This window comes from Amphibalanus amphitrite, unplaced genomic scaffold (assembly GCF_019059575.1).
Source record: "Amphibalanus amphitrite isolate SeventyFive unplaced genomic scaffold, NRLGWU_Aamphi_draft 001050F_arrow, whole genome shotgun sequence".
Classification (NCBI taxonomy): domain Eukaryota; kingdom Metazoa; phylum Arthropoda; class Thecostraca; order Balanomorpha; family Balanidae; genus Amphibalanus; species Amphibalanus amphitrite.
Window position 1 is genome coordinate 165,299 of NW_024882544.1, and position 70,235 is coordinate 235,533.

General features: G+C 54.3%; 4 protein-coding genes across 8 annotated transcripts; 1 reads left to right on the top strand and 3 right to left on the bottom strand.

The window, feature by feature from the left end:
• Window positions 1-3,343: 3,343 nt before the first annotated feature.
• Window positions 3,344-12,932, bottom strand: LOC122369573 (protein ELYS-like; the record flags this gene model as incomplete). The annotated part of the gene is made up of 2 exons (XM_043344413.1): window positions 3,344-11,721; window positions 12,219-12,932. Coding segments are annotated over 2 exons (8,442 nt in total), but the record flags the coding sequence as incomplete, so codon positions are not given.
• A 2,013-nt stretch (window positions 12,933-14,945) lies between these two features.
• LOC122369577 (nucleoporin SEH1-like) lies at window positions 14,946-18,367 on the top strand. 2 transcript variants are annotated; one of them, XM_043344422.1, is made up of 2 exons: window positions 14,946-14,998; window positions 16,620-18,367. In XM_043344422.1, exon 2 carries the CDS (start codon window positions 16,681-16,683, stop codon window positions 17,770-17,772), a length of 1,092 nt encoding a protein of 363 aa, XP_043200357.1. In that variant the 5' UTR covers window positions 14,946-14,998; window positions 16,620-16,680; the 3' UTR covers window positions 17,773-18,367. The 2 variants fall into 2 exon arrangements, with proteins under 2 accessions (XP_043200357.1, XP_043200356.1); XM_043344421.1 differs by having other exon boundaries at window positions 14,982-15,039.
• Window positions 18,368-18,470: 103 nt separating this feature from the next.
• Window positions 18,471-33,352, bottom strand: LOC122369576 (mitochondrial proton/calcium exchanger protein-like). Of its 4 annotated transcripts, none has more exons than XM_043344418.1 (12): window positions 33,337-33,352; window positions 28,611-28,771; window positions 26,735-27,244; window positions 26,314-26,457; window positions 25,325-25,462; window positions 24,684-24,887; window positions 24,072-24,218; window positions 23,581-23,685; window positions 22,776-23,204; window positions 21,635-21,831; window positions 21,044-21,194; window positions 18,471-19,722 (listed from the first exon to the last, which is right to left on the bottom strand). In XM_043344418.1, exons 3-12 carry the CDS (start codon window positions 27,236-27,238, stop codon window positions 19,513-19,515), a joined length of 2,229 nt encoding a protein of 742 aa, XP_043200353.1. In that variant the 5' UTR covers window positions 27,239-27,244; window positions 28,611-28,771; window positions 33,337-33,352; the 3' UTR covers window positions 18,471-19,512. The 4 variants fall into 4 exon arrangements, with proteins under 4 accessions (XP_043200353.1, XP_043200355.1, XP_043200351.1 ...); XM_043344420.1 differs by having other exon boundaries at window positions 28,611-28,662; window positions 33,337-33,345; XM_043344416.1 differs by lacking the exons at window positions 28,611-28,771; window positions 33,337-33,352 and adding an exon at window positions 28,878-28,967.
• A 27,456-nt stretch (window positions 33,353-60,808) lies between these two features.
• Window positions 60,809-62,884, bottom strand: LOC122369574. Its single transcript, XM_043344414.1, has one exon. It carries the CDS (start codon window positions 62,882-62,884, stop codon window positions 60,809-60,811), a length of 2,076 nt encoding a protein of 691 aa, XP_043200349.1.
• Between the last annotated feature and the right edge of the window lie 7,351 nt (window positions 62,885-70,235).

A 70,235-nucleotide genomic window follows, 5' to 3' on the forward strand; every position in this document is an offset into this window, starting at 1 on the left:
CCTATGACGGACCTGACATTAGTGATAAAAAATTGGCAGGCTGCATAACGTTACAGTTCGAATCGACGGTGGGCCCCTAGGATTAGAGACGGGGGTGAGATCTCACCCTTTCACCCCCCCTGGCTGCGCCACTGCCGTGAGGTCATGCATTTTTGTCCAAATTGTCTGACACTCAAGGCGGTGTGCGCTGGCACTCTGCCGCGATGAAATCACCACTCCCCGCTTCGCCACCTGTCGGGAGTTTTCGTCTCACCGTGTTTCACACACGCCGCAGAACGTCCTAGTAAAACGCCTGATTGACAGTTTGACCAGGGAGGAACAATTTCCTTTTGCACACTTCCCTTTGCATCGAAAAAACAAATCAGCATTGTCTTGACATTTGACTTCACTTGGCAAGCTTTTTGGGGCGCTTTTGGGATAACATTTGACCACTTTCGAGGTGGGAAAATCATTCATAAACCCGTGTCATGCTCACGGCAGCATATTTGTATGCTACTTGAAGCATTGGAACCGTTTCAGTCGCGGACTTCCCCAGCAGGAAACAAAATTTCACAGATGCGCGTTGTTGCTCAGTTCCGCTATGCATAAAAAAACGACGGATCGGGCGGGAGTGCTTCAATAAATACGTGCGCCACGCGGCCGCGCCTCTTTATTTCGTCACCTCACGGTGCAAACTAAGTCCCAGGGGCCAGACTGGTTTGCCCCTAGAAGGGCAATGCCGAGCTACAACTGGCTTGGCCTACAGAGAACGATTCCCGTTACTTTTGGGTACCCCCTCGTACATACAGTCAGACCATTATTCGCCTTGGTCAGTGCTTCTTGAAATTCGTCTTCGCCTTGAACGAAGTTTGCTGTACTATCGAGCGACACGTATCAAAACGGACAGAGTGACACTAATCACAGAACTTGGACCACATAAGGCGAAAATGAGCAAATACCTACTGTTATTCCATTTTTGGAGAACACCGGTCCTGCCGACCGGCCAAATAACAACACCAGCCTTCCTACCCTGCCCGTGGTGGACCGGCCTCAGATAGAGAGATAGCCACTAATGAGCTCCAATAAGGCGTGATTAAGCACTGCCCGACCGGTGCCAGGGAGGCGACTTGTTAGCGCGCGCCGAGCGGCCGTGTGTCGATTTATGGAGCCGGCGCCCGTTCACCCGCCCGGGACGGAGATGGCCGGCGGTGGTCGGCGGGAAACCAGCCGCCTCGGGTGGGACTCGGGGTGGCAAACGACTGGTGAATAAGAACAATACGTGACCGGTGGTGCTGTGCACTATCCCGCGATAGGTCTTCAGCGCAAGCGGAGCTCGACCGTCGCCGACAGCGCCATGCATTTACATATATGTAGAAACCAGGGTGCGTTTAGTGGTGACCTACATAGTTAGTCAAAGGTCAGTCGTAGTCGTATGGGGCAAAAATGACAGCCCGACGGTTCAGCCAGAGACGTGAGACGGCACTGCAGCCCGGTTAGCTAGACCGGCGCGACCCGGTCTAGCCGACATGACCCGGGCCAGTTCGTCCATTAATGCCGCTCATTCCAAACAGCAGTGGTCGCGCCGTTTTTTGGCGCGAGCTAGGCATGCGTGCAAGGGCGGCACGTCTGCTCCCATTGGAGCACCGGAGGAACGGCGTTTATGGAGAGAGAGAGGGGAGGGAGAGAGGGAGAGGGAAGAGAGGGAGAGAGAGAGGAGAGGGAGAGAGATAGAGAGAAAGGAAGAGAAGAGAAGAGGGAGGGACGGAGGGGAGAGGAGAGGACGAGGAGAGAGCGGGAGAGAGAGGAGGATAGGGGGGAGGGAGAGGAAACGGAGAGGGAGAGGAGGGAGAGAAAGAGCGAGAGGAGAGGAGCGAGGGAGAGAGAGAGAGAGAGAGGAGAGAGAGAGAGAAGAGAGAAGAGGGAGAGGAGAGGAGAGAGAGAGGAGAGAGAGAGAGAGAGAGGGAGGAGAGAGAGAGAGAGAGAGAGAGAGGAGAGAGAGAAGAGGAGGAGCGAGAGAGGGGAGAGAGAGAGAGAGAGAGAGAGAGGAGAGAGAGAGAGGGAGGAGAGGGAGAGGGGGGGGGAGAGGGGGGAGGAGAGAGGAGAGAGAGAGAGGAGGGAGAGGGAGAGGAGAGAGAGAGAGGGAGAGAGGGAGAGAGAAGAGAGAGGAGAGGAGGAGAGGAGGAGAGAGGGAGAGAGGAGAGAGGAGAGGAGAGAGGGAGAGAGAGGAGGAGAGAGGGAGAGAGAGGAGAGGAGGAGAGAGAGAGAGGAGAGAGGGAGAGAGGGAGAGAGAGAGAGAGAGAGAGGAGAGAGAGAGAGAGAGAGAGAGAGAGAGGAGAGAGAGAGAGAGAGAGAGAGGAAACGAGGTAATGAAAGGGTGGAAGTGAAGATGCTAATGTGTATGAAAATGCAGGAGAGGCATGCACGTTACTCGGTGCCCCGTTAGGTAGAATGCAAGACAGGCTGGTACACATCTTTCGGAAAGGGAGAGGCTATCAGGCCCTGCTATCCGAACTGATGCCCACCCGGGTCAACTGGAGGCTGGAGCTCCTGGCTCCTGCCCTCCTCGGGGGGAGGAGGGGGGGGGGGCTCAGGGCGGGGAGAGGAGTGCGCCGTGCCCAGCCGCTCGGAACAGCGCTCTAATAAAGCCATTCGGCGACGATTTACGGGCGTCCGAGCGGCGTTTAGCGCTGCGAATTAGGTCCGTGGCGGCGGATCGCTCACGGACGGCCAGTCTGACGGCCGCCGACAGACGGGGCAGCCCGGCGCGGTTCGTGTCCAACAGCGATTTGGCGGCGCGCGAACACCTCCCAGAGGCGCGGCCCGCCCCCGGCCGCTCAGAGGTCAAGCTGCTGACAGCTCCGAACTGGGTTAGCGCCGGTATAATGCCGTGACCTCTGGCCGACCGCAGTGTGGTCAGAAAGGTTCGTGACGGAGTCATGTGGCGAACGGCGGCCGCTCATCAGCCGAGCGATGGTGAGCGGGCGATGGACCTCCGGCAGACCCACTGAACTATCAGCTGACGGCGCCAGCTGTGGATCGTTCCTCCGCGGTTACCAAGCGGAGACAGACAGCCAGTAGCGCCCGGTCAGCTCCCGTGCCAGATCTGTGCGAACCTCTGTCACCTGTCAAATCCGTGTGAACCTGTCACCCGGGTGGAGATATCCGCCGACACTGCACGCACTGCGTCCTAGCCCGGGGGTGCTACGAGCTGGCATTCATTATCCCGGCGCGCTACACGCCCAACAGGCTCCCAGTCGCCACCGACCCTCCGGCGCTCGAATTTGCACACGCCCATTTATACAGACGTATCTGCAGACAGCAGCTCTCTGCGAGCACGGCTCACGGCCATTCGCACACTACAACAGGCGCTCCTCACGTTTATTGTAGTAACTCAACTTAAACACATTCACTGACAAGTTTTGGCGTCGGTGACAAATCGTTTAACAGAGACGGACAGCACTGCGAGCCACTGAACATTTCGCTATTCATGATACGGTTCAAACGTCGTCGGACGACGCGGATGCAGCCGGTGACAGCGCTGAGAACGACAGCCTCGCGCGGCTCCCCTACCGGCACTGACCGCCCAACGCCCCTGAATCTATCCCCAAATCACACCGTACATCATTGTATCTGAGCTCGGATCGCGTACAAAGCCGACGCAAAACGACCGCAAAACCGAGCACACACCGCTGTCAACTGAAACGTTCGTTCCCTGCGCTGAGAAAGCCAAGCGCGACGGGCCGGGCACGGGACAGGCGAGACGTTCGGAACGACTGCCCAGCGACGATGGCATGGACAGCGAGACGGTCGTTATCCAAAATACGTTTGACACATACAAGCGTGACCCGTGGTGGCCACTGAACAATTGACAGTCCCCCCACCCCCTCCCCCCACGTTCCGAGTACCCCACACATTCATACATGAACACGCTGAGCAGCTGACCGACCACAGCCGGTCACAGTCGAACATCACTGACGGTACGCCGCAGATTGCGCCCCAGTCGCTCCCAGGTGACTACCAGAGCCGCACCGAGCGGCGGGGGCCAGTGCGCTGGCGGGTGCGCGCGATGGAGGCCCGGCGGTCGCGCGGCAGCGGCTCCTGCTCCGGCGAGTCCTCCGAGCGGCGCTGGATCTCCTCCAGCTGCTCCTCCGTGACCAGTACCAGCGGACTGCCGGCCTCCTGCGGCTCCGAGGGCAGGCGCGTCGTGCGGCGCCGCCGCCGACGGCCGGCAGCCGCGCCCGCCGGCGGCGGCATCGCCTCGGCCGCCGCCTCAGCGATAGCCGGCAGCGCCGAGCGGCGCGCGGTGGCACCCGCCTGACTGCGGCGGCCGACCGCGCGGCGCACAGGCGGCGACTGCTCTCCGTCCGACGGCGGGTCCTCGTCCTCGTCAGCCGCCGCCGCCGCCCTGCTCTTCTTCGTTCCGCGGCCTGTTTTCGCCGCGGTGGGTGGTGTGGCGGGTTCCGAGCCCTTGGCCGGCCGCCGTTTGCGCCCAGAGGCGGTGACGCGCGTCTCGGGCGGCTGCTCCGAGACCGCCCGTGTCGGCAGCCGAGCCGGCGAGGACGGCTGGACGGACAGACTGCGCGCGCGGGTGCTGCGCGCCGGGGAGGCCGGCGGCGCCATGCCGTCGTCCTCATCATCCTCCACGTCCTCTGAGGAACCCCGCAGTCGGCGCGCCTTGGACGCCCGCTCGGGGCTACCGCCAGCCTCCGACGATTCACTCGCCTGAGACTGTTTTCTGGTGCGTTTGCTCGCAGAGGGAGGAACAGGCACATCGGCTTCAGAGGATTCAGACATCTTCCTGGTCCGTGTGGCTCTCGCCGGAGTGGGCTCCTCAGCGGCCGTGCTCTCAGAAACCTTCCTCGTTCGCCTTCCGCTCTGTGTGGTGTCTGCGGCCGTCTGCTCTCCCTGGCTCTCGGAGGTCTTCCTACTGCGTCTGGTCTTCTTAGCTGTATCCAACACTGATGGTTCCTCTGGTTCCTCAGAAGCTTTTCTAGTACGTCTGGTCTTCTTTGCTGTGTCCAGAACTGATGGTTCTTCTGGCCCCTCAGAAGCTTTTCTGGTACGTCTGGTCTTCTTTGCTGTATCCAGAACTGATGTTTCTTCTGGCTCCTCAGAAGCTTTTCTGGTGCGTCTAGTCTTCTTTGCTGTGTCAAGAACCGATGCTTCTTCTGGCTCCTCAGAAGCTTTTCTAGTGCGTCTGGTCTTCTTTGCTGTGTCCAGAACTGATGCTTCTTCTGGCTCCTCAGAAGTTTTTCTGGTACGTCTGGTCTTCTTTGCTGTATCCAACACTGATTGTTCTTCCGGCTCTTCAGAGGCTTTTCTTGTACGTCTTGTTTTCTGAGCTGTGCTCTGGGCAGTCGGCTCTTCTGGTTCCTCAGAAACTTTTCTGGCACGCCTCGTTTTGACGGTGGTATCGGGGCCCGCCTTATCTTTGGGCTCTTCGGAGCCATCTCTGGTTGCCGCTCCCTTCTTAGTGGTATCTTCAAACACCGAGTCATCGCCATGTTCCGACTGAGAAGCCTTTCTCGTTCTCCTGCCTCTCGAGGTCGCGGGAGCGGTGGCCTGCTCGGGCTCCTCTGACACCTGTCGGGTCCTCAGCCGTCTGGATGGTGTGGAGACCGGTGACCCAGGCTCGACCGAGCCTCCCCGCAGCGAGTCCGTCTCTGCGCCCGCCTCCTCGGGCTCCTGCGAGACGCTGCGGGTCCGCGCGCTGCGTCGGAGAGGCGTGGCCGGACCCACCGAGCCCGCCCGCGACCGAGAGCTCTTCCTTGCGGATGTCGGCGCTTGCTCCGGCTCTGCCGAGGCGCTGCGGCGGGAGCTCTTTCGCATGGAGGTTGGTGCCTGCTCTGGCTCCGCAGAGGCGCTCCGGCGAGCGCTCTTACGCGTGGAGGTCGGCTCCGGCAGAGGCTCCTCAGTTTCGCCTTCCTGCTCCTCTGTGGCAGCGGCAGTGTCCGGCTCAGCGGGCTCGCCGCTCGCAGCTCCGACACTGCGCCCTTCAGGTACAGGTGAGAGAGGATCCACGGCCGCCAGAAGACTGAGCCGGGAGCGGGGAGTCACACCGCCAACGCTGCGGCGAACGCTGCGCCGCGCTCTGGACGGGGTGGTCAGAGCAGCGGCCGAGTCTGTCGGCGGCGATGGAGGAGCCTCCGAGGGGTGCTCCTCAGCCACTGGAGAGAGCGACGACACTTCGGCGCGCGCAGCCGCCGCCGCCGCCTGCCTCGTTGGTGGAGATGAGGTTGGCGTGGTGATCTTGACAACGGGCGACGTGGACTGTCCTGCCTTCTCCGGAGATCTTGTGACGGCTTTCTCTTTCTTCGGCGACGGTATCGCTCGCCGAGTTTTTGGTGAGGGCGTCGTGTCCTCCTCCGCTGAACCGACCTCCTGAGAGGACGGCGTCCCCGCAGCGGCGGCAGGCACCACCGGCTCCGACCCAGCTCCGTCCACTTCTGCTGCAGGCTCAACGGCTGCCTCTGTGGACTCTGTCTCCTTGGATTTGACGGCTGCCTCTGTGGTTTCGATGGCCGCCTCCTTGGTCTCAACGGCTGTTGTTGTGGACTCAATAGCCGTCTCCATGGCTTCAACGACTGTCTCTACAGTTTCCACAACTGTCTCTGTTGTTTCAACTGTCGTGGCCACCACCGCGGTTGTCTCGACGGCTGCCTCTGTGGACTCGACGGCTTCCTCTGTGGACTCAGCAGCAGTCTCCGTGGCGTCGTCGGCCGTCTCCACAGTTTCAACAGTAGTCTCCATTGTTTCAACTGTCTCCGCTGTCTCAACTGTTTTCGTGGTCACCATCGCGGTTGTCTCTGCAATTTCAACGGCTGCCTCTGTGGGCTCGGTGACTGTCTCCGTGGTTTCAACTGTCTCCGAGGTCACCACCCTTGTCTTTGCAGTCTCAACGGCTGTGTTAGTTGAGTCGACAGCTGATTCGGTGGTTTCGACGGTTATCTTCTCCGTGGTTTCAACAGTCCTCTCCTCCGTGGCTTCAACAGCCATCTCCGTGGTTTTGACGATAGTCTCCGTGGACTCTACGACTGCCTTCGTGGTCTCTACAGCCGCCTGGGTCTCCACGTCTGTCTCGGTTGTCTTCTCGGTGATCTGTTCGGCGGCCCCGGAGCCGGCCCGCCGTCGGAGACTGCGCCGTGGGGTCAGCAGAGGCGACCCGGCCGCCGGACTGGGCCGACGCAGCAGAGACGAGCGAGTCAGACGGTCGGCAGGTGGCGAGCGCGGCGGACTGGGCGCCGCCGGCTCGGCCGGCCCCTGCTGCAGCGAGGTGAAGCCGGCGAACTGCGGCGGCTCCTGCTCGTCCTCACTGTCCGACTCGAGTCGAAGAGTCATACTGGACACCGCCTCCGAGCTGTTTGAAAGCACACCAGAGGTGATGGCCGTTGGCCCGATCGTCGTAGACAGATCAGGCAGTTGGAGAGCCTGGTCGATCCTCTGCAGAGCTTCCTGCAAGCCAGCCGGCGGTGCCAAGTAACTTTCCGACATCGGTGATGTCTCCTCGTCGTCGTCCGGGACGCCGGTCACCCAGGCCGTCCGTCGCTCGACTGCAGACTGTTCGTCCGGTATGGAGCGGCGGTGGGACTCGGTGCTTCCAGTGTTGACCTGATCACCACCCGATACCACCTGAGCCTCCAGCTCAGCCAGCCTGCGGTCCAACAAGTCACTCTCTGGAGTACCGGTCACCCAGGCGGCCTCCCTCACAGCTAACGGCTCTGCTCCTGACGTCACCTCCGGCGCTGGCGACTCCCGCCCTGCAGTCTCCTTCCCAGCAGAGACCGCGCCGGGTCCCGTCAGAATCTGCGCCTCGAGCGAGCTCAGGGTGCGATCCTGCGTCTCACTCTCCTCTCCAGTGACCCAGGCAGTCCTCTTCACAACCAGAGGCTCTTCACCGGCCGCGCCGGCGGAGATCTTCTCCGGCGACTTCTCAGGGGACGGCTTCGCCCGCTGAGGGCTGTTGTCAGCTCCCGTCAAAATCTGGGCTTCCAGCGCTTCCAGACCACCCTCCGCCGGCTCGGCATCAGCCAGCGCCGCCAGACTGGTGAACTTGTTACCGATCAGTGGGCTAAACTCTCCAGACGAGTTGGACTCACGCCGCTCGCTCTTCTGTGATGACGCAGCGGGTGTCTTATTGTCCTCGGACGGAGTGACGGGCTCACCCTCATCCTTTTCTGACATGGCTGGTTCTTCTTCAGGCGCAGCAGCCTCCGATTCATTCTCTGAAGCCACTGATTTCTGATCTTCCTCGGACACGATTTGATTCTGTTCGCTTTTCTCCAACAGTGCGGTCGGCTCGGTCGCTCGTGCGCTCACGGGAGACACCTCAGTACGAATCACAGCACTGACCTCGCTACGCTCTTCGCGCACGCCCGACCTGTCACCAAGCTCTTCAGTATCACAGACGGCTGCCCGGGCTGACCGGTGCAGCTCTCGGCGCGGACTAGGGGTCACCAGATGAAGCTCTGCCCGCGGATCGACGGCTTCTTCGTGCTCCTGGTCGCCGACGGTACGCCGCTGCAGCTCCTGCTGTGGAGTCGAGTGCCGCTGTCCAACTTCATCCTCATGCGCCGGAGAGCCCTCGCTCATCGTTTCGTCGTCGTCACCAGTATGTGATCTGCGCGACACGTCGCCACCCATCGTCACCACGTCACTCTCGTCATGCCAGGAGCGCTCTACCAGCTGCAGCTGGCGCTCGCGGCCAAAGAACTCGAGCGTCTGCTCAGCTACCGTCGGGCTCGCCTCGAAACTGTAGAACTCACTGTCGTCTAGCTCACTAGCCAGCGACTGACGTTTGCTCGGCGGTGAGGCTGGCTCGGGTGTCGGCGGTTTTCGCTCGGCGGCAGTCAATACTTCAGCCATAGCGATCCGCGGCTCGGGCAGACGGCTGATGCGCGGCGCTAGCGGTGCCGGCGTCTTCCCAGGTGTGAACAGAGACGCCAGTCGGACCGGCGCGGGAGTCGACGGAGTCTGAGAGTGCTCGGGAGCCACCGGGGACGCGGACGAGAGGACCGGAGCACGCAGAGGAGCCGGCGTCTTCCCAGGGGTGAAAAGAGTGGCCAGCGGCGGGGGAGTATGATCAGCACGGCTCTCCTCCAGCGAGCGGCGGCCGCGCAGCATGCCAAACCGCAGCTGCTTGGATGGCGTGTCCTCAGTGCGCGAGGCGCCGCTCGATTCCAAGTAGCGGCGCACCTTGAGAATTGACTGCGGCGTCCTGGTGGCGGCTGGAGTGGTCATCTGGGGCGTGCCGGGCTCAATATCGGAGCGGCGCGGCGCCCGGCGCACAGGCGGTGTCTGCAGCAGACGCCGCACGTCGGGCCGCAGCGGACGTCGCTGGCCGGCTGCCGGACTGTCGAATACGTCATCATCTTCCGGCAGTTTCCGCTTGTGGCGAGGACGGAATGGCGTGGCGGCGACCGCCGGAGTCGCTGGTTTCTTGCCGTTCTGTTCGAGTACCTCCTGGATGAGGATGGCGCGCGAGCGGACGTCGGCCGGCACCTGGTGTAGCTGTGCCGAGAGCGGGCGGCGGCGACTGGCGACGGTGCCGTGACGGGGAACTCCAGCCGACGGAGAGCCGTCGCGGCGGTGGATCAGCGTCGGCAGCAGCTGATGGAGCGACTGCCGAAACTCGGCCCGCGCCGGGGCAGGGGGCGCAGCGGCGGCCGCCAGTCTCCGCTGCAGGTCGCCCGCCTCCCGGTACCGGCCCCGCTGTAGATAGAACACGTGCAGCAGCTCGGCACACTCACGGTCCGCGTTCTTCTCCAGAAACTGGATGAATTGCCGTTCGAGCGCGGCGTCCAGCGGCTGACGCATCAGCTGTGTGAGCAGGCGGCGCTGCTTGCAGCCCTCCAGGAGCCATCCAGTGAGCTCGTCGCCTCCCAGAGGACGGTGGCGGCGCTCATAGCGCAGCGCCTCAGTCACCAGACCGTTATCCAGCAGCACGCGCAGGTGGAGCCGCAGATCGGCGGCGTGCGGCGCCGGGAGGTGGCGCGCCCGGGCGTACTGCAGGGCAGCGCGCGGCGCCTGCTGCGCCAACAGCGACTCTACCACGCGCCGGTGCTGCCAGGCGCTGAGATCCGCCGGCCGGACCAGCGGGTCCATCAGGAACACCAGAGCAGAGTCCACATTGCCGTGATCCAGGTGCCAGAAGGCGTGCGTCAGCTTGATCAGGCTGGGCGGCATGGCGAAGCTGGAGGGGAACGACTTGAGCGTGTCGTGGTGTTCGTCGGAGACGAGTCGGCTGAGGTCGAGCAGCAGATAGTGCAGCAGGCGGTGTTTACGCACGTCCGTCACCCCGTCCAGCAGGTAGGCACGGGTCAGCGCCTGCAGCGAGCGCGGCGGGTACGCGCCGTCGCCGTCCTCCTGCCAGTAGGCGCGCAGCGGCTCACCCAGCTCCTCCACCAGGCCGTCCACCATGAGCAGGCGGCGTCCCAGCTGTCTGCGCCGCTCGGCGTACCACTGCGCTAGCGCCGCGCCCGGGTACGCGAACTCGACTGACTCGCCGGCCTCCTCGTCAGCCTGTTCTGGCAGCAGGCCGGCGTGACACAGCCACAGGATCACACCCGTGTGCAGACTACGCACACGCAGCACGTAGCTCTTGGACTCGAGCTCGGCGCGGCCGCCGTCAGTGTTTGGAGTTCTGGCGGCCATAGTGTCTAGAACTGTGACCATACCGTCCAACTGAGCGCGCAGTCCGTGTAGGATGGCCAGATCTTCGTCAGAGAGATTCCCGGCGCTCATGTCAAACAGCGGTACACACGATGCGTCGATGCGAGATACCACCTCGACGGCGTGCTGCCACAGCCAGTTGAGTAGCGCGCGCAGCGTGCAGCCGCCCGGGTCGGAGTCTCCTGATGACCAGCGTGTCGCGCACGACGCCAACAGCGAGCTGAAGCCGCGCTCTAGCGCCAGAGTAAGCAGCGCCTCGCGCTGTTCGGCCGGAGAGACGGCACCGGCGGACACCAGGCCAAGCCGGCGCGCCGCCTCGTACGCCTGCAGGGGCTGTGACAGCTGGGCGCCTCCAGTGGCCTGCAGGGCACGCAGCAGCTGCTCCTGCGGTCCGCAGAACGACATGGTCTGCACGCCCACGTCCAGCAGGAGGGTGGCCGTCAGCAGACCCGAGCGCGGCTCGGCGGCGCGCACCGACACGCCCATCACGATACCGTCACTGGCGTCCAGCGAGAAGAAGCGCAGGTACTCGCAGCGCTCGAGGCCGGCCGCGTCCACGCGGTGCGGTAGCTGCGCCTGGTACCAGCGGTTCAGGTCGAACAGCGCCAGACAGGTGCAGGCTGAGGCGCCGTCCTCAGTCCACGCCTCCCAGGCCAGCGCGCAGCAGGTGCCGTCTCGCGGCGCCAGGCTGTCGTCTCCGCCACCGCTGCTCTCCAGGCCGGCAGCCGGCAGCGCGAAGGCCGACAGCAGGCAGCTGGCCGACACACGGCCGGCGTCCGGCTGCTCGGGCGTGGTGGTCAGATCGTACACCAGCTTCCGACCTGCCTGCTGCAGGCCGCGGTAGACGGGTATGCCTTCCTCCCAGGACCGCTCTGTGTAGAGTAGCGCGTACAGCGCCGCCGAGGCCACAGAGCCGTTCATGTCGTGGTAGGCCGGCACGCTGTTGATGACCCACAGGTAGACGAAGCGGCGCGGGTCGTTCTCGGGTTCCAGGAAGACGCAGCCGACCACTGGCAGCTGGCCGGCCTCGTACCGACTGGCGAACTCCAACTGAAGTGTCTCCAGACTCCACACCTGACGGTGGCACAATAGCAGCTCACAGCGCAGTTTGGGAACCACATTTTATGGGAAATTCGTGAAAATGCAAACCAGATAAATAGTTCTAAATGCAAACATGCTAAATTGAAACGTTCTCAACCCAACTGTTGAGCACCATCGATCTATGACACATAGCAAGAAAACTGAAGAAACACTTTGCCACCACCAAACCACCAAAACTCAGTTTATTATGTCTTGCATTAACATTAAATGTTGGTGCAATAGTCGTACAGTACTTTCAAAAGTACAAATAACGGCAATCGTTAGACAGTTCATAGTAATGCGTCAGCTGCCAGCCCTGCCACAATCGCATTATATTTAGCCTACGACATTGCTGCATCACGAGAACTGGGAAAACTGAGAAGTAACGCAAAAAATATGCATTCCACCTGCAAGTTCCATTAGGAGAAGCTGCCGTAGAACAATGTCACCCCGCTTCCATCCGCCCCTCCCCCGCAGCCCCGACTCCGTACCTGGAAGCATCCGAAGCTGAGACCGACGACCAGGCTTCGCAGCTGGGGCAGCCAGTGAACGGTCGAGACCCAGGTGTCGTCGGCAGGCTGGGCGTGCTCGAGCCGGCCCGCCGCTGACCGGTGCTGGTACATACCGCCCTCCACGGCTGCGTCGTTGAGCGGTAGACACAGGTGGTTGCCGAGCGCCGCCTGCTCGTGGCGCCGCTGCGCCGCCGCCGGCTCCAGTACAGTGACGTAAGTGGGCACGCCAGGGCTGCGTTCGTCTGTGTCCACTGGCCCGTCCAGGCAGAGGTCGAGCAGCAGCACGAAGCCGGCCTGTGTGCCGACGGCGGCCAGCACGCCCATGGCCTGTAGCGGCGGACACAGGTCGACCGAGTCGGTCGGCGCGCGCAGCACGTGCAGAGCCGTCACCTGGTGGGGCAGTCGGACGGCGCGCACCACTGCCGCCGCCGACAGGTCGAACACGCACACCATACCGCCGCCGGTAGCGCCGGCCGAGTCGGAGCGGCCGCCGCAGTCGAGACCGACGGCGAGCAGGTGGGCAGCGGCCGGACCGACCGCCTCGGCCACGGAGCAGACGGCAGTCACCTGCGGCGGAGCGCCGTCCGAGCAGTGCGCACCGAACGTCCAGGCGGCGCGGCGCGCGCCCGTCCGGCAGCAGAGCACCTCGAGCGCGGCGCCGTTGGCCGCCCAGGCCAGCCGGCCGCCGGGCAGCGGCTGGCCGAACGGCGCGCCCGGCGCCTGGTCAGCGGCGCCGGCGGGGTCGGCGCCGGGCCGCGCCGCCGCCTGATGTAGCCGCTGGTGGGTGACGGCCGAGAACGGCAGCAGCCGGTGGCCGCCACTGGGCGTGACCACCACCATGGCTGCTCAGTCTGCCAACAGTGCAGTCATAGACACATTAGATACTCAGTCCGGTCACATTCAGCATGACACAGCAACACAACAGCACACACAGATAACACAGGAAACTGGGTCTGGGTTTTGTTTAGCACTGAAAGGTTGCTATTGAAAAATTGTCATTTCACCATAAAGGGGCATTACAAACACATTTAGAATACACTGTGATTGAGACATAATGCAGTTCTTGCAGTTAACTCAATGTTCATTGTTCAGATGCTTGAAATGCTTGCTACTCAAATGAACAAATAAAAAAGTTCACATAAATTAAGCAGAAATAAATATACAGCAGCCAGCATGAAATGAGATCCAAAAGACAGAACTTGCTCATACAATTCAAAAATAGACTCTTTCATTGAAATTGTAACAAGTCCTATCAGCTACTACTATTAGACATAGTAAATAGTAATGCAGTGACTCTCTGGGACATGGTCATTTTCCACAGTACCCAGAAATGCAGGCTCTGTATTCATGCATTGCAGCTCAGTAAGGGCTAAGGCAAGCACAAAACCATGGCCTATGGCATGGCTAATGCAGAGAAGGTAGGTAGGTGTGTACCACAGGAAAGCTACAGCAGCCAACTGCCAAATTGATGTAGTTGCACATGACAGACGTCAGACCTACTAATGTTGTCTACTAATTGTTACAAAATGAAATTTGTCAGAAATTGCACAGATCCCACTCCCAGGACAACCAATCACAAAAACTGAGATGGTCCAGGCCAATTGATGGTCTTCAAGCATGGAATAATGGTGGAAAGAATTGCTAATAGAAGTCTCATTGAACTAACTATTTTGCATTCATTCAGAGTTAACAGTTCTGAGAAAATCTCTCCACGCTACCTCAGATCCATGATCCATGATCCCAGATCATGGATCCAAGATGGATCTCGAGGGTTTTTCTCAGAACTGTTAACTCTGAACTCTGAAGGAATGCAAAATAGTTGATTCATTGAGAGGCTTCTATTAGTCATATTTTCCACATTAATCCAAAGCTTGACCATCAATCTAATGGCCATCTGTTTTTGTGATTCAGATTGGTTGTCCTGGAATCCGTGCCATGTCTGCTATTTGGTTTCTGTGCCATGCCTAGTGGACCAAATGCTAACTGGAACTGGCATGCTGAACCAAATGGCCAAGTAGCTGCAATATCGCATGCATTGCTTGGGAATTGAACCACCCTAGCTAGCTGGGTTACCTACTGGTGAGAAAGACGGCTCAGCAAGGAAAATAGGGAAATGTAGGCAAATACACATTTGATATAAATAACCAGATAACAATACAGGAGTAATTTTTATGTATATTGATGTTAGCACTAAACCTCGCAGATATATCAATATCATTTAAAATGTAGATCGAGATATCGAGATCCCGGCCCGGCTCCGTGGCCGGAGACGGATTTGTAAGCGATCTTATTACAATTGTGAATGGAAATTACTACCAACTTACTTTAATTACGTGCAATAGTAGTCAGCTACTACGGAAAGCAGCAAAACATCCCACTAACCCCTAAAAATCCCAAATATCGGCCCAACAAACCCCAACCCCATACAAAATTTACAAATCGTCCAGCGAGCTCCACGCGCGCTCCAACGGAAACTTAAAATCATATGTTAGCTTTTGGTGATGTCACGAAAAGCTAGTCAGCAAATCAGCATGCAGCATTTCGCCAAATAAATGGAATGTGACGTCATATTTAGCAAATAATATAGTTTGAAATAAAGCCATTGTTTTCTACAAAGCTGGCGCGTTTGTGTTAAATACCGGCGAAAGATTTGTATTGGTTGTAGGTATTGCGGGTATTGCATTGGTATTGGTATTTGATTGGTATTGCTTTGAAGCGAGCTGCTGTTTTTCGCGTGAAGAGTTTCAAGCCAAGATACGGTATATAGCTATATACTCTGGTATATAGGGCCTTGCAACTTGTAAGATACTTACTTACTTACTTACTTACGAAGTACAGAATTTGGATAGGCCAGACTAGGCCTTTAGAAACCTTTCTAGTCGAGCTCCTCGTGCGTCTGACTATTCATCTGCGTGAGGGATGTCGTGTGCATGGTGTGCCCAGTGAGCGTCAAGCCGGTTTTTGAATTGGTTCAGGGTGTCGGATGCGACGACCAGTGACGGTAGGCTGTTCCAGTCGTTGATGACCCGGATGGAGAACGCGTTGCGCCGAATCCTGGAGACCACTCGCGGCTTGGCTAGTCTCCATTGGTGTCCTCTTGTAGCAGGAGTTCTGTCGGCTGCCATCTTGAAGAAGTTGCGAGGGTCCATGTCCAGTCCACCGCGGAGCAGCTGATAAACCGCGATCATATCTCCACGCCTCCATCTGTAGTACAGCATTGGTAGCTGCAGCACTTTCAGATACGTGATCTTGCGATAGAGGGTGCCGAAAGTAGGTAACTAACGCTATCTCCGATTTTCTTGGAGCATTGAATCCCTTGACGGTTGATGTGTGAGTTGAAGCCTTATCTATCATGCATATTAAATTTTGGAGGGTTTGTTAATTTGTACTTACCCAACACTGCCGCTACTGGTTTAAGTGCCGAAAAGTCAGGAAGAAAAAGCTGATTGATAGCAGTGGTAGGTACCTACCCACCACACCAGCCTACACACTATAAGTTAAGCCCTGGGTGCTAAATGTGATGTTCATTGTCCTTAATTTGCCTTGCCTCACCACGCAGTAGACTCGAAGCCTAACATGCTCTATTTCCATTGAGTCCAACTCCAACCAATGCCCTTCTGAGTTCTGCAGCAAGTTTGTCTGAGAATGCATTGAATGTAAACTCATGGATTCCTGTTTCCATCTCCCTCAGAACACAGAATCACTGCCAGAAGCTGAGTAGCCACACTGGGCATGAATATCAGATGGCTCTAGTGTTAATGACAAGGTCCCAGCCAGCAAACTTGGTCCAGGCCATATCTGGTTTTACTCTGGCAGCTGGCTAGCTCTGGCATTTACTCTATCCAAAGCATGGGCAAGGTCTGGAGCTGTACTGGAGCTGACTGGTATGATCCCAATTCCCAGAGCTCGCCCACTTTACAGCCGGACTTATGCCATATCAGCCATGCCATACCTCAACCGTATATACTTCAGCCACAGTAAGCCAGAGCAGCTATGAGGCAACCGGACCTGGCCATAGCACGCCGTGGCAGGGAGCTCTAGGTACTTGAGCTGGACTATTTATATACACTGTGAGCTGGACGACTTGGTGGTCTCTGGTCTGAAACCATTCCTACCAACTCTGAAGCGCTATGCTCTACAGCTAAGACTGGCTAACCGGAATAGAGCCATCGACCCAAACCCCCTGTTCTGACGGCATTCCGTTTACACCATCCCAAATCTGGCATGTTGGAGCTGCTGGGGTAAAACGAACTTGAGCCAAACCAAATTGCTGGCTGGGGCGATGCTAAGGTGATATCTTATCAACAGTCAACTCTGTATTGACACACATTTTCATTGATTGACCTGAGTCACTCATTTCTCAAACCTGTCTTGTTTCAGGACCACAGCTGCTGTCCTGCTTGGTGCAGGACCTGTCTGACATCACATCTGGGGCTCAGCCATGAGTACATCCAAGCATCGCAACTTTGAGTCGGGCCACCATGACCTGATCAATGATGTGGCGTTTGACTTTTATGGCCGCCGGCTAGCCACCTGTTCCAGCGACCACACAGTCAAGGTGTGGGACCAGAACGAGCAGGACCAGTGGCAGTGCACGTGCTCGTGGCGCGCTCACTCCGGCGCCGTGTGGAAGGTGACCTGGGCACACCCAGAGTTCGGCCAGGTGCTAGCCACGTGCTCGTTCGACCGCACGGCCGCCGTCTGGGAGGAGATCGTCAGCGACGCGTCCAGCGACCACCACCAGACGACGTGGATCCGGCGCGCGCCGCTAGTCGACTCGCGTACCTCTGTGTCGGACGTGCGCTTCTCGCCGCGCTACATGGGTCTCCAGCTGGCCACCGTCTCGGCCGACGGCGTCATCCGCATCTACGAGGCCATGGACGTGATGAACCTGAGCACGTGGTCGCTGGAGCACGAGCTCAACATGCGCTGCGCCGGCTCGTGCATCAGCTGGTCGCCGGCGCCGTCGTTTTTGTCTCAGCTCCTGGCGGCCGGGTCCGAGGAGCCGCCCAACGCTACCAACCCGCACACGGGCGGTGCTAAAGTGCTCGTCTTCGAGTACAGCAAGAGCGCGCGCAAGTGGAGCAAGGTGCAGAACCTGACCGCCATCACCGACAAAGTGCACGACATCGCGTTTGCGCCCAACATGGGCCGCTCATTCCACGTGCTGGGCATCGCGTCGTCGGCGGTGCAGATTGTCGCTCTGACCCCGCCGGCTGACGGCAGCGGTCCGCTGGAGGTGCGCGAGCTGGCGCGGCTGGAGGACCACCGCTCGGTGGTGTGGCGCGTCGCCTGGAGCATCACTGGCACCATCCTGGGCTCCTCTGGAGACGACGGCTGCGTCCGACTCTGGAAGGCCAACTACCTGAACCACTGGAAGTGTGTGTGTAAGCTGCTAGCCGACAGCGGCTCGACGGCTGGTCGGGAGGGAGAGAAGAGTGCTGCAGGATCAGTGTCGGCCACTGCATTGTCCACGGCCAAGTACTACAAAATGGGGACCATCAAACACCCGAATGAGGTGGCCTGGCACTGACAGCCAGCCCACTTCGCATCTTCAAGCACACGCAACTGTGAGGCGGCGATTGATACTTTTCGAACCATACGGCAGGGGCATAGCCGACAGTGATGGGTGAACCAGAACCGTGCTATTGCCGTACATGCATCACCGCCTCTGTCATAGCATTGTGTGTCGGTTGCAGTCGCCACGCGAGTCAGTTCGTGACAGCTGAAATGCGGTGCCTACGCCGGGATTCTCATACGATTTGTGTATCTTCGCTGACCGGGCCTGGTGTGTCATGGTGTACGTAGGTCGGCGTGTGCCGCAGCCTACCTCACACGGTATCGTGTGGGTTCGAACTTGGGCTGTCTCTCAGGCTCGTTCAGTGTTCACCATTCAGTGATTATGGGGTGATGTTCATGTGCGGATGTGAGAGCAATGTGATCCTTAGGGTGAATGTTTGATGTTTGTGGAATGATGCTTGGCTGCGCACGGTTTCTGCGCGTGTGAGGGAGGGAGGGGGTGAGGAGCGCCATTCACTGTTACAATGTGGCTACGATGACTGGGATACTGAGCTGCCCGCGCGCATACCATTACTCGCAGTGAATGCCAATAAAATGCAAACGATTTAGCTTACTATTTTCAATCGAGACCCCTTCTCAATTTACAACTGCTGGCATCAGACTTGCCTTAGTGCCGTCTGTTCCATCTGAAATGCATATCAAAAGTCCATATGCTGTTTATCTCGCAGTCTTTGTATTTTCCCTGGTATCCAGTCAGTCTGCGAGACATGGGTCGACGAGTTAGCGCCGCGGACGGCGGCGGTCGGCCACCGAAGAAGGCTACCGATTCACCAGAGCCTCGGCGACATACACAGCAACAAGGAAACTCTCGGACTTTGGCGACAAACGTGAACAAGCGTACCAAAGGCGGAGGAGTTTCTAGCGGCGGGTCGGCCGCGGTTCGCAGGGCCGGGGGTGGAATCACTGCCGCGGCCGGAGCCGTGGTCTGGGAGGCCGGCATTGACGTCCCGCCGGCGGTCACGAGGTAGGTGCAATACCCTCATCTGATGCCGTGATGCGGAGCGCCGCCCGCCCGGCCACGCCCGCACGCCCTTCAACTCAAACTGGCGCACATAATCAGTACTGCGGTAGACAAGACGGTTAAATAAACATAACTTAGCGGACGCGCACGACTACAGGCCCCTACCAGCGAAGGCGACTCCAGCTTTCCTAATTCGCCGAGCTATCTATGTAGATGCCTCCGCGGCACCGCAACAAGTTCTCATCGCGCATTCATCACTTGACGTTCGGTACCAGAACCACGTAACAACCGGGCCGGCCTTCGCCGCCCACCCCCCGCCGTATGGAGTCAGTATCTCTATCGCTCCATTCCCTCTTCCCCACCGACCCCAGTACGACGGTCGGACCAGCCGCCCGCCGAGACCATTGCACGCGCGGCTGACAGGATTGTCCGCAGCCCGCAACCCCACCGGTGCCCTCACAGGCAAACAGGACGATGGCCAGACCAACACAGCCGAGACAGGCCGATTCAGGCAATACCGGGTCCAAAAAGTCGACATGTATCAACGCATTTGAACCTAAAATGGTAGCCGACCATCCACTAAACAATTCATATCTCTCCAAGTACGGATTCAACAATGTGCGCTACTCGTCAGCGACAAATGCCGCTTTTCTATCCCCGCATACAATCTCATTGACTCCTACCCTCCCTCCCGTCCCGTCCCCATTCTTCCTAGATGCTCCCAGCACAGCGCTATTGCTTCTGCTCTTCCTGTTTCTCTTTCTCGAGCGCGGCGGCAGCCTCGGCAGCAGCGGCAGCGGCAATGTCCTCCGCCTCCTTCTGCAGGGCCTTCTCGATTCGGCGCTCCAGGTCGAGCACCTTCTCTCGGTCGAGCAGTTCGATAATCTCCTCCATCTGTTTGCTGCTCAGCTTTAGGTTCTCTTGTCCCATTAGCTCGAGCACCTGTGGTAGTGGGGGAGGGAGGACGGTCAGAGACGGAGGGCAACAGTCGGTGTCGGGCGGCGCTGGCGATATCGGGGGTGGACTAGTGTGCGAGTGCGAGAGTCGGCAGATGGGAGGACCGTCGGACTCAAACGGTGGATAATTGCACCATCACAATCGTGGGGCATGTGACGGACTTCAATGCGGTATAATCGTGCACAGCGTGTCATAAACTATAACAATGAGGAGGCAACCCGTGCAAAAGCCGTGCGCAAAACGAACTAAAAAGTAAAAACACCACCGTAGTTTTAGTGTAAACTCTAGAATGAGCAGAGCGGGTTTCTGACTTGGCAGCACCTTTGAACCAGACGGACAGCGACGATTCAGCAACTATAAACGGGATAAAACGAACTGGGAGACTCAGTAAACGTAGAACGTAGATCAACCGAAATCAACCATTCAAAAGTCACATGAAATCGTTCCATCACCAGTGTCAGTAAACTTTCAAACCACCGCAGTTCACAACTACGAAGGAGGTAATCTCCGCCCGGTCCCTTCACGGAGCGGAGCGTCCCTTGGCCTGTGAACGGTCCTGTGAGCCACGTCATGGATACGAGAGAACACAGGAGTCACGGTGACCGGCCGGCCGGACGCTACCTCTCGCCAGGTATCCCGGTAGCCGAGACCGTACGAATCGAGCAGCTGTTCACGGAGACGCTGCATCGACACCGGGCAGATCTGTCGACGGTCGCGAGTGTCCGCGTCACCGTCATAGATCATCGACATCTATTACACTGACAGCGGACCTGTGTGTTACGCCGAAACTGGGCAGATCTGCCGACGGCCACGAGCGGCGGCGTCACCAGATGGCGCCACTGACCATCACCTAGCACAGTCACACTGGCATCGGCTGGCGAGTCGGATGGCCACCGACCGAGTAAAACGGCCAAAACTGCCGGCTAGTCTCGTCCTCGTCTCAGGCATCTAGCGACAATCACGGAGTAGACCGCAGTGTTCAGAGAAGGTTGAAAAGCTGATGACGTCGCCCAGCAAATATGCTTCGACAGTATATGCCTTACCAGGAGGAAACGATCACTTCGACAAGGGCATTCACAAATTCACGATGATAAGGAAAGTTTGAATTCCTAAGCAACAATGGTGATCCAGTAGTGCCTAGCAGTCAGCAGTAGCGCCAGCGCTAACCGATGCAAAGTAAGTCCGCTGTCCGTGCCCCTTGCGGGATTTCAATATCAGACCACGAAAAGATCAGAATATGTCCAAGCACCGGTCACAAGACACACATCACCCGTTCACCCCCACCCTCCCCGGACATCATACTCACATCATACACATCCTCGACGCGTATCGAGCCGTCCTGATTGTCGTCCATCTTGGAGAGCACGTGCGCCATCGTGTTCAGCTTGGTCTTGTCGGGTACTGACTGGATGTGCTGTAGAGTCTGGATCAGCTCCTGAATTCCCACCTCCTCGTCACTGCAGAACGTAGACATACGTGTTACGAATATAGCAACTACTGGTCGGACCGGAGTGAGAAGAGGCGAAAGGGACGGCTTACATAACAGACACAAAGGAAAGTAAGGTTTCCACTATGAGCAGCTAAACACTTTCAGATGGCTTCTACCATTGACACACAAAGTAAGCAGAAACGTTCCTACACTTCCTAGTTAGCTCCATCACAGACCGCATACCAAGAAACATGTTAATGTCTCCATAAGTTTGTTCCTTCTTACCTCAGCTGCCTACGGAATCTGCTTGTAAGAACTAAGTTCGCGATCACCAACCAGCCCCGGAACGTAACACAGAAGCAGCCGGACGGAGGTCAGGCAAACTCTGATAATTACACCAGCAATTGAACAGACTCCCACCACAAGGCAGAATATAAAGCCACAGACCGACCGAGCAGCGGCACCGACCTGCGCTTGGCGTCGAAGCTGTTGGCCTGCGCCACCTGCAGCTTCTTCTCTTTGGCCTGCAGCTTGTCGACCATCTTGTCCAGCGAGCGGATCATGCGATTGACGCTGTACTGGAGACCGCGCGCGGCGCGAGTCTCCTTCAGGTCGGTCATGTCCTTGCCAGCCTTGTGCATGATGTCGCGCAGATCTTGCAGATCCTGAGATGGGATGTAGGCAATATGGGTTAGAAATACAACGGAGCAGCGGTAGGAACTATCAGTAGCGGCAGACGAACGATGGGATAGCTAATTAGCTAACACACACTAGCACGAGCTGCCAAAATAGTAACCGCCGTCCACTGTGCGGAACGCGTGCGGTCCGTACGGAATTTAACACAGAGCCCTATGGGCGCATCCGGTCCGTACGGAAATCGTGTACGCTCCGTCCGGACCGCATCCGAACGGTAATCAGCTGTTGATTTTCCGTCAGCTCTCCGCATGCGTTTCGGATGCGGTTGCTACGGAGACGGAAGAGTGATGTCCGACGCGTTGAACTTTTCTGCGGAAAACGCATCCGGAACGTCCGGAACAGACGTGGTTTGGGGCCGTATCGGAGGCAAACATTGTGAATTGTACGAAGAATTGGAACTCGATCATCATGAAGTAAGTAAAAATTATTTCCTTAGAATGGCAAGAGTATTCGCTGCTGGTTACTTGCAATATTTTATTTGGTAATAAGTGATAGGAAACATTTGTTAGCTCTCCGCATCCGGACCGCATCCGGACCGCATCCGGACCGGATGCGGCCAGCGTGCGGCGACATTCCGGACGGACTCCGGACGGAATCCGTCGCAGTGGACGGCGGCCTAATCGCAATAGCAGACAGCACTAATGTTGGGACCTTACGAAACCTGAAACCAACAAGCCTCGATTCTCCCCTGATTCTATCTTCCTTTGTTTCTTCCCAACCAAAATGGAATAATCGGCTACGTGGTTTCACAAGCCAATCTCCCAGCACGATCCGTGAAACTGCCTTAGCAAGCTGCTGTAACGGCCGGAAGCCCTTCTGTTCCACCACATCCCACTGCTCCCTGCAATCCGGGGAGCATCCCATAATACCGCATCTCTTTCCAGAAAGTCCGAAGCCCGTAGAGCGCACTTACCTCCTGATAGTCTGCCATCTCCTCCTTGATGTCCTCGAGCTCCTCCTGTTCGAGCAGCGGCCGTCGCCGGGTGGCTGCCAGGGTCTCCAGCGCGCCCTCCAGCTCGGAGACGTCCTTGGAGGTGAGCTCGCTCTCCGCCGGCGCGCTGTCGACCACCGGCGCGGCGCGGTCCACCAGCGTGGTGGAGGGCGCGTCCCGCACCGGCTCTGCCGTATCCGCCGCCGCCGCCGCCGCCGCCGCCTCCGCCTGCAGACGCTCCTGCGCCGCCTGCTCAGCCTGGAGCCGCTCCTGCGCGGCCGCCTCGGCCAGCGCGCGCGCCTCGGCGCGCTCCTCCAGGATCTTGCGCTCCTCGTCCTTGACGACGTCGACGCGCGTCTTGAAGTCGACGCGACCCTCTCTGTCGCCGATGGCGGCGCGGGTCGCCGTACCCTGGGGGCGGGAGACACGATCAGTGACAGGAAACAAAGTCACCACGCAACACCTGACCAGACGAGCTCGTTATCACTAACCACCACCTGCTACTCCCATGAGAATTTATCGGCAAAAAGTGTATAACAAAAACAAATGTGAATGTAAATTCGTGGACAGAACATCATTCAGTTTGGTAAATTGATTCGGACATTTGGCAATTTTAAGACTTTTGATACGAGACCGCTAAAACAACGCCAACGATAGAAGCCTTCGTTATATTCAGTGAACAGCTACCACTGTGTCAAGATCAGCACCACACCACCAAACCCATCAGCCACACGCATCCCCTCTTTCCGTCAGTGCCAGGTCCCCGGAGGGCGGTAGCGGTACGTACCACGGCGTCGGGCAGTCTGGAGATGGTGACCTTCAGCTGGTCACTGGTAGGCAGGTTCTCCGGCAGGTACAGTGCTCGGGATAACAGCAGCAGTGACGGCGGCACCTGGGAACGATCGGACGTCGTCAGACACAGACAGATAGCTGATAGATGGCAGAGTTCCACAACAGCTGCAGGTGATGGGTGCTAAAGATGTGCCCGGCACTCACTCGACGACTGAAGGTTGTTAATGAACAATTTACGTAGATTACAGCAATATCTTGATTTTTGAGCTGAATGTCCCATTGCCAGCTGGTCACGAGTTAGTTAGAGCATCACGACCATCACTAGTTAAAACTTCCCAGCAGAAAGAAATCGAACGAACACACTGCCTGAGACGTTCACCAAAACACGACCCCAGCTAACAGTCCGTTGGCAGGTCCAGACGGAGGTCCAACATGCTACGAAGGAGCGGGGCAAAGGTTGGGGGAAGCTGGCAGAACCCACCGTACCTTCTCGTTGAGGCTGAGGTCGAGCCACTGTGAGAGCTGAGAGCGCAGCCGCTGCTCGGAGACTCCGTAGGCGCGCATACCGCGGGCGCGACAGGCCGCCTGCAGCTCCTCTACGGTCAGCGTGTCGACCGACTCCCGCTGGATTATCTGGGGAGAAGAGGGATAATCTGTGTCACGGTGTCGACCGATTCCCGCTGGATAATCTGGAAAAGAACAATGGGTGGGAATTAGGAAGTCAGTGTCGACCGCCTACCGCTGAATAAACGGGGGAAGCGGAGGGGTGTCAATGTTTATCAACTCTCGCTGGCTGATCTGGAAAGGGAATGGACATTGGCAAGTGTCTATCCGTCGAACCTAACTGGATGATATGCCGGAAAAGATCGATTAAAAACAAAAACAAAACAAAATTAGCACAGCTACATTAAAATCCACATAAAGGCGACAATCAACTTGAAAAGTCGTATTTCATTTGAGGCTGTAAGAAAACATTTACGAGGCTCCAACAACGGTTCTTCGACCATAGCAATTTCAAATCCAGATACAAATACAATATTAAGTGGCGTACCGCGCGTGGCGCGACCTCCACGCCGTAATCTCGCCCAGCCTCCATACCCGGTCGTCAGCCTTCAGTCCTCGCAGTTTCATCTGTATGAGGAAGCGGAGGAAGTTGTTGGTGCCGAACGGCGGCACCTCGAGCACCCGACAGAGAGCCGCCAGCTGCGGCCGGTCCAGCGAATCCAGGGTCACCTCGTCCTCGAACAGCTTCGAGAACTTGAGGATCTGCTCGTTGGAGGCCTGCTCGCCCGATGTCCGGATCTGACGGCAGATGAGGGGGGCATGAGGAGTTAGACGACGGGGACAGGAACGAGACAGGCATAAGAGGGAGGACGGCATCGAGCTTAACTGCGGCCAAAGTACAACGAGGGACAGTTGGTGGTTGCAACGTCTTGCAGGTACGCACTACGATGGTCACTTCCTGGCAACAAGTGTCGTGAAAAGCATTACACCTACCCACCACCACACTGACGTATCCCTGCCAAGCGACCCACTGACATCAATATCATCCATCGATGGCGAGAAACAGGACAGGCCTGCGTAATCGTATATTTTATTTCTTCACGAAAGTAAAATTAATATAATTATATCAAATATTTGCAAGAATAAACGAAAAGTTCGAGTAACTTTCCCACATATGAGATTAATATTACTCCGCAATTCACTCATGGGCATGCGTTCTATGAACTAGGTCTCACCTCTTTGAAGAAGTCTGCGAACTCTCTGGCCGAGTCGGAGTAGTGACCCTTGCCCTTCAGCGCCATCGAATCCAGCGTCTTCTGAAGGAACTTGGCCGTCTCCAGCTTCACCTTCAGCACTTGCTTCATCTTGGCGTCCTGAAAGGTATAGATTAGCCCAATCTATCATAATCTGCGTCTCTGAACTCTCCGAACTGTGCTGCAGGTATGGACGAAAGTTTTCCGTTACTGCGAATACGCAGCCTACGATATAATTATCACGTTATTTGTTTCATTACTTATTCGCTAAGTGATCTTGAGCAGTGCAACTAATGAAATCACTCCATGCATGAATGTCATCAAACTCTAAAAATAGCGCTAACGGCTTGGTAGGCAACCAGAATGGAAAACGAAATTAGGCTGCCTATAGATGAGTCCGATGTCCACCGTTTACGAGTAGGCCACTTCACGATGAACTATCACTTGTTTCGCTGTTTTATTATCATTATCGTGTTTGTGCTCTCTGCGTGCTCATCTCTCAGCTGTTGTATACGCGCGCAGATCCGAACGCTCTCCTCCCCCTCCCCACTTCCCCCTGTTCCGCGAATCGTGCCGTTAGCGCCGGGCGGCAACAGCGGCGCTCCTCTATTCCGAGATACGTGACGTCATAATAATGGTGACGCAACATGGTCCAACACGAAGGTGCAAATCAGACCGGCACACCGGACAAGACTGGCAGTCGCCAGTTCGTGCATACCCAGCGGGCGAGGGCGGGGGAGGGGTAACGGTAGTATGGTGACGTCCGCTAGAGCGGCGGGCGGTTCCTCGAAATTCGTCAGCTGGTTGGCGCCGCACTGGGCCGGCGGCCGGCACGGGACCTACACATCACGTGATCGGCGAGAGAAGGCAGGGAGAGGAGTGGTGAGGCAAGCACCCATTCACCCTATACAAAGGGCCCACCACATACCGTCTGCTCAGACCGAGCCATTGTTACCCAAGTTGCTACCCACCTCGGCGTTGGCTGTCTGGAAGGTGGACGGCAGCATGTTGGGGAACAACTTGATGAAGACTGGCAGCAGCAGCTCCATGAACGGGATGATGATGAAGACGGAAAAGGGCAGTACCCGGAAGAGATCGCCGACAGTGCGCACCAGCTGAAAAAGACGCGAAAATGCGTGATTATGTGTATTACGGAACTTACTCGGAGTGGACATTTTGGAGCTGGGGATACATTTTTGGATTACGCATTAATGAAAAGTTAGGAGTGAAAGAGGACTAAGGAAGGGAGGGGAAGTGAGAGAGTGGGAGAGGGAAGAGAAAACAATAGAAAAAGGATAAGAGAAATGACAGACAGGAGCTGAGAAGTGAGAGAAGAGGGATAATAAAAAGCAAAACAGCGAGAAAAGGCAGAATGAAAGAGAGAATGCTCACCTGTCGATTTTCTCGTCGGGACAAGCTCTCTCCGTTCAGTACCCGCCAAATGAGCCTTCTCGAGATGTTTATATTGATGAATAGCAGCTTAAAGCCGTGGTAGTAGTGCTTCACCTCATCGACGAACCGGATCCAGAGCGTCCTGCGCGGCGGCTCTTTGGGCTCCACTGCCAGCCGCTTCTCGGGGGTGGGCTCCTGTACGATCACAGACGGCACGCGCTCCTGGGACGGCGGTTCGCGAGGCGGCGGGGGCCCCGGCGGAGGCTCGGACGAGTCCTTCAGCTGGCTGCGCAGCGACTCGACCGACTCCTCCACCTTGGAGGAGGGCCGGTGCAGCTCCTTGTCGAGCCGCGGCCGGCCCAGGTGCAGCGGCCGGTAGCCGGAGCTGGTGGGCGCCAGCAGCAGCACCAGGTCGGCGGGCCGCCGCCGGCGCACGGCCGGGTACAGCAGCAGGCCGCGGCCGGCCGCCCCGGCACGGCACACCGCCACCCACCGGGCCGACATGGCCGCCTGACGAACAACGGCACTGAGCGTTAGTACAGTGACTTCAGGGCTGTACTACAGTATCAGCCACTGATAAATGAGTGCAATTAGGACAGCCACATGAAAACATCGCTCCCTTCATCCATTCCACCACAGACCACCATAGGCCAGTCACTAAGCATTATGACAGGTCATAGGTAGGCATTGCCTAAACAGTGCCTAGCACAGGTAAAACCATACAGAATAGCCACACAAACCACCTAACCTAGCTTATTCCTGGTCTTGAATGTCATTGTGGATAATACTAGCCACCAAATGTCAGCAACATGTTGCAGAATGCCAGCAGGAGCTTCAGCCTTCATCCACATACAGAATGCCAGACTTTGTATATATATTTTTTTAAGTGCAGTAACTAGAATTTTTTTTTTTCAAGAAACTCCTGATAATTCCTACCTTTGAATATTGGGCTTTGTGGTGCTAGCAGCCTAGTTACTAATGTTGATCACCCACACCAATAACTATCATTACATAATGCACATTGCAAAATATATGCAACCAGTGGTCAACCACTGCCAGATATGATTTGATATCCACTGTTATCCAATTTGATTATCCAATATCCATCTACCTTGGCAGCACACACTGTAGAATAGGTGAGCTGCACACTGTGCACAGTTGACAGTGATCATATGTATCTACTTTTTGCCATCACACAACCACTTTTTCAGCTTCATAGAATGCTCAACATTTGAAGTGTCACAAAACATAAGACATTTGGTCAGGTTAGACATCTTATAAAAAGAGCTTTATTTCCACCAAAAAAAATACCAAATCTTATGTAACACTATCACAATAAACCCTGCAACGAGCCATCAATTTTTATTTTTGACTACTCATCCCTTTGTTTGCTCATTAACTATGCTTATATTTCACCTCTGTGCAATGTCCAGCAATAATGCATTTCTATTGTCTATCTAGAACAGAACTAACAAAACAGCAGATAAGCAGGAGAATGGCAAGGAGACAGTATGGCAGCAAAGCAAACAGCAGAAACACAGTAGATTTGTCTAATCATATTATGAATCCTTACTTCTAAGGTAAAACAAATGTTTTTATTATTCAGACAGTCAACCAATATCAAGTAAAAAGCAGTAGGTACTTCCAGCACAACTGAAACCAGTTCAAGTTGTGGATTATGCCAGGTTGAGGTGGGGTAATTGTGAGCTTAAATACAAATTAATAATAAAAAAGCTTGAAAATATATAAATCTCTCTGCAAAATATCTCAACAACCAGGTACCTGGGTACCACTTACTTATCAATGAACAGAAAGCCGATAAATATTATATCAATGTCAATGTTATGATTTGTTGAAGCATGGCCAGTTAGCTTACCTTTTTAAATAGGTTGCTGCTTGTAAGGAAGAAAATGCACACTTTTATGAACCTATATCAATAGTAAGCAGTGCACTCTTTAGCCTTCAGGTACAATTTATATCGAAAAATGCTCACATAAGTAGACAAAATTGAATGCTCTTGTTTCGAGAATCCAAACCCTGAATGAATAGGTAAAAGTATACATAAGGTCCGAGTGCCTGTTAAAAGATAAAGTTTTCACATTCTTACATTATTTGACATCCTGAATCCAAAAATGATACTTACATGTACTGGAAACGTGGAAAAAACACCAAATCACCAACCCATTTCACTACAATACCACCCGGCGGCATTAACACGCGACGAATGAAAAACGTGGGCCTTGGTAACAACTGGATTTCCATTACGTCATGGGTGATGATGTCACACCACGGGTGACGTTTCACTGCTGCTGCTGCTGTCCACGGAGGGCAGCGTTTGTGAGTGGAAAACAGTAGCAACATTGTAAATGAAGGCAGTATTGGCGCTTATGCTACATATGAAATTTATAACAACATATTGATATTGGTGAATGTTTATTTTTGTTACTTTTCATAAACCCTCCATTTCAGAGGGTCTGCATGCAAAATTTCTGTTATTTTTTAGAGTCAAGCTATTGTACTAAGGGATTTATTTTGGCAATTTAGTCATTTGTTAGGTTATAAGGCTGCAGAAACTTTTAGTTGAGGTTGGTATCCATTATCCAGTTGCAGCTATAATCGTGTCATATTTTGTATCATTTTCTGAACATGTAAACACCTACCTATATGAATTCAAATTTTGTGATTGTAGAAAAGCAGTTACCCTCACATTGCAGCGGGGATTAGAACAATTAACCACACTTGTTATACAAAAAGCCTGTTTGCCATCAATTTTGGGAATCCAAATTGGGTATTGGTAAGGTAGATGTAGCACAAGCTGCCCGATGCACGAGAATGGGTCTTTCTAACCAAACCTTACCTAACCTGACCTACAACCTACAGCCTTAAACCTAAAATTTACAACCTACGACCTAGTCCTACGGTATGGCATATCACAACAGCTTGTGCTACGTCTGCTAGTGCTACCATGACCCAACTTTGTGCCAATTCATACCAACTTGGGATGACAGTCACTGCAGATGACAGATGTGTGCTGACCATGCAGGTCTTTGTTACAATTGCAATTCTATTGTGTTACAGGTTCGGCGTTCTACAGCTGCGACCCGCCATGGCTGGGCCACCGCAGCGGCATCACCTTCAGGGTGGACCTGCCCGTGGCCACCCGCCGGTCGGACCCGCCTGCAGTCCGCAGGGAAGCTGCCCTGCGAGCCATTGCAGAGCTCCCGCACCCGGACGTCACTATCTGGTCGGACGGCTCGGCTCGCGGCGGACGGAACAGGGCGGCGCAGGCGCTGATCCAGTTCCACCACCTCAACAGAGAAGAGACCGTGCGCGCTCCTGCAGGGGCGGTCTGCTCCAGCCTAAGAGCAGAACTGACCGCCATGCGCGAGGCGTTCGCGGCTGTGGCCGGCCTGGAGGACGGGGAGTTGGCATCGACCAAGTCGGTCCGCCTCCTCACCGACTCAAGGTCTGGGCTCCAACTACTTGGCCGCGGCCCAGCTAACCAGACCATGGCCCTGGCCGCCGAGGTGTGGAGGCTGCTGAGTGCTGAGCACCCTCACCGAGAACGGCACCGAGACGGTGCTCCAGTGGGTGCCAGGCCATGCCGGGCTGGACGGCAACGAAACCGCCGACCTCCTGGCTGGCGAGGCCACGGCGGGCGACCAAGACAGCGCACCGATCGACCTGTCGAGTGCGCGGGCCGCCGTCACGCGCCATGTCCGGGAGCTGTCGCGACAGAGGGCAACCGCTGCCCACCCGCACCCGGACCCCACGCCTGGCCACGACTCCCTGGCGCGCTGGGGTCGGTGACGCTGTCCCAGCTGAGGACCGGCACATCACCGCTGACCCGTGACACGCTCCACAAGATTGGCCCGGAAGCCGACGACGAATGCCCCGCGTGCGGGGAGCCCGACCGCGCGGCGCACCTACTGACCGATTGTCCGGCCTATGAGGCGGCCCGCCGCCGCCGCTGGGGTGTCGACCCTCGCCTGGTCGACGTCCTCGGCGGCCCGGCGACGAAGGTCGTCACCTTCATCGAGGATGTTGGGCGGACCGAGCCGCCGCTCGACCCGCCTGCGCCGCCGCCCCCCTGAGCGGGTTGGCAATGGGATGCAGAAGAAGAAGAAGAAGCAACTGCCAGCGCGCCACGGCGGCGAAGCCGAGTTCCGCCGCTGGACCGCCCGCGCAATGGCCAGCACAGACAAGAGACAACCGAATCACAACACCTACAATTACGTTATTATGGTATTGACATTGTTACAATTAACCCTGCTCTTTCGAGCGTGGATGCACGCTGAAATTGTCGCATAATTCCATGCAGCTTCCACCCTTCTGCAATACAAAGTTTGAATACAAAGTAGTCTTACAATAGGTTTAGAACTTATGTGCAGATTGTCGATGCTGGTTGACTTGATGATTGGAATTGTGTTTATCTGTTTATCTGTTTTGACTTAAATATATGGCCATGTACTATGGCCTACCTTGGGAAGTGTCTCTGATTTCAACAAAACATTTTTCATCAGGATACGCTGCAGGGTACATAGTACATACGTAGTGAAAATTTTGAGCATGTATGGGTGCGCATGTGGAGATGTAGACTGCGAATGAGACGGACTACGACGGTTTTTGAACCAATTAAATCTGATTGACAACATAATGTAGGATTAAAAACTGACTGTCAGAAGAATATTCACAGAATATTCACTTCACCCAGTACAACGAAAAGGGAAAGTCAGGAAACAGGCAGGGTACATCTCGAAGATCAATCAAATTGCAGGTGCCGATTGGTTATGGATCATTGTAGCTCAATGTACTGCCTTGTGCTGCTTTATTGATTGAAATTGCTTCCAGCTTGTATTGAAAGAAGTCATTATGGAAGAATTAAAAAGGTTCTTGAAAAATTTAAATACTTTGAATTGATATTTATGCAGAATTATACACCCGTATCATTCTTTACATGTCAATATTTGTATATTATCTAGCATATAAGAAAATAGTGGCCTCAAGTTTCTAGAAAATATCTGATTTTACTCTCAGAGCCACTGCAGATCCCTAAAAAGTTAGGAGCCGTCTTCATTATTGAATGTATAAACCCAAATAAATTATCACTGCTCAAAAGTGGAAGAAATGACAAATGAAATAAAGTTTTCCTACAGCGTTGCAATCCAGATTTCAAGATAGTGATGGGCGCACTAGAAAGCAAGTAAAAGTACTCCACAAGGCAAAAGTAAGGAACAAGAATATCCTTATACTGTTTCAGAATTCGGTAACAAACATTTTTTGTGTGTTTAAAATACCCGAACAAATCGATTCCAGAATCAGTCTTGATAATATTATATGGTTTTTGTATGGTGTTGGTGGTACTTGAATGACCAAAGTCAGTACATGTCCATCACCTTTCGATATTTCCGTGGTGCTCGTTCCCATTTCATAGCTGCTCACGGTGTTTTCTGCTGACGTCATATGGTGCTGCTCCACTAGCGCCACCATACGGCGTCAGCTGGCGAATTATCCAGTTAATACCAGAGCCCAAAAACGTGGGCGTTGTAGCGCTGCCATATGTGGATTGCTGCCATTTCAGGGGAAATTTTAGGAACAGGGGTTTTTGGTGGGGAAAAAGAAAACGATATGAATGGTGTGATGAAAGTGACGTCATAATTACAAAAAAAGGAATCTAACCTGACCTGACCTGACCTGACCTGACCTGACCTGACCTGACCTGACCTGACCTGACCTGACCTGACCTGACCTGACCTGACCTGACCTGACCTGACCTGACCTGACCTGACCTGACCTGACCTGACCTGACCTGACCTGACCTGACCTGACCTGACCTGACCTGACCTGACCTGACCTGACCTCACCTCACCTCACCTAACCTAACCTAACCTAACCTAACCTAACCTAACCTAACCTAACCTAACCTAACCTAACCTAACCTAACCTAACCTAACCTAACCTAACCTACTGATGTTTGCCTACCGGGGATAAGGAAAAAGTTACTTGCAGGAATAGATTGCAGGCAAGAGTAAATCAAATATTTTTAGGTTAAGTGGTCATGCATCAGGCTTCAGGCCGAAGGCCTGAAGATACATAACCACTTAACCTAAAAATATTTGATTTACTCTTGCCTGTAATCTCTCCTAAGGCATTGCCTTCGGCACTGCGCTGCTTCGCCGCGAGAAGTATTATGACGTCATTATTCACAGTTGAATAGCAACTGTTAGATATCATCCTTGATTTACTTGACCTTGGCCAGCTTTGCGCAAGTAATTGCTGCCCGGCACATTGCGCTAGTGTGGAGTTGGTGTGGAGTGCGGTAGCGATTTGCGGTAACTGTAAGTATTTCATAGGTGCTTTGATACTTGGTTCCAGAAGGAATAACTATCAGATATGAAATGAGGAGGTCAAAATACATCGTATAGTATGCTTTTCATAATCGGTTCGCCACTCGGACCTTATATATACTAATACCAATGAATATGCCTATCCTAATTGATGTAGTTGAAAGCTTTGCATGTTAATAAGGGCAGAGGAAATTTCGAAAACACCCAAAATGAAAACGAGTAGCTAGACTCCAAGCCCAGCAATCAGAATCCAACCCAGAGTCATCCTGCAACTTGCAACTGCAATAAACTCACAACTTGCTGACATCACACCACACAAGCAAAATATCGGCTTGCGTCATGTTGGCCGCAGCCGCATCGTGAAAAGTGGAAAATGTTAGTCTAAAGCGCTGCAAATTCTAAAAGAAAGTCATATTTGCAAGTTGCAAGCACTGGATGCATTTTTTAAAGTCATTTTCATAAAAGGAAGGCATTTGTCACTATTTAGAGGTTATATAAATATTTCAGTCCAGAAAACGCCTAATATTTACCTAGAAAGAGTATAACCTATCTTGAAGCAACTTTACTTTTCTGTGTTTTGATAAGTCGACTTATTACTTTCTTCATTCATGTTCTTTAGATGGCTTTGGTTCAATGATTCCAGAAAATGAGATGGTTTCATTAAAAAAAGTGAAAGATTAGTTGAGTTGTACAATTGCTGGATAATGGATGTTACCGAAGTTTATTTCACAGCATTTGATTTCAGTGAAAATAGAGACATCTGGCGGAGTGATATGAAGCTCTGCTTCGGCTTTCTGCTGCATGGTGCCGTGCTAAGTCACTTGTGAGCCGCGAATTGGCCGCGAACGCCGCGAACGGAAATGTTGTGAATTGTGATCAGCGCGGTGATTGTTGAATGATGATTGGAGTCTCGGCAATCCGTGTGGACAGTTTGAGTTGTAAGAAAGGTGGATCAACATAAATGAAGATTTCGTGGAACTTGGAAGTGGTGAGTGCCGAGTGGTGACAACCTGAATCGTGATTCTGTCTCGGTCAGTTCCTTGCTGAATGCTGCGCGCGTCTTCATCCCAGAGCCGCGCGCGCAGTTTTAAGTGTAGTAGAAAGCCGATTTGTTTTTCAAATGATGTCCATTTCGAAATAACGATCGAAGACTGACGAACATTTACTCGCGAAATGGTAAGTATAACATTATTTCAATTCGATGTTATTTGATGTGATTGATAAATGATATCTGAGTGATGATAGGCAGGCGATTTCAATTTTGTGAATTTGTTCCAACTTCCATTCCATTGGCTTCCATCTCGAGTCCTTTCTTCGTTTCAGCTTTTGATGACAATTTTCGTTTTAGGCCAACCATCCTCCTCGTGCTCTGGACCATTGACCGACCTGTATTTAGGGCCTTGGACCGACCCATCCCATAATGATAACATATTTGTACCACGCTTTCAGTTTACGTGCGTGGCGGCACGGCTACTGTATTTTCTCACTCCTCACTCCTGCCTAGACAGCCGGAGCCGGCGTGCACAGGTCAGGTCAGGTCAGGTCAGGTCAGGTCAGGTCAGGTCAGGTCAGGTCAGGTCAGGTCAGGTCAGGTCAGCGTGCACAGGTCAGGTCAGGTCAGGTCAGGTCAGGTCAGGTCAGGTCAGGTCAGGTCAGGTCAGGTCAGGTCAGGTCAGGTCAGGTCAGGTCAGGTCAGGTCAGGTCAGGTCAGGTCAGGTCAATTCCAAAGCATATGACCCTCCGAGATGACTGACGGCCGTGTCACAATTTGAGCGGATGGATGACCCGTCCCAAACTGGCGCGTTATTTTGATTTCCAGAGGACCCTCCGCCTGCTTCCAGTAATTGGCATGTTTTAGCCTGTAGGTACGCACCCAACCGCTCCCAAACGAAACCGTCCGAGGGTCAAGCATTATGACTGACGACATTTTACTTTTTTGGAAGTGGCTCAAAAAGGAGGCTTTTCTTTTAGCTGCTTTTTGTGATGTTTCAGCTTCATTTGGTTAGGTAGGCATAGGTACCTACGCTGGTATGAACAGCGTCGTCAAGAATGCAGAATTTGACCTCAGATGACCTCAGTGACCTGACTGAGCCTCGACCCGCCCTAAAATTGGCCGGATTACCTACTTAGGTTAGACAAGAAACCATTTTCAGTTTTTACAATTTTCTCACGTCCTACCAAACCTGTGGTTCTGCTATGCCTACATACCATGGGTGTAGTTTTCCAAAAATCATTGGGGGTGCTCAATAGCTTTCAGAAAGGCATGCCATAGTTTTTGTAGTTTTTTTAGCTGTTCTTTTTTACTGTAGCCATCAGGCATCATGCAAGAAATGATGTTAAATCGGTTCGAGAGCTTGTTTTAATAGCGCCACTGTAAAACAATTTTGGCTCACCCAATGCATTAGCCCGCGCAGGGCTGGGGTCTCCAGCCGAACGCGCGGGGCTGGGGGATAAATTTTACCCCCTGTTATCTCCCGAACTAATGGTCCGATTTGGAAAATTCAAACGCCAATCGAAAGATCTCATCACGAATAACTAAAAACATGTACTTAATTTAAAGTTTGAGGTCAAGGTCAAGATCAGGTCAAGGGTACAAATTGCAAGTTTCTACAGTATCGGCCTTGCACCGTAGTTGCCGAAGAATGGAGTCATGGACTGAGACTGATTGCCCAAAACGTGTTTGGGCCTGACCTTGGCCATAAGTTTGGCAGGCCAGATTTTGTACTGGACCATTTTGAGTCAACTTTGAGAAATACATAACGTACAACGGTGGTAAAATCGTTGTTATAGGTATAACACAGATTACCCGCTCCGGGTGTGAGGGAGGGGTGTGGGGCAATGAGTGCACTGACGTGGCGCCCTCGGAGGGCCGGTATGGGATTAAAGCTCAGCTACACTAAGGGCTTGTGTGGTGCCTTCAGTTATCGGTGGCACCCTCAGAATCACCGGCGTAGGGCCCTCAGAGCCGCCGGTAAGGGAGGCACCGGTGTGGGGCCGCCATGCAGGTGCCGGTGTGGGCGATCAGAGGTGCTAGTGTGATTCTCTCAGAGGCGCCGATGAGGGTCCTTACAGGCGTTGCTCCGGGCCCTCAGAGACGCTGGTGTAGAGCCGTTACAGACGGGTGTGGGGCCTTTAGAGCTGCTGACGTGAACTCTCTACAAGCCGGCAGGGGGTCTCAGTGACCGGCAAGGGGTCCTTAGGGCCTAAGGCTTAGGCCGGCAGAAGAAGTCCTGCGGGGTCCTAAGAGACCGGCATGGTACTGTCAGACGCCGGTGGGCCCTCAGGGTCACCGTTGTGGGGCCCTCAGGTCATCAGTGGGTGGCCTTTAGATGCGCAGGTGTCGGGTGGGTCCTCAGAGCCGCCGATATAGGGCTTTAATAGGCACTGGTGTAGGCACTCGGAGTTGGGGGTGTGAAACCCTCAGAGACACCGGTGTGGGCCCTCATAGGCACCGACGAGGGCCCCATAGTTGCCGTTATGGGGCCCTCAGAAAAATAAAGTGGGACCATCACAGGTGGGAAATGCCCCTAAAACTGTCCCCTCATAGGCCGGTAAGACCTCTCAGAGTCACCGTTGTGGGGCCCTCAGGTCATCAGTGGGTGGCCTTTAGAACGGGCATTTGGAGACAACCGAGGTGTCCTTAACCCTCGCCGGCACAGGCCATTTTGAGTCCTTCGACGGCACAAGGGGGTACGACCCCCCCCCTCGCGTTTGGCCCCTGATCGAGCTAGAGCTTCGCGAAAAAAACGAGCGTGTTGCCCGTCACGAGAGGAAGCCGATGATACCCAATTTTAAGGTCCTAAGTCATCGGGTGACCTTCCAGGTCAGGTCAATGACCCGAAAACCGGGAAAATCGGGACCTGTTAGAAAGTCGTAAAGTGTGGCTGCTATGTGGTTTTCCGGGATGCTGATCACGAATATCGTGTTAGTTTTGATCAGAGATGATGTCTTTAAGCATTTAGACCAGGTCGGGTCAGGTCAGGTCAGGTCAACCGGTAGGGGTTGTGACGGGTATTCGTAATACGTGTCAACCGCCTCGGACAGCTTCGTAACATGTTACGAAGGCACCAAAACTACTTCGTAAATGTTCAAATGGTTGCTAAATTCGAATTCAGCTCCAAAAACTAGCCTAGAAACATGTAAAACTCGAAGAAGTGAACCGAGGTCACCCGAGGTCACCAAAGGTCAATGACCTGACCTGACCTTCAGGTGACCTTGACACCCACCCTAATGCATGGGAGCAACATCAAATCACATGTTTGAACATTTGAAACCACGAAAAGCTTGCAAACGCGCGGCTAATGCGAGCCGACATGCGCCGAACCGCGATTTCGGCCAAACATGGTCACAGAAAAGAGGTCACAGGTCAAAGGTCATTAGGGTCAGGGTCATGAAATTTTCAGGTTAGGTGTAAAATTGATCAATGCGAGGGTACTGAAAGTTTCGTTACGATCGGCCGCTTTTTACGCGAGTTATTCGCGAAAAACCTTAGGGGGGGTTGCATCAACCCCCCCCCCTGTGCCGGCGAGGGTTAAAAGCCGCAAGAGGCCCTCAGAAGTCGGCGTGGGGCCCTTATGGGAGACCTTAGTGTGGCTATTTAGGGCCCATGAGGTGCTCTAACGAGCCCCACGGGGCCCTTCTGAGTAGAAATATGGCCATCGTTAACCCTCAGCGGTCAAATGGCGCCGCAGGGCCTCTCGGACCCGAGGGTCCCTTTGAACCCGATGGGGGGAAGGGGTACGTGTCCCCTTAGACCCCTAGCTATGCCACTGTTTCATTTGCATCATGTCAGGTATTTTAGGCTCGCCCCCCCCCCCCCCCCCAACTTAAAAATTGTTCCCGGGCCCCTGATAATATCATATGTTATGTTAACACAAATATCATGCATCTTAATTTGTGGTGATTTATTCAATGTATATTCTCTTAGTCACTGAATTGAGTAAGTATAGTATTTGCATGATTCACTGGGCTCATTACAGTACTAGGAGATGGACATTCTGATTATTGAGGGCCTTGAGTCAGCTGGGAATGTTTTGAGGAGGCTGGGGGTGCTTTAAGAAGGCAGGGGGTGCTGAGCTCAGGATTGGGGGTGCTTGAGCACCCACAAAGAGATATAAAGTTACGCTTATGCTACATACTCACATTGAGCGCACTCGCCACGCACCGACAAGCCTGGCGACAGCACGGCTACATTATTACGAGCGAGCGAGCGCAGCGAGCGAAGCGAGTCTTTTCAATATAACGGAAAAATCTCAGTATGAGCGGCCCTGCCCGGCCCGGCCCCGCCCGGCCCGGCCTGTTGTAACGCTTTTGAGAGGCTTATATCTCAGCAACCGCTGGACCGATTGGCCTGCGGTCCTTTTTTGCTGGGTAGCCCCATCCCTTCTACCCCGTAATTGACTACTTTTGATACATCTCAGTGACCGTCGTGGCACGTGCCACGTGAAAAGTCAAGGGTGTTCAAGCTGTTTTACAAAAGTAGTGATTTTCAGAGGCTCATATCTCAGCAGCCGCTTGGGCGATTGACTTGCGGTAATTTTTTAGGGTAGCTGCATCCTTTCTACCAAAAATAGGATACTCTCCATGCATGTGGGTCACCCCCAGTGCACGTGCAAAATACAACAATAAGAGGTGTCAAATTTGTTCCCATTTTAATAACTCGGTAATTACTGGGGCGATTTCGCTGAAACTTGGCATACAGGTAGGCACCCACCAGGCAATGCATTCCCATGTGTTGCGGTTAAGGTGCTACTGCACGTGCGCACGTGCAGGGGGCGCTTCCAGATCTCGAGAACGGCTGGGCCGATTGCGCTCAAATTTGGTACACAATTGGAGATCGGTTAGTAGGGTGCCGTGCAAAAGTCAGTTTGGACCCCGTTTGCACGTGCGCACGTGCAGAATGCCGCTTCCAGATCTCAGGAACTGCGTTCAAATTTGGTACACCGCTTTGACACCGCTAGCGACCGGTTAGAAGGGTGCTTTGCGCAAGCCCATTGGAAGTACCCTCTCGCCCTTCCGCACGTGCAGGGCTCACTATCTCGCTCGCTCGTTCTTCGCCCAAAAGGCGTTTTACTGGTTGTATTCATGTCCCCAGAGCCCAGCGGTCAGTCCATTGAATATAGTTTCACTGGTGGTGGGTGCGTGGTCACGACCGCTCGCAACAATATCAATCGAGGTGCTTGGTCCGCGCCTGTCCCCATGTATCAGTACGCATACACAGTGAACATACCTACATACACAGCGCACATGTATAATGACAGCATCGTCCCTGCCACTGCCGTGTGGTACCGGTCGGTCAGCCATTCAGTCTTCATCAATGGAACGAATGGCGGCACCGTCTGATTGCGGCTCCGTAGGCATTCGTTTATTTTTTGTCATTATATTTTGTAGGGAGCATGTGGCTATGGATGCGGTCGGCTGGGTGTGAAATAATGCTTGTGAGTATAACGCACACACCTTCGCCAGTTGAGACCCTTTTCTGCTTGCGACTGCAGGTGACGGCACAGCGCTCATCCCTGGAGATAAGTGATAAGTCTCCTCTGACTTGGCATGATATTCAACATAACGCCCATCTTTGCTACGGCTATATCATACGTCTTTATGGCAGTGCATGATAAAAAGTAAAATTTTGACAGCTACATGTCCTCTGAAAAGCTAGATGGTTGATTGTATGAATTAGGTACTCGACCTTGGACATTCGCCCGGCTGCGGCAGTGCGGCCTTGTGTGGTCATAGGCTCAGGCTGATCCATATCGTGTCTAATAACCATTGGAGCTGAGGTCTGGGAAACACTATTCATGCTTTGAATACTCGTCTGAGGACGTTAAATCGTGCTTAAAGGGTGCCTTTTGTAATGTCGGGAACGATGTTGGTTGTCCTTTACATCGTTTATCGTTCCTGGCTGCTTTTCGGAATGCTCGATACGATGTGATCGACCATAAAATAAAAACAGAGCCAGACAAATCAGACCCCATAATCAGGGGGAGTGGGGCGGTCGGCCGGCGTGCTGACGTGAGGCCGGCCCGTGGCTCGCCTGATGGCTCCACCGGCTCCGGCCGACACCGCAGATCTATGGCCGTGGTCGGAGCCGCGCGGCCAGCCATTTGTCCGTCGCACGCGCCGCCGCCGCCGGCCCGCAGTGCGCGGCCTGTTGTTGTTTTTCCACGGCCCGCCGGTGACGGGTGGCCTGCGTCCGTGACAGTGCCGTTCGTCTGCCGTGTGATCCCGGTCTGAACCCCTCGCGGGTCGGGTCGGCTCTCGCGCCGCTGGGGACCGACCGAGCGCAGACAGCAGAGGGCTGGTCGACACCGCAGCGCGGCGCCGTCGTTTGGTCGATGGGCCACGCACACGCCACGTACCGGCGACGGTGACAGCCGGGGTTCGGTTCGGAGACGGTCGTCCCTGCGGAGACAACACTGCCGCGCCGACAGGAGAGCTTAGCTTTCCCTCTTTCACGGACGCCTTTGCCGACGCTGATGGTCCAGGACAATGTGGCGCACTTTCAGCTCAACATTCATTGGATATTGGCCTCGCTAGTGACTGCCGCTTCCGGCTATCACACGGACTCGACTCGTTCATGTTCGTGTTAGCTCCACGAATGAACAGCGCGTCGTTTCATAGTCGGATGTCTTGCGGCACAGTCTGTATTCAGGCGTAGGTCTCTGGCGCCATCTATGAGCGGGACTATAAACTACTTGCCTGCCTTATTCTCTCGCGGCCCTCCAATCATCCGGTCAGTAAAAACGTCTGTATGTTGACAGAGTATACAGACGAATGAGCTGATGATGTTTGCGGCATTGCGATTTATTTGATTTGACGCTTTTGGCTGCTATATGGAGGAAGGAATACAAAGGGGTTTGTGAATAGAGGACGGAGGAGCAAAAGAATACGGTCCAGCATTTAATTGCACGCTTTCCTGAAACAAGCCATTTTTCAACATTGTCTATAAACATCCTTCCAGTTGGTTACACAAGTCTATAGCCTTTTCTAGGATTTTGTGAGATCGCAGTTATTTCAGCTATAGTCCTTTTTACTGCCTGTTGATGGCAGTTTATCCTCGCGGCCCGTATTTGTCTTGCCCTTGAGAAGCCGGCCGTAAGAGTTTGGTGATGGTGTGGCATTATCGGTGACACCCACACCGCTAGCGGCTGCTGCGCGAAGTGTAAACACCGCCATTACGGCGCGGTGACGCGGCCGGCCGGAACGCTGCGGTCTGTGGATAGACGGACTGGACGTCAGTCTGACGGTGGAGGCCGGCTCGGAGGTGTGGATGTTGTGGATTTCCTTAGCTGGGGCCGACGGTAGGCCCTCCCCTGCACCCTCCCTGTTTGTCGGCTACTCGGGGAGGGGTGATCCCTGACGGATGTGTCTGACACTCCCCCCCCCCCTCCCGCCGCCGTCCTCACCCCGACCTTTACAGACGGGTGTCGGCGCTCACGGCCCTGCCCTGATCTGAATAAGAAGGCGGCCGGGCCTAGCCGACGGCTCTACTGAAGCCCACTGAGCCGGCCGGCGTCTACGGGCGGATCACGGGCCTTTGTTGCTCGTGCCGCTGAATGCTTCATTAAAACTAAACACTCTCTCTGATATAGGTTAGCATAATAAGGCAGATGAATTATGCACATTAGCTTAAGAGATGGGACCGCAATATGTTTTGGTGTTGACGCAATGTCGAATTGAAATATTCAAGCAGCGTCTTTGCAGGCACATGAGTCACGAGTGTATTATTTTGTAATGCACTCAAAGTTGCAAACATCCATACGAGTCCCGACCGCTTATGGAAATATCTGTTCCGCGACGGTTTACTATTTGTCTTCCAGTTTTACTACCGCGCGTCTGCGTGTGCCACTGCTATAAGAGCACGCTCAAACGCTGTCTCCTGGGTATGCAATAACTCGGCCACAGTGCTGTTACCAGTCTGTGCTGGAGTCCCATCTGGTTGTCACGCGCTACAACGGAATGTAAAGGAATCTCCCAACGGGCCAAATGCCGGGACAGGCGGGACGAGTGTTAAAACATACGGGACGAGTGAGATAAGCACAAAAGTAAAAGTTTCGGGACGGAAGATCAGGCGTGTCGAGGTCACCGTCAGGCCAGCGTCTAAAACCAATCTGGTCTCAGCCCGCTGCGGAATCCACTGCCACTGACTTATTCTCCTTCCCCACTGTGTTGCTTCAAGGCTGTGCTACTATCTCGTTTTCGCTGTGCTGCTGCTGTAGGCCTGCAGCTATCGCGCTGCGTCGGCGACAGGCGTTCGCTGTAGGCGGCCGTGGCCGGTTTTTCACACCCTGTGCTCAAAGTACGCCATCCATCGGAGCTGTTGCCATGCCTCGGCCGGGGTGATGTGGCTCTGCTTCTCGGCATCGATCGGCCGCTCGGACGGCCGCCGGTCCCCGGCCGCTGCAGCCGCCGCGGCGGTCCGACGTTTGTACCGCCCTGCCGCTGCCCCCGGGTGGTCGGCGGCTTTGCTTGGAGCTACCGCGCCGGTCTGCCGCGGCAGGGTCGACGGGGCCGGAGCTGGGCTGACTTGGCGGTGTGCGTGTGGACTGTGGATTGTTCACTGATTTCCCGTAAATGGCCGACAATTGTTTAAACATCAAATATCAGCACACTGAGCCCGAATCTTGAATTCAGCTGACGCGGGCCGCCACAAATGCTTGCATGTTGGCCCGGTACTGAGCCTGAAATGGAATTGCGGCTTTATTGCCTGCACTGCTCCGGCAAGTGGTTCGAAAATTGAGTGACAAAGCTATGTGGCACTAGAAGAATTTGTTGAAGATCGGGAAACAGGCTAATTTTCGAACGAACGGATTGATTCAAATCATGTTGGCCGTCAAATTATACGATAAGTGAAGTATACAGGGTGGGGCAGCATAATCGGGAATGCTTTTTGGGCTCTGATCATGAGTAGGCATGGCATTATTTTTATAAATTATATTATGGCAATGAAACGCCCAAAAGTTGTGCATCATCTGACATGACTACATCCATGAGCATGCAACTTCCTGGAAAAGAGCAGCAAAATAGTTCGACGGTGCTCCAAGTGGTTTGCGCGCGCCCATAGACACTAATGTTAAACAAGTAAAACAAGAACATTTTGTTTAAAACCCTGCAATTCCACGTAAAGGTTGCTGGGCAGGTCAACGTGTTATCACGGACGATAAGGATTGTGTGGGGATACTTAGGACAACAGGTTAACGTAATCGTCGTAAAATAACTCTTAGCAGAGGACATACAAGATGACTCACTTGAATATAAGGAAGAAGCACTTGAGCATATTAAAAAGAAACAATGTTCAAAACTTCAGCGACAAAAAATCTTATCACCGACTGGAATACGATAAAAAAGAATGGCATGCCATATAGGGGATTGTATCGAGAATATTCCAGCGGTCATGCAAAGTAAACATCCTGTTGGGGTGATGGACCTATGGGTGGTCTTCAAGGGAGGTGCACGTGGTGCACCCTACTTCATCGAGCCCGGATAAAATGAGCACCTCTGGTAAATACAACCGCACTCTGGCAGACTCACGTGGAGCCGTCGGAAGAGAGGATCACTGACGGTCCAAATCACGTCTTACGAGGACTCTGTCCGTGCTGGTACTGCAGTGAGGACGACATGTTATTGTGTAGGGCACCTCCACCTGAGATGAACCAAAAACTTCTGGTCCTTCAACTCCGCCGATTTAAATCCGACCAAATTCTTTACATGGAGCGTTTTTTGGTAGAAGTTTAATGAACAACTTATCATTAGTAAAAACAGTCTTCAGTGCAAGGTACGAAGCTGATGGGCGATCATGGACAAGCAGGAGGTTGCACGTGCATGCGCGTGCTCTTGGACCCGCCTTGAGAAGGTCATCGACGCCGAGGGCGGTCAAATAGGATGAGGGATAGGTAAAAGGTGACCGATTGATAGGATGTTGCTAAAATAGTGCTTGGAGCTATATTTTTAGATTCATGACCAAATAATCCCGTTTGATATTTATTCCCGATTATGCTGCCCCACCCTGTACATATATTGTTCGATGAGCTATTCTGGCTCGGCCATGGGACTTTTAACTGATGTGGCCCACTGGCCTGTGCTGTTGGCTGCCCTGCCCCTTCCCTTCCATATGTGTCGACCCTGACCGGACCCTCCCCGTCGCTTCGTGGCGTATTTACTGGGGCGGTCGGTATCAAACGCCTGCCGTCCTTATGAAGTGCCAGTGGTGTCTGGGCCGCGGCTGTATGTCTTCACGTCATGTGTATGGCTCCTGTGTGGTTATCAGAGCCGCACAGCAGCCCATAACTGCAGCGTCTGGGGCCGCCGAGGAGAGATGACTGACATGGGCAGTGCCTCGGATAATTTACCACCTCTTTTATGTCCGACTCTTTGTTATTTATTACCTCCACTCGATCGTTGAATAGTTGAGAATGCAATGCAACAAGAAAATATTATCTCATGCCCGTGAGTTTGTAGGCCGCTATACCATTAGGTATAATTTTAAATTAACATTCGTGCGAACCATGTTGCGGTAGTCTGGCCGTGCTATTTTAGAATGTTCGTGATCTTCTGGCTCATTGTCATGCAGGCAAGTTGGTTGCCTATTCTTGTGCCTTGGTGGCACTTCTGTAATACCCTTCACTGTCGTGTGACATTAAGGCTTCATTCTATGGCCTTGTAACTTGGAATTGTGGGATATCTTTAGACGTTATTACCATCTATTGCTGTTTCTCGGACGTCTTAGGGCGTCGCCTTTGGGAAAATGACTATGGCGTCTTACCTTGCTGCTGATGTGTTTTTTCAGGTGGTCACATAAGCATGCAGCTTGGTAAATGTTAACTCTTGTGGGACGGCTCTGTGAGTCGATTCCCTGAGCAGGCCGACCGCAACCCCGCCTTCCCCTTCCCCGGCTCCAGACCGGTGCGTGTAGCCAATAACGCCCGCAGGCAAAACAGATTCCAAATGAAAATAGCGCGCGTCTATTTTTGCGCGCGCGCGAGCCGAGTGAGACAGATGGCGGCGCCGACAATGGTGACGCCCGCGCGGCGCCTCCCGGCCGCGGAATGTCCCCCGGTGTCGGCAGCGACGAGCGACGGCGGCGCGCGCGGCACTCGGCGGCGACCGACAGGTCGCGCTGACGGATCGGGGCGCGCGCCGGTCGGAATGTGGCCCAGCGGTCTCCCCCGCACCGCCAGCGTCACCCCCGTGCCACCTCTCCGTCACTGGGCCCTCCCACCGTCCTCCTGCCCCGCCCCTTCATCAGCGTCGCCGCGGGGAGGGGTAAGGGGGATGTCGGACGGGCCCTCCGCGGTGACACACGCATTGGCACCGACGCCGGCGCCGGCGCCGGTCGCGTGGTAACCTCACGGCACTTCACATGTACTTCGTCTGAAGTACTTGTGACTGTTATTCCGTGGGGCCATCTGCGGGTACGGAAAAAGCCACTAGTCGCGATACTGGCTGGGCGCGATCTGACTAATTTCAATGGGTAGTTGTAACCTTAATTCTCCCACTATTTTGTTAAAATCAATGGTGAGCAAGCGGCGAAGGCTTGTGGCTCAACAGTAATAAATCGAGCAGATGTCGATGATTAATTAAGCTATCCTCGCCCTCACTCAACAACGATCAGTGCTGACTGAGTGTTGACTGAGTGTTGATCCAGTAGAGGCTGCAGACTGGGGCGTGAAGGTCCGCCAAGCTGTGGAGGCCGCGGTTGCGGCGGAACCGAACTGGGGGCTACCATGTCCTGCTGGCTGTCGTGCAGACGAAGCGATGGGTGAGTGGAACTAGAGAACAAACCACTCATCTCTCCCGGGGATCTGATCTACTCGAGCACGCACCGCAGTCGGTGGCCTGGTGGACGAGCTGCGGCTTTCTGAAGAGACTGAGACGAAATCGTGGCCGGACGCCAGTTGGGTGACAGACGGCAGCGCGTTGGTTTATCGGCTACGGCCCGCATGCGTTTGCAATGGTGATTATAACGCAGAAGCCCATACCGATGCTAAGGAATCTCAGCAAGATTCTATAGTCTCTGAAAAGCTCGACAGCCAACGCGTGCTTTTGCTCCTGATCATTTATGCTATGCCAGCTAAAAGCCAACAGCATCCCGGATTCCACAGATATGCCAAATGTATTACGTTGGTGTCGTGCGTGTCTCCACATCTGCAATCGGTATGTCTGCGTCTGCCCTCGTTAGTCCTACGCGTGCCCGGCGGCTGGGCCGCAGCTGCGGTCGCTCGGGCGGCGCCAGCGAACCGTTTATCGCTCACCGATCGCTCATAAACACCGAATCAGTCGGTAGCCTCTGCGGCCGCCGCCGGCTCATATATCAGAGAATGATGTTCCAAACAGGCCGCACGCCTATCGACCCTGACCAGAACGAACCGGTTTGATTGAAACCAATCAATCTGTGGGTGCTTGATGTTTTTTATCATTGTTGAATAATTTGTTTTTGAAGCTCATTAGTGCCTCAAGAAAATATAGTGAAATAAATGGCTGCAAATATTTGTGAATTGCCTGTTCAATTCATTATTTTATTTGTTTCTGTACGTAGTGCCTCGAAGAGCCTGTGACCAGACCACTGCCTGCTGGCAGGCGCGCAGTTTGACAATAACCCAGGCCACATTTCGCCGAGGCCGCCCAGTATTGACCACACCCGTATATAGTTAACATCTGCGTCGTCCGCTGCGCCGTCGGGGCCGACGACGGTCAGTGTTTCATGGCGCTGTGGACCGCCGCCGCTGATTGTATCTCCGGCCGATCTCGTTTGCCGCGCCGCTCGCTGATGAGCCGTGGCTCCGCTCCGGCGCGGCGTGCCGATTCTGGGGCGCTGCGCGGTTCCGGATTCCGTGCTGGGCCCGACCCTCCGACGGACGAGGCTGTTTTCCCGTCGGCAGTGCTCTGTTTTTGGAAGCGGCCGTCGACTGTTTGCGGTAATACCGCCGCTGGGAGCGGCAGGCGCGCGCGGTATTTGGTGTAATGACTGCCTGGGGTCGGAGATTTGTGGCCTGACGCTGACAGACTGGGAGCGTACGAGTACATGCATGCATACAGCAGCGGAAGAGGGAAATCGATCCCTGAGTTACATAGAGCTGTAGCGAAGTCAGTTCATGAGATCATTGGCTAAGGAGCACGGCTCAAACTCATCGGCTTCACTTTTGTTGGAATAAATCGGTAATCGTGTTACCCACACGGTTAGAAATGGTAGCTGCACCGGACGCACAATTCTTGCTTACGGTTATGTTGACAATCTTTTCGACAAATTTCCATTCCAAGAAGATAATGATTTTAAATTTGATTTCAGCAATATTGTCCACGAGAAAAGAATTTACGTTTTCGCACAGTGTTCCGTACGCAACCTAATGGTCCTGATCACGTTCGAATAGCTCGCATATTACGTTGATTCCCAATGTTCCATCTCTGATAAGTTTTCAACGTTAACTAATGCTCAAGGGGAAAGTTTTTCTCAATCTACTTTCTTCCAACTCGCCGGCTTCTCAGATCGGCTGTGCAGTTGTTTTTGTGAACTTCTTCCGTCACTGAAGTCTTCAGTGATCCGGCTCAGTCTTTGCAAGTTTCTCGAATCGTCTTTCGATCCTTCCCTTGGTCGGCGGCTTACTGAGATAGGCTCGCTTTTGTCCGTCCGTCAATCCGCTCACTTTCTCATCCCTCTGCCCCCTCGCTCCCGACTCTGCCTGATGTGAGCCGCTATCGCTCGATCCAATGTCTGAGTGGTTTTGGAATTCGTGAGTAAAGTACGGTGGAACATCTGGGTTAAATTGGCAACAGACTCGACACCTGGGTGCGGCTGCAGCACCAGTTTTGGCATTTTTTTCATCTGTAGGTGGTAGATCCAGTATTGAGGTACATATAACATTAGACCATTCATCTGAAAGGCCCCAGTCACTCATATTGACATGGTTGGCCTGCCTCATAATGGCTCGTTTTGCAGCGGGCGCCATTTTGACGCTGCCAGCATTATGTAGACTCGTCACACCAGTAGGTACGGCCTTCATTGCGGTCGTCAGCGGGCCCCTTCGGCACGGCTGGATGGGGACTCCGGCGGCGGCACGGCCCCATTCAGAGAGCAGCCGTCGCAGTATCACCCCAGTGGTCGTCCCCGGCCGGATATGGCCCATGACTCCGCCTCAGGGCTCTGACGTGGCACGATCAGCACCTGCCCCGGTGACTGATGGCCCATGGGCTGCTCAATGGCTGTACCGCTTGGCGACCGCCGCTGGCTGCTCTACGACATTGTCTGCAGCGCGTATATTTCCACAAACGACCTCCGTGAGACTGTGTGTCAGCCCTGAATGGAGTCAGTAAGGTTCTGTCGGACATTGGTCCGAACAGGGGCGGTCGGGATTCTGATGGTGGTCTGACTTCGCTTGGAACGTTGAAAAGTGGCTCGGGACTAAGCCACGCCCCTGGTCTCGTCCGTTCATTCCATGCCCAGCCGGGCAGCGGCTGCGTCGGCCACTGACCGTCGGACGTGAGTGGTAGTGAGCAGCAGTTAGGTCGTGCCGCTCGGCTATTTCGGCAGCTCAGCCCTCGGCGTTCGCAGAAGTCTGGTCAGTGAGCCGGGCGCCACGCCGTCTGGCGGGCTCCGGCCTCACAGCGCTCGGTGCCACGGCGCTCCACCCATCAATAAAGCGACAGCGGGCCAGCGAGCGTGGTCGGCCCACGCTCAGATAGGCCTGAAATCGGGCGACAATGGTGCAGTCTGGCTCTTAAGGGGCATGCAAAGCTAATTCACTGTTCTAGATTCTGTGGAATTGTGCGAACCGAATAGCAAACCCTACCGTATTTGGCGTTTTTGCCGGCTGCGCCCAGAGCGGCCATGCTGTCGATGTCCATCACCAGGTTTTACGTGGGCCGCTGCTGTCGAGCCGCAAATCTCCGACCGCAGAGTTGTATTCCGGGTTCCCGGTAGCGGGGTCGCCGTGGGACGCCATCGGCAGCGGTCGATGGTGTGCGGCTGAGGCGTCCGTCCGTGCCTGGCGCACCACCAGCAGCGGTGCACCACCCGGAGCCCTTTGCCGGGCCATCTCCGGCCGTGGGTCGAGTACACGCCGGTAACGAGGGCCCTGATGACCGGCTGCCTTCCGCCGGCCGCCGGTCGGCCCACCATTAGCAGTCGAGTCTCGGAGTGGCCTCTGCACACAGCGTGGCGGTCCGATCGCGCGCTAACACAAAGAGACTGACTCCGACCGTAGCACCGACCAACTGTACCAACCCTGACCAACGTACCGGTCTACAGAACTGACACCGGCCATCTTATCCTGCCCGTAAAACCAGCTCTCAATCACACACTCTGTCCTAGCTCAGCCCAGCGAACCAGTCCGAACCACATCAGCCCAGCAACGCTCTGGTCCGCCCACATTCCCCGTCCGCCAGTGTTGCTGGCCGAGCCTGTCTCCGGCCCTCTCAGTGACCATGCGGGGGCGTTACGGCTCATTTCGCCCGGATGGGTCGCCGGTGGGCGGGGACGGTATTGGAGTGGCCGCCGCCCGGCGCTGTCCTCTGTCCGGCCGTGCTCCCCGCTCGCCGCTAATGGAGCTGTCCGCCGCCGGGGTCGTCCGTACCAATGGGATGACGCTCTCAGCGCGGCCGGCCGGCTCTCTGACACGGGCACCGAGCTGTGCAGTTTCTGCGGCCCTCACCTGGGGATGACTCTGAGCGGATTGGACGGAGCGGGCCGGTAAAGACCAAACATCTCGGTACTTTTTGAGGTAAATGGATTTCTAAGGTAGAACGTCACGAATCCCGGCTTTTGTTTTATTAGCTCGGAAACGGTCAGGGGAGTTGACCGTCAAACGTCCAATGGACAGCTCAGTATATTGATTCTAGACGGCCACTTTTCGAGAGCCGTTAAGTTCTGTGTTCAGAGAAAATATAACAGTGAAACATTGCCCATTTACCGACCGGATGTTTCAAGTGCGCTGGCATCGGCGCACAATATCAGAACGTCTTCAATTGAAAAATATTTTCACAATGTCACGACTTCCTGTAGCCGTCCACCGCTCTGCTACTTTATCTCTGACAAACGGTCACTGCCCTCTGGATGTCTCCCTCAGACTAGAAGGGTCAGACGCCCCCGCTCTCCGCCTTCAATGGCTGTAATAACGTGCAATGCAGAGGCGGTCAGATACATCGACGCTGTCGGTATCCGCGATAATATTTGAGATATTGTCGGCATTGACGATATAATGATGTGTGTCGACACTGTCGAGAACAAAATGTCAGTTGCAGTTGCAAAGCCAACTTAGCTTACAGCCAATATGTACAGTAGCGGCGGAAGTCCCTCAATTAAGGGGGGGGGGGCACTGCCGTCTTTTGGTCCCATTCTTTCCATGCAACACCCATAGGGCTAATGTTACAATGCCAAAATCAAAGGGGGGCACGGTGCCCCGGTGCCCTCCCCGTTCCGCCGCCTGTGAATATGTAGATAAAAGTGCGATGTAGAGAATCGCTTAGATGTTAACAACTAGCCATAATTTCTCAAATAAGATTTGCTTTTTTGTTTCTTTGTCATTTTATTTCTGTATAAGGAATACCTATTGTTTGTCTCATGACGAACTGACGAATGGGTGCAGGGCAATTGCAGCTGCTATTGTTCAGGGACCGGCAGCTACTACTGTTCTACGATCAGCAGTTGTACACAGTTGCCACTGGTCATAATAGATAGGTAGAGCTTAGAACAGTTTTATCCTGGCAACAATTCAGAAATATCCGCTTCCGCCTTCCACATAGGTGCATCTCGTCATTTCTACCTTGATCCTGCACATGTGTTTGAAATTGAATTAATGTAATGTTTCGTTGATGTTTTTATTGATTGAGCATTATCACTATACGTTTTCAAGATACGTTTGTCTATTACGACTTACGAGTCGATGGAAATCACGCAAATCGATGCATCTTTTTGCTGGATTGAATTGTTGACGTGCTTTAATATCAATGCAATCCTCAAATCAGAGCATATCGTCCGACTCCTTGCATGCGCCTTATCAAAGGGCTACGAATGACCTTTGTCACCTACCACCCAAATTAGTATAGCGAGCTCATTTAAGGTCATGTTTGATTTTCATAAATGGGAATTACCTCGTAAACACTCGGCTTTGCACACCTGCTTTGCATGTCATTAGACCGTACTGGATATGCTACGGGTCAGTGACTTGCGATGTGTACTGCGTAGCGTATGATGCTTACAGCCCTGGGGCCGTGGGGGACCCAGCCCTGAGGGACTGCCGAGACGCTCGCGGCCGAATAACGCCGAGCAACACGCTCTTGCTCGCTCATGCATATCAACACTTAGATTCAGTCGAGCGGCTTTCCTTTGTGACGCATTTCCTCCACTGAAATTGCCAACTTCCTGTGGAATGAGCTGTGAACCTTTTTCCAAGAAGTATCGCCTTTGACAGTGTTGCCTTCGCGCCCACATGCGCAGTCAATCAAAACGCGTGGAAGATGCGTCACAGTCAGCTTCATTTGAGCACCGCCATAACTCCAACAGCTCACATTGGCAAGACCGTAATATTGAGCGATGAACGTCAAACGGCTGTCCCGGCTGTCTGTGTGACAGTAGCGGTGCCGTGCATGCAGTCCAGTGCAAAATGCAAATACTTGCGACCGAATCTCTGCACGGCACACCGTGAAGCTAAGCTACTTAGTGTCAAGGTTCGTAAATAGGTTAGTGTCTGGGGTCGTTCGTGATGCGCTCTCATGGCACTTCGTCTCCCACGGAGACTCGTCTCGGTCTCCGACTGAGACGAAGGCACGCGGTGACACGCTGATATTGACACGACGGTGACACTGCTGTGGTAACACTGTCAGCGGCCCGGCCGGCCGGCCGATGACAGTATTACTCCTCCGAGTTAATCAGCCAGTACCGGCCTGATATTACGGCACCGGCGGGATTATTGGTGTGTGACGGAGACTATCCGGTCCTGCGGCCGTCCACTGAGAAAACAGTGTCCCGATTTTCGGGCTCAGAGACCAGTTTTCGGGCTAATGTACCATATTCAAAACAGACAGCACATTTCGAGAATACTTTCTGAGCTAGCGCCACATGGGCTCATACGATCCCTTAAATCGGCATCATTGATCGCAGAAACAGAGCTCAGTCAGTACCCATTATCGGTGTCAAGCTCTAAAACTAGTCTCACTATGATACCAGTTTTCAGCCTGATCCCCATTTTCGAGCTCACCTGATTCCAGTTTGAGGGCTCAAATTGTGTGGTGAAGCCAATATTAGGGCTCACGTCATCGCTTTTCGGGGCTTTGGTAAAAGCTGGATTGCGTCAGCTGGCTGGCCAGCTGACGACGCACGAAAGGTATTTAATTTTAGATATACCTACCTAAGCGCGGTAGTAGGATGGACATGAATATTTCAAATGGCTTTAAATGAAAAATTGATTGGTAAATATTCATTCTTTTATATCTAGCATTGATATGTAAGAAGCTCTGCTAGCGCCACCATACGGCGCCAGCTGGCAAAAAATCCAGTTAATACCAGAGCCCGCTTTTCGTCCGATGCAGCCCCTCCTCCCCCCTCCCCCGTGTCCAGCAGCTGCGAATAAGACGAAGCCGCGGACAAACTTTTTTTTTTGCTCGGCCAGCCTAGCGCCAGTCTCGAGCGGTGGGACAGTTAACCGGCAATTTTGGCCGGGATGCAAAAGTTACGTTAAACCGGTTTATGTTAACCCGGGAGCAAATAACAACGTGGGAGCCTATCTTAGGTGTGGCAAAGCTAACGGATTACTTACTTGTTGCCGAGGTGCCCAAAGAAGGTACTGGAACCGAAAACACAACATTGGTTCATGTATTTATTAACATTCATACACACAGTCATACTTGTGCAAGGTGTCAGTGTTCGGTTGTGGGGTGTAATAGCCAGGGAAAAAGTTCTATGAACTGAAAAACCCGGCGCCTATTACTTCGCAACATGGTTGTGTATTCAACATGAACTGCAAGGAGTGCAGACGACATTGCCTGTGCTAACTTAACGTCTCACGGGCAGCGCCGCGCTCTGACACCTTGGTCCCAGAAGCGGCGGCGTTTCTGACCGCAAATCGCCGGAGAGCCGGTCGACGCCGTTGAGGGGACTGAGCAGGCCGCTGCCAGCTCCACCTTCACGTCCGCGCGGCGCAGCTCGGTGTGCGGCGGCGGCTCATCGCGCGGGCCGCACCCGTCCGTCCGCTGCACGAGCCGCTTTTCGATCCGACAGCGCAACACCGGCACGCCATTGTGCTGGCTGAGCGGCGGCAGCGGCACGTAGGCAACAAAACAGTAGAAATCGATGGGCCTGGATCGGCGTTGCCAGCAACGCCGGCAGCGGCGCGGTGGGAGGCGCCAGTGCCGCCGTCGGGGACGTGTGCCCTTCGCTGCGCTCATTCGAGTTGGCCGGCCGGCCGCGCGGCGTAGTCCTTTTGACACGGTGCGAGAAGAGCCGGATGAAGGTGGACTTTTTATTGGCGTTGCTGGTGCTCACGCCGCCGGCGTCCAGTTTGGGCGGCAAGTCCGAGTACCAGGAGTCGGACAAGTCCCGCGCGAACGCCGCCAGCCGGTCGTCGTCACTGCTGGCGGCGGCCCGCCGACGGCGCTGCCTCAGAATCGGACGAGTCGGTGGTACTGAGCACCTCGCGGGACGGGTAGCTGGGAGTGGGCCGGCCGCGGCCCCTGCCAGGCCGCGCCACCTTCACCGGCGCAGCCGCCTTCAAACTGCCCTTGCTGGGCGGCGGGTTGGTCGGCGGAGGCGGCAGCGGTGCCTCGACGTCAGTCCGAGTCGCTGTCACTGGGCGGCCGCCGCGGAGACGGCTTCTGTTTGACCCGCAGCCGGCCTGGGCCGGCTCGGCGCCCTCGGCCGGCGGCGCGCGCCGTTTCGAGCGTTTCACCTTTTCACTGTTACTCTCGCCTGGTCCTCAGCGTCGAGCGGCTCGGCGCTGTTCGGTTTCATGTGGCCCATGCTGCTGGGAAACTCGGGTGGGGACAGCTTTCTGACTGGAGTGCCGTCGAAGATGGAGGAGACGGGGGTGCTCGCAGAGTCCTTGCCCAATGCCCATGATAGAGCCGAGGCTCCACTGGACGCCCAGCTTAATCGGGCTATCGCCGCCCTCCTTCTATGGTGGATTCTTCGGCCCCCTACAGCCACTAGGGCCATCATATACTCCCAGATGGCGGCACCTAGGGGATGAGGGGGGGGGGGGGGTGTCTGGGCCACTTGTCCACCTCGTGGCGTCGCCAGCGACGCCTGCGAGTCGGAGCAAATGATTATGGGGTCTTCCTCGAAGGACGGGTGCTTCAGGAGATGTTGCTTTGCCGTTTTGGGCGCCACCATCTCAGATCGGTAAATGGAGCAAATCCTCCCCGCCGCCTCCCGCAGTACCAATGTTGTACTGTCTGGGTGCTCGGTGAGGACCCCAGCGCCGCCTTCCTATTACTCCCCCGGTCGCAGACCCGTCGACCCAGGCCCACGTCGCACGCTGGGGGAGCGCTCCCAGTCACGCCTCCGCAGCACTCCTCCTCGCTGTCGCGGACGCCCCGATCGGCAGCAGGTCCAGGTGGACCGTGACGCCGTCTGTTGGCGTCTACGGGGGCAGTCTCGTGGATAAGCGCGCCTCGGCGGGCAGCGCCACTCCAGTGGTCCCACACCGCTCCCCCGCGCTCTCTCCAGCCGGTCACTGACTTCAGTCACGGTTGGGGGGGGGGGGCTTCCGCCACGACGCGGCGGGTCCTCCGACGGGAGGGAGAGCGCCTTCGCCAGTAGGCGCGATGCCAGCGCATCCCTCCTCATCTCTCCATCGGCACGACGCCCGCCTCGGCCCTCACGGCGAGTCTTGGAGCATGGAAATCGGGCAGCCAGTGATGACTCATGCCACCATCAGCATCTCCGCCTCCAGGACGCCAAGATGTGTGGCCGCAGCCGCAGGCAGCCACGCCGACCCCGCTGCCCGCATGCCCAAGTAGTCTCGAATCGCTGACACCTCTCCTGAAACAAGAGTGGTGTCGTAAACTTAAACCCCTTGCTGGAGCCCGCCAGCCGCGACAACACCGCCACACCAATTTTTGTGACCCCGGAACTTCCGTCCCGAGCCTTATTTCACGGCACGATGCTACAGTGCGCTACACGTATTGTGGTATTCAGCTTCCATGGAAACATCAACTAATTTGGACGCTCAAACATGGGAGTCAGGAGTGGTTAAGGCCCAGAGCGTTCTGTCTGGTTTATAAAACCTTGGCCAGCAGATGTAAATGTGCTTTTTGTATAAGTGGCTTAATTTTGACGCAAAAGGGCACTAACCTTCGGTGCAAATAATGCAGAAATTTCAGCGCAAATTGCAAAATAGCTTGCGCCGAACTTCGGCGCATGACGGCTTCACGGGCGTCCGGCGTACCATATGGATGTTTTCCAGTTTGGGCTGCAGGTTTTAGCTCTAGGTTTTAGACTATAGGTTTTGGGTTGGGTTGGGCTGGGCTGGGCTGGGCTGGGCTGGGCTGGTTGGGGTGGTTGGGTTGGGTTGGATTAGGTTAGGTAAGTTTAGGTTAGTTTAGTTTAGGATAGATATGAATACCTATTTTTTGTAAGTTGAATTACTTTTTTCATTTTGTAGCATCATATGCCTTCCATCTTTGAACTGCCATATTCAAGCACCAGAATAAGTATGGACTTGAACCTTTTCCAGTCTGGATGCCTGTATGGAAGTTGTGCAAAATCATGCAGTTGAAGGTATTGTAACCACAAATAAGAGCTCATGACTCAAGTCTCAACTTGTCCATAATTGGTTATCTTGATGTATACTTGTAGACCCTTCCTCTTACTTGGCACACAGGCATGGTGTCACAGTGTTCTAAAATTGGATTTCAATTGGGTGTCCCAATAAAAAAAAATCTGAAGACAAAATGAGATAGATTTAGTCTTTCCGCAAAACTGCATAATGCCATTTTTTACCTGATTTTGTCAGAACCTTCACAGGATCTGAAATGAAATGATGTAGAGTAGATGCATCAACTGTCAAGTCATGCGTAACCTGGCAGCTGGCTGTTGAATCAAACTTTTGACATATTTTTTTAGGAAAGATGAAATAAAGCCACTCGTCATATTTTTAGGATGAAAATATTTTCCCCATCATGTGTGGTTATTCACCTAAAATTCTGAAACATGGAACACTGTCATACCAGCATTCCATCATGTCAACCAGCATTCCGCAGCATGTTAGCAGAAGCAGCAGCATGTTATAAGTATATGAAAGATCCAAATAGGTTGTAGGTTGGTAGGTATTGGTACTAAGTTTAACTTAATAGGTTAGTAGGCAAGGTTTTAGGATTAATTTTAGTTGAGCATCAAGATAACCATTACGAACAAGTAACAAAATCCTTACCTACCCTTGAAAGCATTGCTTCAATCACATCATCACGAAGAACCAGACAAAAATTTTGCACATTCTTACACTATTTGACATCCTGAATCCAGATATGATGCTTTCATGTGGCGCAAATACAAGAAAAACGAATAATCAAACCCGTGCGTATTCGTATCAACGGCGCCACAATTGTAGATCAGACCTTTTTTTGAACAAATGCCACCACAATTTTAAGTGATAAGGGATTAAAATGGCATGAGCATCAACATCTTGATTTTTTCTAAAAGATAGCGATAACTGATAACTAATAACTTACCATTCATTTTGAAATCACGGCGGTAGGTACACCAACACATGGCACTGAAAACAGCAAAAGACGGAATGGCGGAATGTCGTATGGAGCCCTAAAACGCAGCTCGAATTGAGCCCGAAAAGGAAGACGAACTGATGCCGCTTTCGGGGCTCATGTACTTTGAGCCCGAAAAGGGCGCCTAACTGATCCCGATTTTAAAATCATACAGATTTGAGCCCTGTTTTGGCACTCATATGAGCCCTTATTCAAAAATGTTCTCAAAGTGTTTTCTGAGTGTCTCCGCTGTCGGGGAGCTCGGCTTTTCTTGGCAGCACTAATATTGGTCTGTGCTTATGACCTGGGTCTGTTGGATGGCCTGAGTTTGCTGTGACTTTGGTGCCAGTGGCTTGGATTTCTGTTCATCGAGATGTGTGCACAACGAGCCTAGTTGGCACTTGGCGTGGCGTGAGTCGATATGTGTCTGCAACAGTGTCCTGAGTCTTCAGACTGGCCTGTGGCAAGTACCTGGGTCTGCAGCATTCGTATCGCAGTAACTAGGGTGGGACCTGGATCCCGCGGCTTATGCTCGGCCCCTATCCCCTTCTAACCAGCGAATGGTCTATCTGCCTGGATCGTCTGGATAGGGGCAGTCGGCTCTTCCCCTAATGCGAGATAAAGACGGTTACGGCAGTCATCGGATGCAGCAACACGACGAAACACCCTTGACTGGTCTGACAAGCGCCAACTGCCGACCGCATCTCAGTCGTTCTGCCTCTGCCAGTGGTGCCGCAGCAGCTTGGCGCAGTTCTCTGACGGATGTTTTGGCCGCCATTCTGGACGCCGAGTTTCAATCGGTGTGTTTTTCTGACGGGGATCGACTCGGCGAGGCGACCGATGCGCCGCGACCGGCGCCGGAGTGCGCTCGGATGGAAATCACGGCACGGGATGCGCCGCTATGGAGCCAGCCGAACGATAAACCCGCCCTAAAACGGCCGTAAAAGCCAGACAATCCCATGTGAAATGCTGTTCGTGATAGACTGCTCCGCTGAGGGTTATACATGTATAAAATGTGGACCGAGCGTGCCGGTGCCGTGAAATAGTGCCATCTGAACAGGGTATCGCTGTTATTCCCATGTTGACAGAAAGCCAGGAAATTGACAGTAGTTGAGGAGGCTGATTTAATCTCATTTGGGAATATATCTGCCTACTGCCACAGAGTCACCGTGCCACAGGAGAGGCATCGCACTTCCTAGCTTTTTGTTATTGACCGTATCCCAAATCTTTCACATAAAACGAAGTGCATAATAATTAGTAAGAATAACACATCTATTCTCCCTTATCATGTATTCATACAATTTCACATAAAAAAACGAAGTGGCAGTGTTATTTTGCGCTGTTAATTTAGTCTCGGGCTCTTCCTTTTAATGCAAACAAAATACATTGATATGTCACTGAACAATTTTGTTACATTTTCAAATTATAATATTGGCAAAACAAGAACTATCCTACATATTGGGGTAGGTGAATGTTACAACGTCAGTAGGATGTTGGTGGTTATTTGCTTGAGTTGAGTACACCCGCCGGTACATCCCGGTCTGATGACAGCCGTAACCGAACCGGCAGTACTGTGCTCGTTGGTCGGGACTGTCGGATCTCTCCCAAATCCCGGAATGTCTGCCCCGGTTATCCAGTCGAATTGTGGGTCGGGTTTTCATGTGACTGCTGACGACATCAGTTGTGCAGAGTCTCGTCAGCGGTCAGATATGCGTGTTAGAGCTGCTCTGCGAAGCTCACGGACTTCAGTTTTACTATGCTCTGTCCTTCTAAAGGGTCAAAGCTGCTGGTGGACCTTGCCAATCAGCTACTGACCGGTCACTGCTGACGGGCAGTCTCTCGTCCGACCATCAGCCGATCTGCTGACCGGCCCTCAGGCCAGCTTAGCGGCCCTCGGCTGCTGACGCCTGCTGACCTCACTCAGTATCTCTGCCAACCATCAGCGGGCGTCATCAGTCATCGCGCCGTATCGCCAATCATCGGAGCCCGGTCATACGCCGCGGCGTTTTTACTGTGGAGATTCGACGGAGTACAATGGCCGGAACAAGGCGGAGATCAGCCCTTAAAAACGGACACGAGTCACTGCGCTCTGAAGGTCACATCGGGTGCGCAGGATACATTGCCAGTTTCTGATGCGTTGGTCAGCTTTATCCAGTCATTGCATTAAATTGCTGGAAGGAATCATTATTTTGATGTTTAAAAGACTTCAGTGCCAGTAAAGTGGACAATATATTTGAGAAGTTCATAAGCCATAGCATTCGTCCTCAACATCAAGACGAACGACCTGGATTAAAATCAATTTTTGCTTTTTCGCTTGTGGCTCAGTCCGCTTTGACGAGAGTCTGTGCCTCTGTCAGCGTCCGCTGTGAGTGGGTGTGTAGTTTTTGTCATGGTCCAGCGCTCGGTCCCCGGTTCTCAGAGTGCCCAGGTACTCGGAGCTCCTCCCTACCGTCCGTCGCCCCCGTCCGTCGTCGCCCGGCTCCCGGAATAATCAGGTACGTCGGCCAGAGGTCGGTCTCGATACTAACGGCCGGTCGCGCGGCGCGATGGGCCCGACGCTCGGAAATTGAGCGCGCCGTCGCCGCCATCGGCCTGGCAGAGCGCGATGCATTTGCATCCAGACGTGGGCCGATTGCCCCGATGCCGGAGCGGCCGGGCGGCGCGGCGGTGCGAGCGGTGCGCCCATTTACCTCCCGTTTCCCGCGTCCGCTCGTTTTGGCCGCGGCGCCGACTAGCTACCGTATTGAAGCAGTAACTCGCAGTTTTCAATTTGGCGCCGTTCCCGTCGCTTTTTTTCGACGTCCAATGTTGCCTCCTCGGGGGACTGGAAATTCAACTGCTGCGCAGGCTCGCGCTGATTTGTGACTTTAATTTGACGCGCCGAACTGTTAAGCGTCTTATCCCTAATGGGAAATCATCGAGATTCATCCTGCGGGAAAAACACGATCCGAGGAGCTGTCCTCGTATGAAGCGAATCTTAAATTAACGATTACGTTGCATTAATGTGGATTGACGTAGTGCAGGCTGGATCCTGGTAATTAATTGGATGGAGGAGGGGAATCCCGCTCATCAAGCTGCTCATCAAGCTGCTCATCTGTAGAAACGCAATCCGCGCACTTTTTTGCTCGTTCTGAGGAAAAGGCCAATAATAAGGAGTTTTATTTTCAGTGCCTGTAAAACTTCTCCACAATCGGTCGCTTCTTCACGTCATTGCCACACTTTTTGCCGTTCTGCTTTGTTACGGAGCGAGCGAAGCGAGCGTAGTCTTTCCTTAGATTAACGGAAATTTCTGAGTATGAGCGGCCGGCCGGCCGGACGCTTTTGCGAGGCTTATATCTCAGCAACCACTTGACCGATTTACACGGGGTAATTTTTGTAGGGTAGCTTCATTCCTTCTACCAAGTATTGGACTATTCCCGAAGCGTGTGGGTGACCCCTTATGCACGTGCCACGTGCAAAACGAAGAGGTGTCAGTTTTGTAATTGTTGCAATATCTTGGTAACTACTTGGCCGATTGCGCTGAAAGTTGGCATGTAGGTAGGTACCCACTAGGCACTGCATATCCATGTGCCAGAGTTGGGGTGCTGCTGCACGTGCGCACGTGCAGGGGTCGTTTCCAGATCTCGAGAACGGCTCGACCGATTGCGCTCAAATTTGGTACACAGTTAGGGACCGGTTAGTAGGGTGCCGTGCACAAGTCAGTTGGGACCCATTTTGCACGTGCGCACGTGCAGGGTGCCTCTTCCAGATCTCGAGAACGGCTGGGCCGATTGTGCCCAAATTTGGCACATCGCTAGAGACCGGTTAGTAGGGTGCCGTGCACAAGTCAGTTGGAGGTACCCCCTCGCAATTTCGCACGTGCAAGGCCCACCCTCTCGCTCGCTCCGTTAGTCGCCCCAAAAGGCGTTATACTGGTAATTTTTACTTCGTTTTGCTATCTTGCCACTTTTTCATCTAGGTACCTTTTCTTTTTATGTAGCCCTCCTCCTCCTCCTCCTCCTCCTCCTCCTCCTCTCTCTTCTGCGCGGTCGCGGACCGCGCCTTAAGGCGCGGCCGGCGGGGGCGGGTCGGTGGCGACCTGCACCCGCCCCACTCTCTTCAGATAACTGATGATGTGTTGGGCCGGCCCCGAGAGCACTTCCGCCAGGGTCGGACAGTGCCCCCAGAAGCCGGCCCTCGCCGCCACGTGTGCAGGGCACCCGGCCAGGAGGTGCTCCACGTCCTCCTCCTCCTCGCCGCAGGCTCGGCAGGTCGGGTCTTCGACCAGGCCGAGGCGATGAGCTGTGGCTCGCACCAGTGGGCAGTAGCCGGTGCGAAGCTGGGACAGGGTGGCCTGGCCCCACCTGTCCAGCTCATCGTGGCTCGGAGTAGGTTCTCGATGTGGGTGCCGCTGCGCCCTTGCGGAGGCCAGCTCCGATGTCCAGCGACGGATGGCTGTCCGCGCGCTGGAGAGGTCGATCGGGGCCTCCTCTTGAGCGCAGTCGGCGGCGGCTTGATTGGCGAGGCGGTCGGCTGCCTCGTTGCCGGCGAGGTCGGCGTGGCCCGGGACCCAGTGCAGGGTGATATCCTTCCCTGCGGCTGTCAGCGCGTCTATTAGGCCCCAGACGCGCTGACCGATGGCCGACTGTTGGTCGTCCGGGCCGCGGCTAAGTAGCTGGAGCCCCGACCGGGAGTCTGTGCAGAGCAGCACTCTCTTGATGAGTGCTTTAGAGGGGGCCGGTAGCTCATGGAGACACGTCAGGGCCTCCGTCATTGCCACCAGCTCCGCCCTCATACTGCTGCACACTCGACCGGCCGGTGCCACGCACTCTATTGTGCGTCCCTCGCGGTGAAGCTCCAGGATCGCTCCACCGCCGCCTTGGATGGTGCCTTCCTTGGCGGATCCGTCCGACCAGATGGTACAGTCTGGATCGGGGACGAGGGCCAGCGCCGCTAACGCCGCCTCCTTTCTCTTTTCCGGCAGGTCTGTCCTCCTTGTGGGCTGCGGCAGGTCCAGCACGAAACGGACGGCGTCTCCACAGTGGTGCCAGGGTGGTGCGCCCTGGTAAAGTGCCAGGGGCTCCACTGGGAGGTCGCTCAAGCCCGCCCTGTCGCAGACCCACCTACCGACCCGACGGAAGCATGGCTTGAATGAGAGGGTCGCGTCTTCGTCTGCCGGTGGCGGCGGTGGCAGACCCGCCTCTTCGGCAGACGTCACCGCGCGCCTCCATGCCTCGTGGGCCCGGTAGCGGAGTCTCGGTGGTGGTGTCTTGTCCAGTAGGTTGCGAGCGGGGTCTCCCGGAGGTAGACGGACTATGCGCGCGTACTCGCCGGCTGCTAGCTCCTTGGCACGGAGTGATAGCGGAGGGAGGCCTGCCTCCGCCACCAGGGTCTCCTTATCCGTGAGCTTGATGCAGCCGGTAATCAGGCGCGCACATTTCCGCTGCTCTACCTCCAGGCGCTCGCGAACAGCCGGTGCCGCATGGGTGAAGTAGATGGCCGCCCCGTAGTCGAAGAGGGAGCGCACGTAGCTCTTGTAGGCGATGCGGAGTGTGCTACGGTGGCTTCCGTAGCTCCTTCCGGCAATCGCTGACAGGCAAGCACGGCGCTTTGCCATCTTCTCTCTGAGGGCGGCGATGTGGGCGGCGAAGGTCAGCTGGCAGTCCAACTTCAGGCCGAGGAAGGTGGGCGTCTCCTCGTAGCCTAGCGGATGGTCGCAGAAGCTGAGCTGGGGCTTGACCTTGCCGCCGCACTCCTTGGGGTCCAGCGTGAAGGTGGTCATCACGCACTTGGATGGACTAGGTTGGACCTTCCAAGTCTTCACCCAGCGGCTGACCTCGTCCAGGGCCGGTTGGAGCCTGTCCGCACACTCCTGCAGAGAGCGGCCCGTCGCGAGAAGGGCCACATCATCCGCGAAGAGGGAGACCGTTGGGCTCGAGTCTCCGGCCCGGAGTTGGTCGTCGATGTCGTTGCAGTAGATGAGCCAGAGGAGAGGGGCGAGCACGCTGCCCTGCGGCAGGCCCTCCTGGAAGACCCGCCACCGGGAGGCTGTCGTACCCCATCTCACTCTAGCGCGCCGGTCGCTGAGTAGGGCCCTGATCCAGCGTGTGGCGCAACCCGGCACACCCAGTCGCCGCATCTTAGCGTACAGCGCATCCCGCCACACCCGGTCGTACGCTCGCGCGTAGTCCAGGAGGACGAGGATGGCTCCTCCTCCTCCTCCTCCTCCTCCTCCTCCTCCTCCTCCTCCTCCTCCTCCTCCTCCTCCTCCTCCTCCTCCTCCTCCTCCTCCTCCCTTCGTCGTCAGCTCGTTAGCGGCTGCCGAGTGCTGATCACCGGCCCGGCGCTGCCCGCGCGTGCCGATTACCCAAATTAGCCGGCCGGCGAGGGCGGGCGCTGGGCGTGTGATCTGACCGCGGTCCGTGTCTGCTCCAGGCCTCGGACCCCTGCCGGATCGCCGCGCCTACAGTGCTGGGCGGACGCCGACGGCAGATCGGCGTGCGACGCTTCACCGCCGCCGCCGGGGTTGCTGATATCGGCGAGGCCACTTGTGGTGAGTGCAGACCACCGCAATCGCGGGTACGTTTGGAAACATAGTTTGTTGTGTGCGTGTGTGTGTGCTCGTTTCTCTTTGATTTGCGGAGATGTTAAAGAAAAGCATTGGTGATGGATAAAAGTGGATCGAAATCTGCATTCACAACCTGTGAAAGGGAAAAGCAGAAACTTTTAGTGCATATACGACTGAGGGACTCGTATATTCTCGTACATTAGTGAAGGACACAGCTTTGACCCGTTAAATAATGCCATGTTGGTAATGTTTCTGATTTATTTACGTATGCACGTTGATGATCGCATTGCATATTTCTTGTTGCCTTCCTGTAATGGTGTGAGCTTAAGCAGGGCATGTTAAACCATCGAAAAGATTTGCAATTCACTTAAATCGTCGGAATGTGAAATGGGATATTGGCGGATACGGGGAACGGTGGTCGGTTGAGCCGTGTGACCTCAGCCCGGCGATTCTGGATTGTCTGCACGGCCAAGTGAGTGAGTCCGCTACTCCGGCCTGTGCGACTGACGCAGCCGGCAATTCTCCATTTGCCATTGGTCTGCTGTGAGCTCTCCGCTCCAGCCGAGAATATAATCGGCTCTGACGGCGGCCGGCGGTCCCGGTCGACTGGAACGTGCCCGATGACGCTGGGGACAATCGACCGGTACCTCCCGGGACGCTGCTCCGCCGCGGTCACAATCACACCGCCGCTGCTCCCCTCCTCTCCCCCTCTCCCGGCACGGAGCATGAAATCGCCGCACCGCCGCCGTGCAGTCTGACGCACCCACGCCTGCTCCACCGCGGCACCGACACAGCCTTATTGCCTCTCCGGCGGCAGGAATTAGCATTTTAGCTGCGTGGCCCCGACGGTCGCTGGTAGCCGCCGCCGCCACCGGCCGCAGGAGTTACGCCGCTTATCGTGTTTTATTTCGGAACGTTTGGCCCGCGGCGGAGACGACGGACGTTATGGGATGTCAGCGTGGGATTTAGAGTGGCCCATATATTTCAAATCTTGTTATTGTGCTTTATAGTTTGCAATTCGTTTTCATTTCGAAACTTTTCACTAATGCTGGCTCAAATGATAATATGAGACCTTGGATCGTTGTAGAGAAGACACATTGTTCGAAGTTAACATTAATTGTTGTGTGGAGTTTGAAGTTTCCGTACCTTAAGCGATGCCCTCGCATTGCCTCAAAGTCAACTTACAAATGGTATTTGCTGTATCTTGTTTAGCTCTAATTTCAACTTTAAAGTCGCAGTGTAAAAGGCATCTGCTCGATTAAAAAATACATTTTATATCAATTTAGCTCGAATAGATTGAATAGACGGATTGACAGAACCGAAGCCCACACGAAGCAGAGCTTGTTGCGCAGGCCCCGACCCCTGCCGTCCGAACGCGATATTAAAATGAACATTTATTTTTGTAATAATCCCTGCTTCGGTTTGGCATCACTTCTCCAATCTACCCTCTCAGTTTGTATAATGTGTATCTCTTCTAATCAGCACTACACTGTACCCTTCCAAGCACCACCTCCTTGCAGCCCTTCCTTTCAACCTTTCAACACTCGCCAGCACCTTCCTGTGCGCCATCCCAGGCCTTGCACCCCTTGACAATCCCCTACACCCTCCCTCTAACACGGTGACCGCTGTGGAGCCGACCGTCCAGCTGTCCAAACCAGTCCTGCAGTGCAGCGGGTCCGGCCGGCGCCTCGCCGTCTGCCGTAGCGGTGGCGGATCGGCCGGCCGGACGGCAGTGTCGCGGCCACCAATAGTATCGGCCTAGTCTTGGACATTGGACGTCCGAGTGCCTACTTACAGGATAGTGAGCCACGGCAGCCAATGGTACCGGCCGGATGGCAGTGTCACGGTAGTCATGGGTATGCGAGTACTTACAGAATAGTGAGTCACGGACGGCCAATAGTGTCGGCCGGACGGCGGTTTCACGATGCGAAAATAGTGTCCGAGTTAAGGCCGCCCCACACTGGAACTCGCATGCGGGTTGCGAGTTTTTGGGTTTTCGGGTTTATTCAAGTTCAAATCATACAATCTAAGCTGAGTGACCCACACTACCATCTAACAGGCGAGTCTGCATGTTTTTAGCTTGCGAGCGACCTTGCATCGCATTCCAATAGTTGATTTTGAGTCAACTTTCGATTTTTCTCGCTGCGAGGTCTGCGAGTTCTGCGAGGTTTGCGGGTTTTTCGTTGGAGAGGAATTTTGGTTCGTTGCGCTGGTATTGCAACTATGTGTAATTTTCTGAAGGTGTACCGGCTTCACTGCATTCATGAAGTTACCATAAAGAACGATCTAATCACTCTATGAATTAGTATTATGCCCGCAAACTCAAAACCCGCAAACTCGCAACCCGCATGCGAGGTCCAGTGTGGGGCGGCCTTTAGGGATAGTGCGTCACGGATAGCCAATAGTGTCGGCCGGACGGTGGTGTCACGATGCGGAAATAGTGTCCAAGTGAGGGATAGTGAGTCACGGACGGCCAATAGTGTCGGGCGGACGGCGGTTTCACAATTCGCCAATAGTGTCCGATTTGATAGAGTCTCTGACGGCCAGTAGTGTCGACCGAACGGCGGTTTCACAATGCGCCAATAGTGTCCGAGTTAGGGATAGTGAGTCACGGACGGCCAACAGTGTCGACCGGATGGCGGCTTCACGATGCGACAATAGTGTCCGAGTTAGGGATAGTGAGTCTGGGGCTTCCAATGGTGTCGGCCGGACGGTGGTGTCACAATGCGACAATAGTGTGCGATTTGATAGTGAGTCACGGACGGCCAATATAAGTGTTGAGCGGACGGCGGCTTCACGATGCGAAAATAGCGTCCGAGCGAAGGACAGAGAATTACGGACAGCGGGTTACGGATAGCAAGTTACGGATGACGAGTTACGGATGGCGAGTTGTGGATTGCGAGCTACGTCCGATGTGGACGGCGAAATATGGAACTTTGGTTACGAACGGTGCCTACGGATGCAGGCCTACGGGTTGAACTACGGATTGCGAGCTACGAATGGAGAGTTGCGGATGATGGTTTACGGAGGGCTGTTACGGACAGCAGGTTACGAGCTCTTAGCCCGCGCCCCGTTGGGCTCTGCCGAGCAACGCGCCCCGTTGGGGGGGGGGGGCCATTTTGGCCCCCCCCCAAGATCTCGAGAACCACGCAACGTAGCGACAAGCGGCAAACGGTGTTGGATAGCCCTATCAGGGAACTACCTTGTGACCCAATTTTATTGACCTAGGTCAAACCGATGACGTCACAGGTCAGGTCAAAGGTCCAATTTTCACCGTTTACAGGCATTTCAAGAAATGCGTTGTACAATCGAGTAAAATGCATTTAATTGAAAATCATCGATGGGGAAATGTTCTTCAAACACATATTTTGCTAGTTGAGGTCACTGATACCAGGTCAGGTCACAGAGGTCAGGTCACTGGGGGGTCACAATATGAAAGTGTCGTGTGATACATGTTTTATGGTCCATTTTACATGACAAATGCGATTATGTGGGTCAGGCAGCCTTTGGGGCCAGCTTAAGTCACGTTTTGGTCAAGGTCAGGTCAAGGTCAGGTCAAATTAGGTCAAATTTCAAACTTGATATTTTGCACAAAATGGGTATCGAATCGATGCAGCTCGTCACGGGGAATTCAATGGTGGTCTTTTTTTTTGACATACGAGGTCTAGAATCGCTAAAAATTGAGTTCAAAAATTTGACGTCATCATTTTTGAACAGTTTTTTCGCTATAACTTGGCCAAAAAACGAGATATCGATCTGAAATTTGGTATGTATATAGAAGAGCGCAGGGACTATCACATGTATTCCGGTTTATTAGAAATTCGGAAAATTTTGGATATTTTTCAGTTTTTCAAAAAAAAAACAATTTTTTGAAAAAAAAATGGTCAAAAACCCAAAATTTTGAAAATCCGAGATAGCAGTTTTGTAGCGCCGCTTTTTGTCTACTAGACCATATAAAGAACTTTGAAATTGCTTGATAACTGTAGATTTGGTGAGCGTTTCAAGATTGCATGTTTTTTGCTCATTTTTGCTGGAACATGACCTCAGTTTGACCTCAATAACTCCTGACCTAAGGTGACCTAAGACTTGAAATTTGGTGTGAAGGTGTCAAATTGATGCCCGGGAAGGTGCTGAAAATTTGGCGGCGCTGCGCGCCGCCGTTTTCTTGCTATTCAGGAAAAACCACAGGGGGGGAGTGGCCAAAATGGCCCCCCCCCAACGGGGCGAGGGTTAGTACTAATGCAATGTAACCATTGCGCAGTGTACTCAATCATCGGGCAAGTGGTTGAGCATTCGAGCAGTGGACACTGAACAGAGGACTAGGATTAGTTCGTTCCGAGTTCCATCTCGCTGACCTTGATCTAGGCCGCCGTAACTCGCGTAAGTCAATTCATCATCATGAAATGAATGGACCGACGAAAAGTTCCGACCGCCAGCCACACATTCAGACGCTTCAAATGATGAATTCGTGCATTCTCTTGCATAATGCTTTCGGCTCCATCAAATGTTCATCAACACCAGTTACTTTTTTGTCTATCGTGCTGTAATTCGATTTATATCCACATCGGATGTTTGGTTCGGTGCGAGCGTGCCAGCTTACACCGTTGTTCCTAGATGGCGCTGGCCGTTGGCGCCTGAAGGTAGGCTGTGCCGCACGACAGGCTAGTAGCGCAGTATGTGGGCGGTCGAGGTTTTCGTTACGTGAAAGTTTTGCTCTTGAATCGCGACGCTGCTGCTGGGAATAGAACTACATAATTACTTCTGGAGCATTGCTTTCTAGCACCCACATTCGACATTTTGCATATTGCACATCATTGCCATTGACCTACCCAGCCTTTGCGTATTCATGCCTATAATATCATTCGCAGAGCCATGGGATGGAACGGCCTGCATGTTGGCCGTTTTACTCAAACTCCCTTCGGACCACCAGCCTGTGTAATGAGCGTTCCAAGTTTGTTCCACCGGTCACCTGTGGGCTGTTTCGGCCGGACATGTCCTCGGTGGGCCACCGCACGCGATGTAAGTGCCCCGTCGTGGGCGGCACGCCGCAGGGGTATTTCCGACTCGGTAACCATCTGCGTCAGGTGTGTCCGTTCGGTGAACGGCCGGCTGAGTTTGGTCTGTGTGGGTGGCAGTTGAGCCAAGAACAGACCGGGACCGGATCAGGCATAACTAGACTAAAATGGATGGCACAGTGTGGCGAATGGTCTTGGTGACCCGGACCGTCGTCTGTGTGTACTCATGTATGTATAGCTACGACGGCAGAGTTTGTGGCTCAACTCTGTGCCTAATCTCCAGTCTCAGTCAACAGTGAAGTCACTTCTCTGACGGTCGCTTTAGGGATGACGTCATCAGCCTCCAAATGTCGGCCTCTCGACCCCTGACCTCTGCCGGTCTCGGACGGCGGCGGAGCCACGGCGTCTGTTGCTCCAGTGCAGCGGCGGCCGAGCCACTCCATGGCCGCTGTGGAGAGAGTCGGCGACGAGTCTGGACCAGCTCAGTGAAGTTCAGAGAGAGACAGGGAGACTTCCCCGCCCCTCCCCACCCACCAGCGAGTCTGAATGGCCGACGACGCTGCGGGACCGACCGCTCGCGGCGGCGGAATGGCAGACGCCGGAACGACTGGCCATTATGCAGAGCGGCGGCGGATGGCCCCGGACGGCCCCGGGCACCGCCGGCAAATCGACACGGGCTCAGCCACAGGCTATCAGCGACGGGACCGTCGCGGCGGGATCAGCGGCGCATGGCCGCCGGTCGATGGGACGCGGCTGTCGCTCGTCAGTGCGGCAAATCCACCTCCTCAGAAGACATGCATGCGTCGTAGCGGTGTTAGAAGCTTTGTTGGCCCCAGCATTCAATGGACATCTATATTATCATCAGAAACATTATACGAACATTTTTATTATCAGAAGAAACGTGCTCTACGAATATTTATGTTATGTTACTTTTATGTTAGCACATACGTACCCTTGTACCCAAAATCAACGCAAAGTAACGGTCTCAGTCGCACAAATACGTATCCAAAGCAGTGAGAGGGAGAGGGCGGCGGTCGATTCGCATTCAGCGCATGGTGCGCCATTCCCGTCCTTGTGCCATCTCAGGCTAGCGGGGAAGTCACAACAGGCTACACTTGCTTGGTCAAATTCAAATCCCAGCTGATACATGGGATTTCGCCTTCTTCTCCATGATGACTGAGGAGGTATTTTAGTTACTCACGACAATCTCCCACGGAGGGAGTTTCTAATCAGATTCCAATCGGCAGCGGGGAGTTGATGCCTCCTGTTACATGTACTTTCACCACGATCGTGATGTTTTCGGTGCTCAGTCGGTATATGTATCTTGGCTCCGGCACGTTTGTTTTGAATCACGGTATCCAGACGCTCGTGGTTATGACCATATCCTGGTCGGTTTTCGTGGCGGATGACATCAGCGCCGGCCGTCCAGCCCTTCGATCGCGGTCGCGCACGACTGAGGACCAGTCTGCAGCAATCTCCCTCGGCGAGTAAAAGACGAGTGTCGAATAACCGACAGAGCAGCTCTCCGTGAAGTAATGAGAGCGGACGTCACAAGTTAATTGGGCGATTAATTAAAGCCCGGCCTGATAAAATGGAAAGCAGCCCGACTCGCCGTCGGCCCTCCAATGTGGAGTCTTGCAGGGGTTTTTCCACTGAACGGATGGCTGGCTTGTCTGGGGAAAACGAGAAGGTAGGAACAGGATTTAGAGACGCGGGAGGACAGGGTACAAAGTACGGACAAGGACTCACGGACAATTCTGATGGTAAATGAGGACTGAGTCGGATAGGCGGTACGCATTGGGTCTGGTGTGTGGTACGGTTGGGCTCCAGACAGGATCTCCCGGGCGCTTCGGACACGATCTGACACTAGTTTGATGCACTGGCAGTGGTTCACCGGCCCCAGCTAT

Bases quoted from the DNA above. Each gene is read 5' to 3' on its own strand.
- LOC122369576 (XM_043344418.1), bottom strand. From the start codon at position 27,238: ATGTCGGCCCGGTGGGTGGCGGTGTGCCGTGCCGGGGCGGCCGGCCGC. The intron at 25,463-26,313 runs GTGGGTAGCAAC...TATACCTTTCAG, and splicing joins TCCAGACAGCCAACGCCGAG to GACGCCAAGATGAAGCAAGT. The intron at 24,888-25,324 runs GTGAGACCTAGT...ATCTGCCGTCAG, and splicing joins TCGCAGACTTCTTCAAAGAG to ATCCGGACATCGGGCGAGCA.
- LOC122369574 (XM_043344414.1), bottom strand. From the start codon at position 62,884: ATGCGGCGACTGGGTGTGCCGGGTTGCGCCACACGCTGGATCAGGGCC.
- LOC122369577 (XM_043344422.1), top strand. From the start codon at position 16,681: ATGAGTACATCCAAGCATCGCAACTTTGAGTCGGGCCACCATGACCTG.